The sequence below is a fragment of the Amblyraja radiata genome, chromosome 8, assembly GCF_010909765.2.
Source record: "Amblyraja radiata isolate CabotCenter1 chromosome 8, sAmbRad1.1.pri, whole genome shotgun sequence".
NCBI classification, from domain to species: Eukaryota; Metazoa; Chordata; class Chondrichthyes; order Rajiformes; family Rajidae; genus Amblyraja; species Amblyraja radiata.
The window spans coordinates 19,212,234-19,284,322 of NC_045963.1; the positions used below are offsets into that span (position 1 = coordinate 19,212,234).

Below are 72,089 nucleotides of genomic sequence, written 5' to 3' on the forward strand. Positions count from 1 at the left end.
CCGGCCTCCACTGCCCTCTGAGGCAGAGAATTCCACGGACTCAAAACTCTCTGTGTGAAGAAGTGTTTCCTCGCCTCCGTTCTAAATGGCTTACTCCTTATTCTTAAACTGTGGCCCCTGGTTCTGGACTCCCCTAACATCAGGAACATGTTTCCTGCCTCTAGCGTTTCCAAACCCTTAACAATCTTATATGTTTCAATAAGATATCCTCTCATCCTTCTAAACTCCAGCCGCTCCATTCTCTCAGCATACGTCTCAGCAAATGTCTAGGGTCTAAATCCTTTCCCTTGCAACCTCTCACCCCTTCCCTCCCCAGCTCCACCCACTACAACTGTTGTCCTTGTCGGTAAGTCTATAATTTCACAGTGTTCCCAAGGACTGTTGATTATCATTTCTCTGTCTGCTGTAAGCACAGAGATCAGGAAAAATGTCCTTCACAGCAGACTCTGTCTTGGATTTAGATTTAACAACTTGTTTTGATAAACACTCCAAGGGCAATCTGATCTATCTGCAGTTCACTTCTAGACAATGGCATCATTGTGCAGTTCTCAAAAAAACAACTCACACAGCATTTAAATCATTGCAACTTCGGAAGAGATTAGGTCAGTACCTTGGGTTTGAAAAGGCTTGGGTTTGTTACTCAGAGGTTGGCTATTACAAATTCAACGGCATTAGGAATAGGGAATTTAAAGCTGTTCTGCAGCAACAAACTTTTGTTATTGGATGTAGATACCAGCGTACATCTTGAATCCTGCTGCTCCTGCCAGTCCCTGCAATTTGACTCCCCTGATAATTGTTGCTGCCAATCTATTAAGATTTCAATTGCACTAAAAAGCCCCACCCCCACCCCCACAACTTTGCCCGGCCCTGCATGAACTCTGTTCTCAATGACCCCCGACCTCTGCAGCTGCTGTTCCTTCTAATATTGAGGATTTGACTTCCCGGGCAGGCTGACCTGCTGATCCCTAGATATTAATAAGCAGCAGCGTTGGTTTAAAATGTCATTCCCCTATCAGGAGCTTTCTTTACTTCCTTCTTTCTCTTCCACTTCTGGAAATTGTGCCCCACTGAATTATGTTGGCAGCAGAGAGTCAAGAGTCAGGATAGTTTCATTGTCATATGTACCTACAACGGAACAGTAGAATTCATACTTGCAACTTAACAAGCCCATAAACGCAATATAAACAGATAATTTCTGATATTTTTTAAATTCATTTAGTGGCTAACAGAGGTTAGTGTTGTGTAGTGTTCAAGAGCCTGTTGGTTGCTGGGAAGAAGCTATTCGTCAACCTGGTAGATACGGTTTTCAGGCTCTTGTACCTTCTTCCTGATTGGGGGAGTGGTGTGAGGCCCTGGCCAGAGTGGTCTATCATTGATGATATTGGTGCCTTTTTAAGGCAGCAAGTCCAATAGATCCCTTCTACAGTGGTGAGGAAAGTACTTTTGATGGACCAGGCAGTGTCAACAGTCTCTGTACTCTCCTTCGCTCCTGGGCGTTCGAGTTGCTGAACCAGGCTGTGAGACGGCCAGTCAGTATTGTCTCTACTGTACACGAGTAGAAGTTCAATAGAGTATTTGTTGACGTACCAAATCTCCTCAATCTGATGAGCTATCTTTGTGATTGCATTAATGTGCTGTGCCCAAGAGAGATCTTCTGAAATAAACACACCCAGGAACTTGCAGCCTCTCCACCATTGTCTCATCGATGAAGACAGGTTTGTGGATCGTTGGCTTTCCCATTCTTAGGTCAACAATCATCACCTTGGTCTTGCTGACATTGAGAGCAAGATTGTTGAGCTGTTCAGGCACCATTCAATCCGATTTTAGATCTCCCTCCTATACACTGACTCAACATCACCCGTTATTTGACCAACAACAGTGGTAGAGAAGGCAGATTTAAAGATGGCATTGGAACTGCGTCTGGCTACAAAGTCATGGGTATAAAATACGAGACTGAGCACACAGTCTAGAGGTACTCCTGTGTTGTTGGTTATCGGAAAGGAAATACTGTTCCCAATTTGTTCTCTTGGTGGTCTGTCAATGAGGAAGTCGAGGATTCAGTTACTAAGGGATGCGCAGAGACCCAGTCCTGTGAGTTTGATAATACGTTTGGAGGGGATGATGGTGTTGAATGCTGAGCTATAGTCAATGACAACAGCCTGACATATGTGTTCTTATTGGCCAAGTGGTCCAGTGCAGAATGGAGAGCCAGCAAGATTGTATCCCCTGTTGACCTATTGTGGCCGTAGGCAAATTGTAATGGGTCCAGGTTGTTATTACAGTAGGAGTTGACACACGTCATAACTAACCTTCATCACCGCCGACGTTAGTGCCACGAGTTGGTAGTCATATCACTCGTCTTGAGCAGTGGTATAATTGATGCTCTTTTAAAGCAGGTGAAAAAGACCATAGTAATGAGAGGTTAAACATGTCCACACAAACTCCAGTCAGTTAGTCTGCAAAGCTTTAAGAACCCGGCCAACTACACCATCAGGACCCAATATTTTCCAAGGTTCCCCCTCATGAAGGATCATCTGATGTCAGCCTCAGTGACTGTAGCTGGTGCTTCAAATTACTAACTGAATCTATATTCCACAACAGCCAGGTAAAGATTTGAACTCTGATCTCTGAGCTGTTAGTCCAAACTTCTGGATTATGAGTCAAGCAATTTAGCATCTGCCCCCCCACCCCCTACCATCAGTAACAGTGAAATATTTTGGGATGAAAACGATATAAGAGGCACTATGAAATGCAAGTCGTTTACCTCCATGTAAAATGTAATTTGTTTTAAAGTTTCAAGATTTCTGTGCATTAACCCCGTCAAAAGCTTTCTAGAGCACTTTCCTCATATTAGTGCTGTGTATGAAACTCGCTACCTGAAAGAGGGGTGGAGGCAATAACTTGCATCATAATTAATAAACAGTGGGATGAGGAAGTCCAAACTGTGAATCCCCATCCTCCAGTCCACAATTAATACGTAAGTAGTGGGATGAGGAGCCAAAACCTGCAAGGTCAAAACTTGGGAAGTGGGATTAACCCAAAGTCCATTTTAAGACCACAAAGATCTGGAGAGCCCTCCTTATTTGCTGTAGATATCAATGATTCTAAGATTAAGAGCATAATCTGCTCATGGATAATGCTGTATTGTTTCAGAAAAAATTGTGTTAAAGACCAAACTGTGAATACCCATCCTCCAGTCCAGCCTAATAAATTGTATTGACATAACAACATTCAATCATACAAATAATAGCTACAAAATCAACATAATTTAATGCATAATCTATATTTGCTGAAGGTTTTCGACCCGAAACGTCATCCATTCCTTCTCTCCAGAGATGCTGCCTGACCTGCTGAGTTACTCCAGCTTTTTGTGTCAATCTTTGGTTTAAACCAGCATCTGCAATTCCTTACTGCACATCTATATTTGCTGTACAGATATTAAGTATCTCAATATTTTGACTAAATATTTGTGGAGGTTAAAAGTATAGATCCCTATAGAAAATTCAACAAATTTACTAACAATAAGCAAAGAACCCCATGACTTAATCTGAGGGTTAAAACCTTTTCACTTGCGGAAAGACCACATGAGAAGTAAGTATTATTTACAAATTACATTGATATTTAATTTTTAGGCTTTTCATGAATTAAATGCCGCATTCAAAATTCCCCAAGATTAGAATTTCTGAGTTATTACAATCTTATTTTAAATTAGGTTGCATGATAACTGTATTTCTTTCCCACTTTTCTCAAGAGTATTACTAAAACAAATCCAAGATTATCTTCAAATGTAAATAGTTTTATAGGGTAATAACCCAGAGTTTTTACTTGGATTTCAGCTTGATTAATTTACTATGTGCTAAGGAGCTGTATGTTACATTTTATTATCAAGTTTTAGGGTAAATGAATAACTTGGTATTTAGGTACTACGGAGTGTTGTAACTTGTTATATTGAGCTCACTAAGAAAATAGAAGCAGGAGCGGGCCACCTGGCCTCTTTAGCCTGCCTTGCCATTCAAATAATCTTGCTTGATGTGCCAGTAATCCCAACTTTCCATATGACATCCTCAATTATGGGTCTTTTGAAAATTCATCTACCTCCTTTCCCAATACCTCCAGTGATTTAGCCTTCACAATGCTCCAAGGTAGAAAATTCCATAGATTCACCAGTCTCTGAGATTAAATTACTATGTATCTCAGTTTTAAATGGCATTTCCCTGTCTTGTTACTATGTCTCCTCATTTGATAATCTCCCAAGACCAGTGACTTTTTAACTTCCATTGTCATGGCTATTTATGATCCTATATGTTTCAATATAATCACCTCCTATTCACCTAAACTCCAAAGAAGACAAGTCTAAAATGTTAATTACAATGGGATAGCCCTCTCAACCCATGTATTAGCCCAGTGAATCTCTTCTGGACTGTCTCCAATCAAATGCATCCTTTCTAAAACAAGGGGACAAAACTCTGGGTCTCTGGCGCTATAAGGCAGCAACTCTACCACTGCGCCACCTGCCATCTTGTCTTCTGCGGTGGAGAAATTGGATCACGTAATGCACATTTCTTCAGCCCGTGCAATCTGTTTCAATATTATCCATATGTTACCCATAGTTCACTTTTGGGTAAAATTGTTCCAATTGTGAATATGGACTAGTTACTTATGATTTCTATCCATGTGGCGCACCTGACCTTTCTCCAGCATCAGGTTCACAAGCAATGTGCTCGTGAGTCATGCAACACTCATTTCTACCAGCACTGATTAAAGTCTGATTAAAGATAGTGCGAGGATGTTCAATGAGGTCGATAGCAACTCAGGACTGCTTTCTCGTTGTTGATAGGATGGTTCAGTTGCCCGATGACAGCTGGGAAGAAACTGTCCCTTAATCCGGAGGTGGGCACTTTCACACTTGAAACAAGTTTGAAACAAGTTTATTCATGGATAACCCCTTGAGATGGACAGTCATCTAGTTTTCGAGGGGGTCCAACATAGAACATACAGCACAAGACATAACATACATAGAGGCTCTCATTGACCCACCTACCCACACACACCAATCCCAAAACCCCTCCATCCCCACTTGTTATAGTTTATAACAATTGTTAATTGGCTTTACATATCCAATAATAATAATAGTTATGTGTTACAGCATAATGTTGATGCATAATACCATATACCACCTATCATACATCGTACGTTAATACATACTTTCAACATTATTACATGATATATTATTTCATGATATTGTGACATAATACAATATAAGACCTTGTTACACTATGCAATACAATAATACATAAGTGTAATGGCCATGCATATACAATAGTTATGCCAAATGATCACACATAGAGCAAGCTAGATAAAGGAGCTTGAAGACTCTAATACTAGAAACAGGTACATGGTTTTATAAGGAAGGGTAAAAGTGTATTTTTAAATAGACGAAATGAGCTAATAGTTCTTATGGTACTAGGCAGAGTGTTCCAGTCAGAAGGAGCTTTGAATTTAAATGCACGTCTCCCAATTTCTTTGTTAGTTCTTGGAATGAAAAAGAAGGGTTGCTGAATATGTCTTAGTGAATATGAGGGTGTGTATGGTAATAGGTCTTGTTTTAAATAAGAAGGGTAATTGAGATGGATGCATTTAAAGATGAACTGGAACCAGTGGTAGCATCTTCGAGCGTGGGGGGATAACCAGTTTAGAGTTTCGTACATAGAACAGTGGTGAGTTATATATGGATACCTTAAAATAAATCTGCAAAGACTATTATAAACTACATTGAGGGGTTGAAGATGTGTATCAAATGTATTCTGATAGACAATATCAGCATAATCCACATAATCTGTACCCCTTGCCTGATGTGAGAGGGGAGAAGAGGGAGAGACCGGGTGTGAGACTGGTCATTTATTGTGCTGGTGGCCTTGCCGAGGCAGCGTGAAGTGTAGATGGAGTCAATGGAAGGGAGGTTCGTTTGTGTGATGGTCTGGGCTGTGTCCACTATTCTCTGTAAATTCTTGCGGCCTTGGATGGAGCAGTTCCCAAACCAGGTTGTGATGCATCCCGATAAAATCCATAGATTCTGCTCTTTGCTTGAAGTGAAGAGATGAAGACATGAAGTGAATTGGAGGAGGGATGTCTCTGCTTTCACAGAGAAAGGTACATGGATAGGAAAGGTTAAAAGGATATGTGCCAAACATGGGCAAGTGGGACCAGTGTAGATGGGATATCATGGTGAACATGGTCAGGTGGGACAGAACGGCCTGTTTCCATGCTGCATGGTTCTAAGATTTAGAAACATAGAAAATAGGTGCAGGAGTAGGCCATTCGGCCCTTCAAGCCTGCACTGCCATTCAATATGATCATGGCTGATCATCCAACTCAGCATCCTGTACCTGCCTTCTCCCCATACCCCCTGATCCCTTTAGCCACAAGGGCCACATCTAACTCCCTCTTAAATATAGCCAATGAACTGGCCTCAACTACCTTCTGTGGCAGAGAATTTGTACAGGACTGTTTAGATTGGCACCTCTGTTCATACAAGTGAGCAGTCTGTTGTTGCGCTCGCTGTACAGCAGCCATGCGTCTATTGAGAGCAGCAATCTGCTCATGAATGGCATCTTACTGCTCAATGAGAACATCAAGCTACTTCCTGATGGCAGTTGCCCTCCATTAGAGCCTCAGGTTGCTCCCTGTGGTAGAACCCTGATCACTAAACTGGTTCATGCTGCAGAGAGGAAGCAAGACATTGTGTGGCTTCTGTCTGAGTTCTTCCACCCAGTTGTCACTCGAACCATTACATGTTATGTGACCGGATTGTTGCCGAACACTTGTCATCACCCCCAGAGTGGGAATTGTGTTCTCCAGGCACTGTACAATCACTTGTGAGAGCATGGAATGGACTCTCGTCTGCTCCTTATCATTTTGTGCATTTGATCAGGCAGGCCGAACAATACATTTACTGTCTCTTTGTACATTCACAGCATTGTTACAAAATATCTCAGTGATGCTGTTCATCTGTGTCCTTTGATGGAATTTGGAAAAAAGAAATCTTCAGGTCCAGCTAGAACCTGCATCCGAGTGCCTCTGTCTGGTGTCAGACTGCAGGTCCCTCCCTCATCGTTGGTGTAACACCTGAGAAATAGGAGTATTTGGTCCCCAAACTATTCAATAAAATCAAGGCTGACCTCAACGGCATTATCCACTGGCATCCTTCTCTTCTATCCTTTAATCGCTCTGACATCCAGAAATCTTTCAATCGCAGCACTGGATGCAGTCACTGACTGAGTCTCTGCAGACACTAGGAAGAGATTTTCAAAAATTAGCCACCTTTTGAGTGAAAAGGGCTCTAAGTAAGCGAGTTTGGTATTACAACTGCGCATGCCCAGGTCATGGGTCATTCGGGATAAACATTCTCGCCAGCTGAGCTACTGTGTGTGTACGGACCTGCGTATTCATTTCAATGAGATTTATAAATAAATTTATCCAAATATGTCAGCAGTGGGCCACAGCTTACTACAGGCTGCACAAATCCACAATTGTATCTATTTAAATTATTGACTCAATACAGCACCAGCCTTGAAAACGCAAGAATGCCTGGAACGAACTTGTCAATTACCAAATCCCTGGCATTAGCCTGACTTACAGCCATTCAAATTTGATTTTGATTTACATGAATTACAAGTTGTGTGGTCAACCAATTTGAGACAGTACTTACATTCCTATCTAAACAACCTTCCTGGATTGAAGGAAACAAGGAGAATGTGCTGTGTGGGGGTAGGTTGGAAAGTTCAGATTGGATTTGAACAGGCTGGTTAAACTTTCGAGGTGGGTTGGATTAAATAAAGATGCTGTCGCTTTAACCTCTGGGGTTGGTTCCAGACTGTCAGGGCACACAGTTGGGAGCCGGGTCCGGGTGACCAGCGGTGATAATTATGAGAATTTGCAGCCATTTGAACCGCAGCCAAACTAGAGGCTTCACTCAGGAGTGGGTCGCAGCTCCCCAGCTGACAGGACCTGTTCTCGCTCTCTTTGAAGGAGGCGCTGCCTGCCCCAGCGAGCGGGCAAATGCGGAGCCAACCCGTAATATGAGTGGGGGCATTTTCTCAGTCGGACTTTGTTGACAGTTGGGGCAGGGGATCTGGGAGAGAGAGAGCTGGCGATGCCGCACAGACAAAATAGTTTAATAACGAACCATTAAAATCTGCCCTTCGGCCACTCGGCAACCTAGGCTGATCTGATCTGACAGCCCTCTCACTAACTCACTGCGTGCCTGATCCTAATGCAGAACCTCCACAAAACCTTTGGCCTGCACTCTGCTTGAAATGGTATGAAATTGCATTTGAATTTGGTAGCCTGCACTCTGTTTGAAATGGTATGAAATTGCATTTAAATTTGGTGGCCTGCACTCTGCTTGAAATGGTATGAAATTGCATTTGAATTTGGTGGCCTTGCACCCTGCTTGAAATGGTATGAAATTGCATTTGAATTTGGTGGCCTGCACTCTGTTTGAAATGGTATGAAATTGCATTTGAATTTGGTGGCTTTGCACCCTGCTTGAAATGGTATGAAATTGCATTTGAATTTGGTGGCCTGCACTCTGTTTGAAATGGTATGAAATTGCATTTGAATTTGGTGGCCTGCACTCTGCTTGAAATGGTATGAAATTGCATTTGGATTTGGTGGCCTGCACTCCTCTTGAAATGGTATTTCAAGGAATAGCGTGAGTGAACTGCCAGCCCAGCAGCCCCGAGTGACTGAGCTGCCAGCCCACCAGGCCTGAGTGACTGAGTTGCCAACCCACCAAGCCTGAGTGACTGAGCAGCCCATTCGGAGGTGGAATATTGTGTTGGGGGATCAGCCCTCCCGTGTGAACATGGGACCCAACGGGTCCCACTTAGTCTAGTCCTCTGCTAAAGTTATGTATAATATTCCAGGTGTGTCTCACAAAGGCCCTAAAAAATGTAGTCGACCGTTTTTACTCTTGTGTTCAAACAATCCTGCAATAAAGTTCAACATACCATTTAGCTTTTTAACTCCCTGCTACACCTGCATGTTAGCTTTCATTGGCTTGTGTACAAGAACACAAAGGTACCTTTGGACAAAAACAATATAATGTTACATCTTTCACTTTGTACTCCAAATGTCATGGTTGTATTCTCTTCAATCAGCTGGTCTAAATCTTCTTCAAGCCTCTTTGTGTCCTGCTCACTACTCACATTCCCACTTAGTTTTGCTTCACCAACCAACTTGAGAATGCGACATGTTGCCTTCAGCTAAATCTTGGCATAGGTTGTGAATGCCTGGCTTTGATTCTGAGGTAACCCTTAGGTGACATCCTGCTAACCTAAGAAGAGCTTGTTTAGCTCAGAAAAGTCTGAAAAAGGTCTCCCGAAACGTCACCCTTCCTTCTCTCCAGAGATGCTGCCTGTCCCGCTGAGTTACTCCAACTTTTTGTGTCTATCTTTTGTTTATTCATAGAAACATAGAAAATAGGTGCAGGAGTAGGCCATTCGGCCCTTCAAAGTAGCACCGCCATTCAATATGATCATGGCTGATCGTCCAAAATCAGTACCCTGTACTGGCTTTTCCCCCATATCCCTTGATTCCCTTAGCCCTAAGAGATAAATCTAACTCTTCTTATTCAGCTTTCTATTTGTTAATAAACTCTCAATGCACACAAATATATTACATGCGATTTCATGTGCTCTGATCTTGTTCATTAACTTCCTTTGTGGAGCCTTACACAAACCTTCTGCAAGTTTGCACCTTTATGGGGAATGCTGCAGCACAGATAGTAATGAAGGTGTCCGCTGAAGTGAAAATCTAAGCTGTAGTGATTGCAGTGAAGCTTTGTTAATGAACATACTTGGCTGGTTGCTTCTAAATGCTGATAAAGAAGTGTGGGCCTCTGTGGTTCTACTGACTCTTAGGAGGAGGATGGTTACATCCAGCCTGGGGTGGTACTGTGCATGTGCCCCCTCTCCTATTCCTCACTGTCTAAGCCTTTGGAGGCTGATATCTGTGTAGAGGTGGAGAGGATAAAATGTCAAAGACGCTGGTGAAGGAATGGACTGTGTTTACATGGACTGTGGATGGGGTGACAGCTTGTGCATGTGTGAGTTTATGTCAGCCTGTGTGTGTATTTGGTAAGTATGTCTGTGTAAAAGAGCAGTATTTCCACATGAGTGTGGCCCACCCTCACATATCATATGTGATCGAAATGTTCTATGCCACTGTTCCACGGTGGAAGGATTGGTGCCAGCAGCCAGCTCTGACTAAGCTCTTCTAATGGTGGCCCAGGCAGGTCTGGTGCATCTACCCATTTGTACACTTGTCCTCCATTCCTGCATCAATGCTTTAATGCTGCCTTGTATAGATCATTTAGTTCTCTCCTTCCTCCCCTCTCTGCCTCATCCTCACCCTGCAGCAGCCACGTCATGTGTTTTTTGCTCGTTGCTGCCCAGGGGGAACACATGCTTTTAAGGGCTGATGCAAAGCAAAGTGTTGTGAATTGTGTTCAGAGGAGCCCACTCCTCCAGCCAACTGCACAGGTCAGGTTTTGGCACTTCTTCCTGAAGGAAGCCAAGCTGAAACTTTTTAAAAAACAATTTCATTTTTTTCAGGAGTCCTAATATAGAGTCATACAGTGGAAACAGGCCCACCGCCCCAATTTGCCCAAGCTGAACTTGCCCCATCCACATTGGCCTACCTGCCTACCTTACCAACTCCCTGCACAATTGTAACAAAAGTTCCCTAATTCCAAATGGCAACCCCTTTGCAATACATGCATATATGCCATTTGTCCTCTTCAATACTTAAGGGTGGCACGGTGGTCCAGCGGAAGAGTTGTTGCCTTACAGAGCTTGCAGAGCTTGGAGTCCCAGGTTCGGTCCCGACTATGGGTGCTGTCCGTATGGAATTTGTACGTTCTCCCCGTGAACTGCATGGGTTTTCTCTGAGATCTTCGGTTTCCTCCCACACTCAAAGACGTCCAGGTATGTAGGTAATATGGCTTAGTATAAGTGTAAATTGTCCCTAGTGTGTGTAGGATTGTGTTAATGTGCGGGGATCGCTGGTCGGTAGGGATTTGGTGGGCCGAAAGGCCTGTTTCCATGCTGTATCTCTAAACTAAACTAAACTAAACTAAACTTGCTGCACCTGCCTGCTGACTTTTTGTGATTCAAAGACAAAGATGAAGACATCAGTAAACAATCATAAAACATTTACTTTTGGCCAAAATCCAAAATGTTTGTCCCCCTATTAGTTTTGATTCCATTATCAATTATATTTTACTCTCAATTTGTTGAACCCATAATCAAGACAACTGAAGATAGACTGGTCTGAAGAAGGGCCTCGACCCGAAACTTCAACCATTCCTTCTCTCCAGAGATGCTGCCTGTCCCGCTGAGTTACTCCAGCTTTTTGTGTCTATCTTCGGTTTAAACTAGCATCTGCAGGTCCTTCTTACACAACTGATCTGTGATAGTAACTACAGAATGGTATAATCTCTCACATATCTAGTGTTATTGGAAGCTAAACTTCTTATCCTTATAACTTAGTCTCTGACCTACGTTAAACTAATAAAACATTGTAATTGTTGAAATAAGTTATCTCTATTTTTTTTAGCCTTCTGATTTCTAGATTTACTGAATCGGCAAGCTTTTAAACATGTGAAAAGAAGTGAATCTGCATCTCTGCAGAGATTCTATCTATCTATCTATCTATCTATCTATCTATTATGTTAGCATGGGTTTGTGCTACTATTGGTCTATAAACTGTGTTGCAAGTATGTAACAAATTAGGAAATCCTGGAAATATTGAGAAAGAAAATGAAAAGAAAATGTAACACAGGAGAATAAAATAAACTAAATTGAGGGAACATAAACACAAAACAAGAAAAAAGCTGATTCAAAATAGCAACAATTAAAATATGTGAAAACAAGGCAACTTTGAAATAAATGTTACAAGCGAGAAATGTTACACAGAGAGAAAATAGTTTGCAGTATTTTCCAAAAACAACGCAAGATAGTAACCATCAGATGGTAAACGAAAACTATTGATGATCAATTGCACATGGAACAGTCAGCTTGCTCAAAACCAGAAAAATAAAATCTACTGTATCCAATTTTAAATTTTCAGTTTTGACAAATAACATTGATACAGAGATAAAATAGTTTTTATTTTATAATAGATTAAGAAACGTACTTTCTAACTGTTAAGGTTGCAGAGCTTCGAGATGCAGAGAGATCTGGGTGCCCTAGAACATGATCTGCAAAACATTTGTACAATACACTACTTGAATGTCTCTTGCTATGTTTTATGTGGGGGATGCGGGGAGGGGGCGGGATCGGGCGCATGGGCGTAAATCCTGGGACCCCATGCTTTGAGAGGTGGGGGACAATCGTCCCCATGTTTTGTAATCCGGACTTTATCAGACGCTTTCTAAGGGCTGAATCGGCCCGTTCGCGGGGCCTTTCAGCGCCTGGCGCGGCTTAAAATCAAACTGCTGCATCGAGGCGATCGAGGCTTCCGATGTTGAAGCCCCCACCGGCCGAAGAAAGCCCCCGCGAACGGGCCGATTCAAGTCCCTTGATTCGGTGCGGACGAAGCTGTTGTTGCTGGAGTTCGCAGTCGGTCACCAACCAGGTCAGCTTCCGATGCTACCGTCCACAGCGCCCACGGCCGAAGCCTCGCGTGTGAGCGCATGCGCGTGCTTACGTGTGTGTGCGCATGCGCGCGCGGCCGCCAAGAAATTGTGTCCCCCCCATGTTTTGATAGCGATTTCCGTGCCTGATCGGGGGAAATCTTTTTCAGTCACTTGCCTCGACGGAGATGCGATTTTTCTCCGTGTCGCATCTCCATCCCCCCCTCCTTTGCGACCTACAACGTGGAGTGGTGCAGCCTTTCCTGGAGCTTCAAGCTTCCCACTTACCATCGCGGAGCCTGGGATCGTTTGCGGAGGATCGCCAGTGTTGGAGCTCTGACCACGGGGCCTGTGGACTTTAACTCCGTGAAGCCCGCAGTCTCCGGTAAGAAACGGCCGACTCGGGAGCTCCATGCTGCGGAGTGTTTCGATACGTCCAGACGTCGGAGTTTCGATCATCCCGACGAGAGGGCTTGAACATCGGGCCGTCGGTAATGGCCCCGACCACGGGTGAACAAAGGAGGAAGATGACTGAATTTTATTGTCTTCCATCACAGTGAGGAATGTTGATTCCACTGTAGTGGATGTTTATGTTAATCTTTATATTATGTGTTGTGTGTATTTTTGCTTTTTACTTAGTATGGCTGTATGGTAACTCGAATTTCACTGTACCTTAATTGGTACATGTGACAATTAAATTGAATCTTGAATCTAAATAAACAACCATCTGACCATTTGGAAATCTTGATGGTTCAGCAATTGTTCCACTGGTTGATGTTTGCCACACTCCCTGGCCACAGCTTCCTGTGTAGAAAGGAACTGCAGGGGCTAGTATACACCGAAGATAGACACAAAGTGCTGGAGCAACTCAGCAGGTCAGGCAGTATCTCTAGATCTCAGGTCGGGAGCCTTCTTCGTGGCCCTGGCCATGGTCGAATGTCCAGTTGGTCTCGACCGAGGTGTGGCCAGGCGTCAGCTCTCGGAGGAAAGAGGATTCCTACCCGAAACGTCACCCATCCTTTTTCTCCAGAGATGCTGCCTGACCAGCTGAGTTACTCCAGCACTTTGTGTTTATCCCACCTTCCCATGCCCCCCTCCATTCAATGGGGCTCGGATTTCTGTGCTCCACGTCTAGTGGTCAGGGCCCCATTTTCACACACTCGTGCCTAGGTTCCCATGTTCACTTGTAACTTGAAATGCTGGAAAAACTCAGCAGGTCAGGCAGCATGTGTGGAAAGAGACATAGTTGCTTCAGATTTTGAAACCCTTCTGACCTCCTGAGATTTTGCAGTGTTTTCTGCTTATATTTTAATTTTCCATAAGTTTTAGGCTTTTTATTTTCTCCCTTGAAACTTATCTCATTCTGTTTGACTTGTCCACCTTCAGCTTCCAATTGCATGTCATTTCGACTACCCTTCCCATTCCCACACCGACTGTATGTCCTCGGCCTTTTCCACTGCGACAAAGGACAAAGGACATTTATTGACACATACACCAAATGGTGCAGTGAAATTTGTCTTGCCATGCAGCACACAGATAAAGATTAGACATAACATTAAAGAGATTTAACAATAAACATAAAAACATCCCGCCACAATGGTTCCCACTGTGGGGGAAGGCACAATGTCCAGTCCCCATCCCCAGTTCACCCATAGTCGGGCCTATTGAGGCCTCCGCAGTCACCTCTACGGAGGCCCGATGTTCCAGGCCGTTCTCGCCGGGTGATGTAGCTCCGGCGTCGGGAGAATCCTCACAGCGGCTTGGTCCACCTGGAACGGCCACTTCCGTATTCGAGGCCGCGGCTTCCGAAGCCAACAAGGCCGCGCCGGATGGAGCTCCACCTCTGGCGATCTCGGCGAGAGATCCCAGGCTCCCGATGTTAAAGTTCGGTGAGGCCAAATGCAACCTCGAAGAACAGCACCTTTTATTTCACTTGGATAGCCTACATCCCAATAGTATGAGTTTCCAGTTTCCGATAACCCATTCCCCGTGTTCCTTGCCCATTCCCACCAGTCCACCTTGTGCCACTTTTCCTTTGTTCACCGTTTCCATCCCTTCTCTCCTCATTAACCAGATTCATCACTCTCCCAACCTGGTTCCATCTGCCCATCACCCTCCAACCCATCTTCCAGGGTCTCTTCTTTAATGCAACTTTCCTATCCCTGGATACATATTCTACATTTTCTCTGTCTCAACACTCCCCCTCCTGGCTCCATTTGCCCATCATTCCCCCACCCCCCGCCATCCTCAATCTGGTTCCAGTTATCAGCTATGTCGGAAGGAACTGCAGATGCTGGTTTAAACCGCAGACAGACAGAAAATGCTGGAGTAACTCAGCAGGACAGGCAGCATCTCTGGAGAGAAGGAATGGGTGACTTTGTCCAATTATCAGCTACCAGCCTGTGCCTCCCCCCTCCCCCACACTTCCGTGTACTTGCTATCTTCCCTCTACAGTCTACAATCTCAGTCTGGGTGCATGGTGTCAACCTCTATGCCTCAATAGAAACTCTTTGACCTACTAAACTCTTCTGGCAATATGCTTTTTGCTCCAGATTGCAGCATCTGCAATTTTTGTGTGTCTTCTCTTTAAACTTGTCGGGTTTGCTGGAATATTAAAAGAAGTGAAATAAAAATGTGTTAGAATGTTAATTAAAAAAACATCCAGAAGATGCACCAGTCCAGCACTACAAACACACCAATTTAATTAAGTTGTACTACAACTAGGAAAGCTAATAGAATTCAACCATTTATTGCTCGGAAATTGGGGGTGAAAAGAGGGAAATGGTGTTCCTGTTATGAGAGCATTGACGAGAACACATTTGAAATACTATGAAATTATTGGTATCTTTGTTTAGGGCAGGGTGTGTTGCAAGCTTTTCCGAGAAGATTTACTACACTGATACCTGGAAAAGGTTTGATGACAAATGAAGAAAAGTTGGAGAGGCTACATTTATATCATCTGAAACTTGGAAGAGTGAAAAGGGGAAATTGAAATATATATATATATATATATATATATATACACAGTATCTAAGATCCTGAGAGATATATAAGATCTCCCAAGATGGATGTATTGAGGATGTTTCTCAATAAGATACTTTCTTTCTTTCAGGGAATTTCAAATTCTTGTAAATCTTCAAAGCCAATAAATATTTTTAAGATGGAGGTAGCTAAATTCCTGATTCATTAGAAGATGAAATGTCATAGTTGACAGACATGAATGAATAACAAAGAACAGTAGAGCACAGGATTAGACCCTTCGGCCCACTAAACTAATCCTCTCTGCCTGCACGTGTTCCATATGCCTCCACTCCCTGCATATCCATGTGTCTTTTACAAAGCCAATTAAAATATTATCTAGTCTGCCTCCAAGAATGCTGAGCTGAGCTTACAATTAGAACTATAATCTTATTAAAATAAAAAAAAAACTGCGACATGAACCATACACATCATGGCAAAAAACACAATCAGGCCCATTGGTGAAGATGCTACAAACATATGCTATTCGGAGAAGCCCCATTCTTTTGAGACTCCTCTGATGATTTACCCCTCCACTGAAAGAAATTTGCGAGGCTTCATGTTTTTTTCCCCTAAACACGCACAATTCAATATGGAAGACACCCCACCAGCGGACCTGTGCTTTTTGCAGCACAAGATTTTAAGTGTATAAAAAATTGATTCATTTCACCATCACCCATTTCAGACTAGTATAAGAACCCAAACTGCATGAAACTGGAGCTCAGGCTCACATGTCCTGGCAACATCCTCCCAAATCTTCTCTGCAGTCTTTCCATCTTAACAACATCCTTTCATTAGCAGGGTGACCAAAACTGAGCAGAATACTCCAAATGCAATGTATTGTACAACTGTAACATAACAACCCTGACTGATGAAGGCCAATATACCAAAAGCCATCTTGACCATCCTCTTGATCCACCTGTGATGGTACTTTTCAAGGAACTGTGCCTGCCCTCCTAGACCCCTCTGCTCTACAACACCCTCTCCCTCTACAGCCAATACTTAATATTCTGAACTTACCTTGCAAACAGGCCTTTAACGTGAATGGAGCATGTTGCCATCCATACAACAAATGTAGCACTCTGCACTTTAACGATTAATCTCTTCCTATACAACTTAAAACCAGACCTGTCACCACAGCCTGCAGCAATAGGAATTCAATTGATCCAGTGGTTTCACACACACAATCTGCTACATCTCCATTATTTTTGCAGTATGAATTTCTGAAGAAAACTCCAGTACTTCCATTTTTGTTTAGATGCAATCATTTCAACATTGCTCTGTTTTTCTATCATGTTGGTTCCTTCAAGCTGTTGTATTGTGTTCTCCATTGTTTGCATTTTTTTTGATCATCGTTTGTTTTCACTCTTTAAAATAAAGTGCACATTTCTCTCTCCTTCCTTTTTCTTCGTCTCCTTATTACTTCCTTTCTCACACCTTATACCTTCTCCCTCTTTTTTCTCTCTTCAACCCTCATTGCCCCCCTCTCTGCCTCTCATTCCCCTTCCCCTTTTGTTAATTTGCCAGTTTGATTTTGATTCAATTTTAATTAATATCTTGACAACAATACTGGAATCTCTTGAATAAAACATTCTGTTTACAAAGATACTGGGAATGATAATCAGAGGTGAAGTCAGAGTGACTGTCCTTGATATCGAGACCACATTTGGACATTGTGCCTTCCCTCATAATGGGAACCATTGTGGGGGGATGTTTTTTATGTTTATTGTTCAATTCTTTAATGTTGTGTCTTATCTTTATCTGTGTGTTGCATGGCAAGACAAATTTCACTACACCAATTGGTGTACGTGACAAATAAATGTCCTTTTTCCTTTGACATTTGATCGTACAGCATCAAGGAACCCCGGTTCAAATGGAGAATGGGAAACAGGGGGAAACCCCTCTGCTGGTTAGAATCATACTGAGCACAAAGGACAATGGATGTGCTAGTTTAGTTTTAGCTTTTAGAGATAAAGCATGCAAACAGGCCCTTCGGCCCATCTACGCCACACCGACCAGCGATTAACACTACCTGACACACTCAAGCTACAATTTACAATTACACCAATTAACCTACAAACCCGTATGTCTTTGGAGTGTAGGAGGAAACCGGAGATCCCGGAGAAAAACCCACGTGGGTCACGGGGAGAACGTACAAACTCTGTACAGCAGCACCTGTAGTCAGGATCGAACCCGTGGCAGCAACTCTACCACTGCTCCAGCGGGTAAATGAGCATCAGTCATCCCAGCCACAGGACATCCCTGCAGGAGTTCATCAGATTAGTTTCTTAGGCCCAACCATCTTCAGCTGCCTCATCTTTTAAAAAAAAATCAGGAGTAAAATTAGGAATGTTCGCTGATGATACCACAATATTCAGTATCATATGCAACTTCTCAGATAATGAAGCAGTCCACATCCAAATGTAACAAGACCTGGTCTATACCCAAGCGTGTGCTGATAGGTGGCAAGTAACATATGTTCCACACAAATGCCAGGAAATGATGATATCCAACAAGAGAAAATCCAGTTATCACCTACTGACATTCAATGGCACTACCCTTACTGAATTCCCCAGGATCAATAACCTGGGGGTTATCATTGACAAGAAACTGAACTGGAGTTGCCATATATACAACATGGCTACATGAACAGGAGGTCAGAGTGCTATGATGAGTAACTCACCGCTAATTCCCCAAAGCCTGTCAACCCTCTACAGCTTTCAGGAGTCTGGAATTCTCTCCACTTGCCTGATGAGTGCAGCTTTAACACCATTTTAAGAAATTTGACACCATACAGGACAAAGCAGTCCCCTTGATCGTTTTTAGCTCATGGCCCCCCTTGAATCTTTTAATTTTTCTGTGGCCCCCCCTGACATTATTAGCGGAAAAAAAGTACTTCAATATTATAATACCTTCCATAAGAATATCAGTGTCTATTAATTGCACATATATTCTCTTTTATTCTATTCCACAAACTTCAAAAATATTTCAACTACATAGATTTAAATTTATTAGAACTGAAATGTAGGAGGCAACTGGGTGGTAGCTCTGTGGCCCCCTTCATTGAACCTGTGGCCCCCTAAATCCCAAATTTTTTCTGTGGCCCCCCTGAAATTTGCCATAGGTCCCAGGTTGGGAATCACTGATCTACAACCATTCATTCACCCCTTTGCTGATGCAACAGCAGTTTGTACTGTCCACAACATGTACAACAACAACAACAACTCACTAAAACTCCTAAGACAAGCAGCTTCCAAACGTATGACCTCTAGCAGCTAGCAGGACAGGGCAGCAACAGCACAGGAATACCACCACCTGCCATTCTGGCTGTAAAATCCATGATAGAAATGTATCAGTCCCGGAAATTCTGGAGAAAGATAGGAATGCTTTTATTTCAATGGGGGAGCGAGGAAGAAAAGAAAGCATCATCTAAACCTAGCAAGGGAAATTTATCTCAGAAATTAATTCTGCCAGTATTTTTTTTTAAATTAAAGATGAAATCTGAAATAAAAACAGAAGATGCTAGAAATATTTAAACAGGCCACACATCATGGTCTGGCCTGCTTTGCACACATTACAGCTCTGTAATTTGCAAATGTATATTCCGTAGTGATCTCGCTCCACCTCCCCTCACAACTTTTAAGTTTCTTGATGTCATTTCTGGCTTAGTGCTCTCATTATCCATCCATAATAGCATAGTCCCCATAGCAATCTAATCTTGTCCTGTCAGAGTTATTCATTTTGTCCTGTTCATCCAAGCAACTTAAAACCAACGTTTTGATTCTTTGCTAGTTTTGATAAAGGGTCTTCAACCTGAAGCATTAGCTCTGTTTCTGCACAGGTGCTGCACAAAATGCTGAGCGTTTCCAGAATTGTCTTGTTTTTAATTTGGCTCCATTTTTATAAGAACAGATAGATAATCCCCCTGCCCATGTGGTTGAATGGATCTGAGTTTAAATTTTCCTGGCCGACTCTCTGCAGCAGGAATCATGTTTCCAATTTAGTTTAATTTGCACTCATTCAAATTTCACTATTAGAGGCAAATAGTCTGGTTGCTAACATGGAGTGACACACAAAATTATAAACGCATTTTTGCCAGAACATATATTAACATTAATAAACTGATCTCAATGTGGTTGAGGAGCATGTATTTTTGTTCAGTAAGGGGCTTTGATGAATGTGAATGACAAGCAAGTATGCAAGAGACAAAATGTTGGTAATTTTCCTACGCGCTTTTGATGCATCAGCATTTTGCATCTTGCTTCAGGCGTGCTTGACTCTATTGTCTTTGGCTTTAATGTCTCTATTGCTATCAGAGATATGTTGATTGCAGAGTAGAGCCTGCCAACACAGGCCCAATAAGTTGTTGAATGTAGAGCATAGTGACATAGCAAGTTAATTGCTAGCCTATTCCTTTATCACAACAAACTGTTTATGGTTTACCTAACCGCTGGCCATGAATGACTTTCCTCTGATAATAAGGAAGGTCAACAGGCAGAATCATTTTATTGTGCTACATGTGCTGATTTATGTCTGCAAAAATCCAAGCCAAAACATAAACTTCAAATGATAATTGGAAGCAGTTGCGCAAGATAAGGGGTTTGAAATCAAATGCTCTATTTTTATAAATTGCAGTATCTTACACTATTAATGGACTCTGTGCCTCAAATCCATTTGCCCACATTCGTTCCCAGTCTATACACAAATTTCAATTTTGATATTTTAATATAATTTCGCTTTAACAGAATTTTAAGGGGGTCATTCTAGGTTTCCACAACTCTTTTTTTTGAAGAGAAACCCCTTTTAATATTGGCCATGGCCAGTCAACCTGTAATTGTATGGTACACAAAAATGCTGGAGAAACTCAGCGGGTACAGCAGCATCTATGGAGCGAAGGAAATAGGCAATGTTTCGGGCCGAAACCCTTCTTTGTGGCCTTTTGTTCTGGTCTCTTATCAGAAGCATTAGTTTCTCTCCATTCAGCCTATTAAATTCTTTAATGATCTTGAAACGGTCATCAGATTGGTTTGTGTAGGAAGGAACTGCAGAAGCTGGTTTACACCGAAGATAGACACAAAATGTTGGAATAACTCAGCGGGACAGGCAGCATCTCTGCAGAGATGGAATGGGTGACGTTTCGGGTCAAGACCCTTCTTCAGACTGAGAGTCAGGGGAGAGGGAGACTAGAGATATGGAAGGGTAAGGTTTGAAAACGACATATCAAAGCAGACGATGATCAAGGAAATGTAGAATGGTTCATTCTTAGCTGTGGGAGGGGGAAGGTGACAACGAGGCATACAATCGGAAAAACCAATCAGGAGGACAGTGAAACTCGTCAGAGAACTAGGGTGGGGCAGGGAGGGAGAGAGAGGGAATACAAGGGTTACTTGAAGTTAGAGAAATCAATACATACTGCTGGGTTGTAAGCTACCCAAGCGAAATATGAGGTGCTTTTCCTTCAAATTGGTTTATCTTTTATAGACATTTCTATTGCTTTGGGAAATAAAAATGTCACTCGATGCCTTACACATCGAAGATGGAATTAGTGTGCAATAAATTCACTGGAAGCATGCAGATCAGCAGATTAGCTGGATCATATAGCAGTCATGTCACCTTTCTGATTTTCCTGACATTTGGAAAATCATCTCTCTTAATCGCATCGAATTTTTTACGTAGAACAAGAACAATACTAAACCCCACCCCATCCTCAATCCCAATTTACAGCATCTATTCCATTTAGAGGGATCATCAATGATGTACTTGCAACTTGCTGGGTGATTCCTCCTGATCCTGTACATGTTTGATGTTTTCCTCTATGTTTTGTCTACAGGGGATTGAATGGCAGGTGCTAGGGATTATTGATGACTTCAGGGTGTCTGCTAAAACTAGTGCCTCCCAGGTATTAATGGGCATTCCCCTCAGAATATAGCACGATCGGCAGATTGAGAAAAGGATACTCAAAACAGGGCAAAATGTGAGAAGATGGAAAGAGGACAAGGATCCTAGCTGAAGCCACATCAGCCCTGGGCATTCAGAAAGCAGTTTTCCTTTTTAAATGCTATCAAGGAACATTATGTGAGATATGTGTGTTGGAGTAAGTGACATTTGCAACATCTCACAAAATGTACTCCATAGTTGTGTAATGTTTCAGACTGAAATCAGCAAAATATTTCTTCATCAAAAATTGTAGTGGAAATTTGAAACTTAAATGCAAAACGTTTATGAGGCTGGGACACTTTGAAAGTGAAAAGGATTTTCTTTATAGGTATATGGAACAAAGTTGGTTTTGGGCACATATCAGCCAATATCTAATTGACTGGAAGAATAGGGTCAAGAGTCTAGATGATATATTCAAAAATAATTAACAAAATGCCTCTTGTGCCAGGATTCAATGGATAGAGGTGCATAACAGCAGACAGTAGACTTGTCTTGTAAGATGGTATTGTTGACTGCACAGCAGCATGTCAAATCCTTGTGCACCATATATCGAGGGGATTTTATTCCTTCAAATTCCACCTTGTGTGCAACCAAAATACAAAGAACCATGCAGGTTATGAATCCTGCTGGTACTGTCACGAGATTGACTCCTTCATTTTGCTGCAGCATAATCTGCATTTTCGCCATCATGGGAAAAACACTGGGTGGTAACAATATAATGTTCAAATGTGCCTGATGTGCATGCAATAGAAACAATGCTGCCACATGAAATCTTGACATAGTGGGTGCCAAGCTTTGGATTAGTCTAGTGCACGCTGCATTAATCTGGCCACCATGAACAGTCCACAGTTCAAACTTTGTCAGCCTCCTAGATGTTTTACATTGTAGAGCAAGAACAATTCATGTGTTGTTATTTGGCTGTTTATCTGGGGTTTTTAAATCATTTTTAAACATGGAATCCCAAATCTCTTCGCAACTTCTCATGGATTACATATAGCTATTTTTGTTCCAAAGTATAGGTTCTTGTCTTTCCTTAACATTATTATAAATTATAGTTACTACACATGTTGAGTACCTATCTACTCTTGCAATGTTGCTTTGTAACATCTTGCTTTTATCTACAACAAATGAGACAATTAACATCCTGATCAAAGTTCTGAAAAACGACTCTCCAATTCTATATATTTACATATTGTGGAATTCATGGCGCATTTTGGAAATGAGTTGTGCTGTTTATTTTGTTTAGGATTAGTAATTAGACGAATGAAATGAGAATGGCCGATTAAACCAAGAAAAAAATCTTGCCATTGTAGAGATATTTTAAAAAACTGATGTTCCATGGTATCATTTTCAGCTCGATTATTTTAATAATTTGAATTCCACATGATCCCTGCTGCAAAAATGTGTCGGTTTTTCAAAGCATTGTTCTTGTGCTTGATTGCACCAAAAATACATTAAATTATGCATTTCTCAAAAATAAAACGTGAATGTTAGTTATTTCGCCATTTGGGTCACGGGATAAAATCGCATTCGACAGGCACATGATCCTAACAACCATTTTAAAAATAAGTCCAAAGTAGATGCTCTTGCACACGCTTTATCCTATATTTTGAAAGCAACTACAAAAAAAGAACCATAATTCCGCAAACGACTGCAAAGTTTACGAATTGCTGATAATATTGTGCAGAATGCAACATCTAACATTTGTTTTACTTCAGCGGAGGAACAATGATGTCACGTCAGCAGATTAGGTATCTGGTTTACTGGAAGCACCAGCTCAAAGCGGTGTTTCAGCTTCTCACATTAAATTAACATCAAAGGTAAAGCATCTAAATCCCTAGCAATCAGGTGGATTTGTGCAACTTCTTTGTTAATATTTTGCATTAAAAATATCTTGATAGAAAATCGCATTTTTCTTTCTCCCCCCCCCCCCCCCCCCCGGTCAGTCCGATCACTAGCAACTCATAGGACAGTCCGGGGGCCAATCATTTCGTTCAGTGGCACATTTGATTGGTCCGCTCGGGCCTCAATGACCGGCCCTCTCCATAACGAGTAGGTCGTGCCGCTTTTCCACCAACTCGGCGGCTGATTGGCCCACGCAGACGTCAATCATCTATCGCCCCTTTCGGTGGCCATCCGATTGGTCAACAGGCTGCTCCGCTTGACCGTCCCTCCTCTCAGCTCGGCGGCTGATTGGCCCCGTCAGCCATCAATCATCCATCCGCCCCTTTGGATTGGGCTGATTGGTCAATGGGCTGCTCCGCTGAACCCGCCCCGGCGCCTGTTTGGCTAATGGGTTGTTCAGTTAGACCCGCCCTCCTCTCACTACGGCTGCCGACTGGTCCGCTCGGACGTCAACCATCCGCCCTCTCCTTAAGCATGGGCGTCTGATTGGCCAATGGGTTGCTCGGCAGGACCAGCCCTCCTCCCGCCTCGCCGGCTGATTGGTCGGGAGTCGTATTGGTCCCCGACGGAGGGTTCGATTGGCCCGGAGCAGCTGCCAATCAGCGCCCCACCCCTCCAGCGGCCAACGTCAGCGCTTGATAAAACGCCGCCTCCCGGTCTTCGTCTCATTCACTTAGGAAGCGTCCGCAAGGTTATACCCAGCCGGAGATCTACTGCACACTCTATAATAGAGTTTCATCCAGATAATATACCCACACACATCCACAAGCAGATTTTTATTTTCAAGTTGAGATATATACCGCTTATATAAATTTACAAAAGAGGTATATATCTCAGTTAGCTTCGGGAAAAAAAACCTGTTCAAAAAATGAAACAAAACGTGACAATGGTGGACGTCGAAAGAACAGGATGTCCTGCCTCAACGAAGACATTCGACCTTTGCAGCAACAATGGCATTAATGGCCATGTCGAAGTGATGGAGCGCGAAGAAGGGAAAAACGAGAAAGGTATTCGGTCTCCGGAAGAAAGGGAGGCCATGCTAACCGGCGACGTGAAGCCGCTCCAGAGCCGGGTTTACTGCACCAGGTTCATGATCCTGATCGTGTTCAGCCTCTACTCCATGGTGAACGCCTTCCAGTGGATCCAGTACAGCATCATCTCCAACATCTTCAGCACTTTCTACCAAGTGTCGTACGAGCAGATCGACTGGCTGTCGGTGGTCTACATGCTCGTCTACGTGCCCCTCATCTTCCCCGCCGCCTGGCTGCTCGACAAGAAGGGCTTGAGGATCGTGGCGCTGCTGGGCTCCGGCCTCAACTGCATCGGAGCTTGGCTCAAAATCGCAAGCGTAAGGCGAGATCTGTTTGGGGTGACCATGTTCGCCCAGACGGTCTGTTCCATCGCTCAGATTTTTATCCTTGGGCTGCCCTCTCGAGTGGCCTCCGTATGGTTCGGGCCCAGAGAGGTTTCCACGGCGTGCGCCTCCGCCGTCCTCGGCAACCAGGTAAGGAAGAGGTGCTGAGCGCTGCCATCTGTCCGTGTGGCGGGAGGAGGGGCGCAGCTTCCCGCCGCCAGTGTCGCGTCGCCCCGCTGCGAGAAAAATGTCGGCGACTGTAAGTCGGAGCGGAGCGTAACTTTACGGAGCGGGTTTATCGGGCGGCGGTGCGATGGTTGGAGAGCAGCTTCCTTCGCCATTCCCCCATCCTCCTCCTCCCTGCGCTGGCATCCATCGCCAGCTGCCTTCGCACACCGACAAGCTCCGTCCTTCGCTTTCCACCATCACGCCCCTCCCCCGGGATTTTCCGGGCCTGCGAATGTTCGAGAAGGCGCCATCCCGCAACGATGTAGCGATGCAGCTTTTTTTAATTAAACAAAAAAAAAATACCATTGACATATAAATAAATGTCCCCATCGTCTGTAATTTGAAAGAGATTATTTTGAGGAGGAGCCACCTTGAATTACTGTCCTCTTAGACCACCCGCACTGGAAAGTCTACGTGTGGCGCGGTTAATGCAGGTCTCCCCACAAACATGATCGCAAGCGTTATTATTCGACGCATTTCCCGCCCCAGCCTTTCCCCGAGGTTGGCTTTATCTTTTGTTCGGTCTCAGTGTCTCCATTTGCACTCTTTATCCAACCTCGACATCCAAGCCGCATTTGCAGTTGAGTTGTGGACAAAGCTTAATCATGATATGCATGCATAACGGAGTGGATTGCAGTCCATGTTTTGCGGGAGATGTATGCCTCAAGCTCCGGTCGCATAGGTGATTGCAAAGAAGACGGATGTTCACAGCAAATTGCTATGGAACTCGGTATCCTGATTATCATTTACTCTACCTACGGTAATTAATATATTGTGTCCATTGTTGACTACGTGGGCAATGCGATCATTTATGCTATCAATAATGGTGCGAAAAATGAGACTCTTAAATGGAGTACTATTCACCTTCACTAAAGGAAAATTCCATTCAGGATTAAACCAGCAGTTGTGTCCAAGCCCTCCGGCGCCAGGTAACTGTAGAGGGCAGCTTAGAATTGACAAATCACAACCAAATTGTCTCTTTTCCACCGTTAGCCAGTGAAATTCCGAAGGCATCTAGTCTCCGTTGTTGGCTTGTTTTGCGAGATCTCATTGAACTCGGGACATGATAATCTGGGGGTTTTCCGTTCGTTTTTTCAAAAAACAATCCTGCCTTTTGATCATGTCAGATTTCTTCCTCTTTCCTGTTTTGGTTCATGACATTTGTGTAGGCAAGGCAATTTTAAGGGTGTTTATGAGAGTAAGTTTGCAAAGTCCCTTCCCCCTTCTTTTTGAGCCATGACTGTTTCTGTGCCCCGGGTGTCCTTTTTCTTACTTTCTCACTGTTAAATAATAAAATAATTCTGAATTGTATTATACTGATCTTCTCCTAATTTATATTTTCACCCTCCTGCTCAGTTTTACCTTTTTCGCTTAAGGTGTCTTTGAGGTATTTGGTGTCCACTTTAATCAGACATTTTTGTTACTGTTTGTATGCTTTAACATGTCTTCTATTTTCTCTTAAAATCTGACAAATAAAAATTATTAATAAAAGGAAAATTCCAGAAAATTTCTGTGCTGTGCTTCTGAACTTTAAAAATGGTTTAAAAATAATCAAGGAATGATCGACGAGGAATTCCACCATTCAGTTTCATACAGAAGGCGATCAGATTTTTCGTCCTGATGGATAAAATGGATTCAGACATTTTGATATTTTTAATTACGTCAAACATAACAGACACATCTTTTTTTTTAAGTGCCATTTTGTTTTTAATGTTAAATTATCAATAACAGGTGAGGCAAGCTACTATGATGCAGCAGAGAAATATTTTGCGGAAGATCATAGAATGATCAGCCTGGCTAGAATGAAATCAAGTGAGGCACTAAACATGCATCTTTCAGCTTCAATCAATTAGCCGCAGTGTGCTGAATGTGAATTCATAAATGTGACACTATCCATAATAGTACTGGGCATAGATGGAACATTGGAAACTTCTGACTTGCAAGCTTCAGGCATAGAATACAGAAATGTACTCGCACTCACATCAGCATAGCAAAATGTTCCATGACTAGCAAAATACACAGTTCCACGAAGCAAAATGGAATCTTCAAATGAATCTTACCATAATGACCCTACAAGGAGGATGAGAATCCTGTTAAACCAGAGCTAAACTCTGCAAATTGTTCAGTAAACAAAATCAATTTACGGGACGATGCTAAGTCATTGACATTTTCTGCATAATGGTCGGCATGTCAAATCTTTGGAAGAAGATATCGCAAGGAATACAGCCGGAGGACAATAATCTGTCTGTATAAAACCTAATTCAACATAGGTGACAAATGAACCATATCATCATGTAACCTGCCCAAATCACGGGTGAGCCAACTAGCCACGTTGAGCATCCTTGTGCAAGAAGTGATAGACACTGGTGTAAGTACAGACTTACTCAACAAGAGTGCCTATAACCAACCAATGGTGAAATCATTTGTTCGGTGGCAGGTAATTCTGGTTGAATAATGCATCTCATGGCTAATGACTGAAGTTTGGAGCCAACACTTTTTTTTTGAAACTTGACCTCATGGAAGAATAACATAGAATCGGCTCCTGAATCCAGGTATATATCTGAGAATGTGGACGCTTTGACAATGTAATAATGGAATTTCTTCAGCAGAATTTCAAAACTACCCTGCAATCTTAATTGGCATACTTGGATATCAGTGCTCCATGCAGCCCAAGTGAGGTAAGAAGCCTACTGGGAATGGTAAAGGATTGTGCCTGATTTCGCCAAAATCACCCAATCCATTGTGGGAACTAACAAGAAAAGATGTTAGTTGCAGTTGGGATCTGAAGCAACACACTGATTAGCAAATAACAAGTGAAGAAGGCACATGCTCAGCCAAGTTGACTGAAAGGTCTGGTTAGTTGGATACTCCTCTCAGGATACAGTTCCTATTAGATTGTTTGATAGAGTTCCTGGATCTGTTTTTAAATAATTGCTAAAATATAGAACATGAAGTACTAGACAACACAACGCTCTGGAATTTTTCATTTATACATTTGGAGCTTGGTACACATTAGTTGATTACTAATCAGTAAAGTCCTGAGGGCCATTTGACATCCGCAATCAAAGATCAAAACCACTGAGTTGAAGTAGATACATGAGTCATACTGAGCTGTCCATCCTCTGCCTCCTCCACTGCCAGGATGAGGCTAAACACAAACTAGAGGAACAGCACCTTGTATTCCACCTGGGTAGTTCACAAACCAACGGCACTATATTTAATTTTCCAATAGGTACCCCAGTACCCTATCTATCCTCTTATCTACCCTGGTTCCCTCTCTTATCCCCTTCTCTCCACCTTATCCCCCAACTGCTTATCATTCTGCTTTTAACCCTTTCCCATCACTCCTCCCACTGGATCCACTTCCCCCAAAGCTTTCTGTCCTCTTCTGTTTCCCTCATTTGCCGCCACACCTCATTGAATTTATCTTGTCACCCTCCTTATCCGATTCCAGAATCTGTATGCCTTTGTTCACATAATCAGCTCTCAGCCGATCTCCACCCTTCCCTCCCTCCCACACCTGTCGCCTTACAATCAATCTTTCCTCTCCTGTATCCGCTAATTGCTTGCTAGCTCTTGCCCCGTCCCACACCCTCTCTTTATACTGTCTAGTTTACCATCACTCTTTCAGTCCAGATGCAGGTCTCCACCTAAAACTGACTCTTCAAATCCCACCACAAATGCTGAGTACCACCTGCTGATCTGTTTTTTTGATGCTGAGTTATAGTGTGTTGCTGTATAGTTTCATGGCAACCACAAAGTGATTCTATTTGCTGCATCACCGACAACCTTCACATTTTCCCTGAGGTCATTAGATGTCCTGACATATTACTTGACTTAGGAGCAACTCTGACCTAAATCATCTTTGAGGACAGAGGCAGAGAATTCCAATGTCAATTTTTGTTCTTGTTTTATTCCTGCCATCCCTTCATCATCCTGACTATATCTGGATTGGAGGGGGGAGGAAGAAGAATCTTAACTGATTGGAGTAACATGTGTTATGGTCTAGGCTTTTCTTCATGAGGAAAGTAGGGTAGAGTTTTGCTACGCTGCTTAATTCTGGTAGAATTGTCATGTCGGGTGAGGACTAGTCATGACAGTTAAGGTTTCCACATATGTAGGCAATCATTATGGTTTATTGGAGGAAACTGACAAAAATAGTTTAAGGCTACCAATACCCATTTGCACCTGCAGCTTCCACTTTGGTCCAAGTTGACTGATTTGACCCAGATTAGAAATTGTACTTTCATCTTTTGACCACGGGTACTTCTGCATTTGCATTTTTAGAAGTGTTAAATTCAAACTCTTTTCACTTTTTGAGTTTGAGGTTATTTAATTATTTTCACTTGGACATGAGGCAACATTTGCATGGATGCAACCAATACACCATGAAATATTTATAAATGGCGTTTTGTTGAATAAATAGGGTGATTTCTACATTCTCTTTTTTTTGTTCCATTCAGGTGACATTGCATCATCATTAGTTATAATTGTGTCAACAGATATTGGAAGTGTCACAGTATTTTATCTCTTTACAGATTTGTGTTGTGGGGTTTTAAGATGCAGGATTGATTTAGGTTGGAGAATACCACTTTCCCCTGAACTGCCCATTCCTGAAAATTGTTCACTGGTTGTTGGCTTTTCAGTTACTTATTGAGTTACTTCAGAAATCAGTCGAGTCAACGACATGTTTAGTTTTGCTTTGTCAATTACATCTTGGTATCTCAACAAAATAGCCAATGTTCTCATTGAAGGAAGATTTTGGCAAGCTATTAGCCAAGATGTGAAATTTACCTCTGCTAAATAATGGCTGAATGTCTGTTAAAGAAATCACCAATTTCTCTCCTTTCAACTGCTTACTGCTTGCAGTTGGAAAGATTCTTACTGGCTAGCCCTATTGTCTTGTTTAACGATGAGATTAATCTCCAACCAGTTAAAGGAGATTATTTCAAATCTGTGACATCTCTTACTCCAACTTTGCATCTGCTTGAGTTATGCTGCTCCTGCCTCCCATATGTGGTTATTTGAAACGTTTTCTTCATTCTAATCTTGGTGAATTTAATGTTATGCTAAATTTAGTCCCATTCATTCCTCTTCCTTGCATTAGCTCACTGACATTCAGTGATTCCAGGTGAAAGCCAGTTTGATTTTAAATAGTGATTTTCAAATTTAAATCCCCTCATCTCTTAATTTCTGCCAGCTCTGCTGTCTGACATTATTGCATGTTGATCATCCCAAAATATATTTACTCTTTATAGGTGCCTTCAGTTGCCATGGCCCTGAGTTTTGTGATCTGCTGATCCCTTTGCCGCTGGGACTCTTAGTCTGTACAACTGACCTAGCATTGAGTCATCACTCATTCCCATGAAACACTGAAATGCCATGGGGCACAGAAGTGTTAAAGGAATAGCACAATACAAATTAGACAGTATAGTTGAGAGAAGTTGATGGGATTGAAAATGAGGATAATGGGAGTTTAGACATGGTTCTCAAGGAAAGAGGAGTATGCAGAAGTGTAAGAAGTAAAGTAAATGAGTTTGGAACCTCCATCAGACACATGAATGAAAAATGCTTGGTTGACGAAAATGGAAGACCTCTGAATCACGTATAAAAAGGAGCTTGATCATTCTTTGCAACCTTGATTGTGGTAAACTATCCTCCATTTTTATAGACAACTTGACAAATCTGACTTTCTAAACTTCCTCCCACTCTTGTCCTTTATCTAGCTGGATTGTTAGATTCCAGCTGCATTTAATTCTTCGTGTATCTGACATGACTTCTTGTCATTTTAGAGAATAATTTCTTAGTCCCATTCATTTTTACTACATGCCAGTCTTGATTTGAAAAAAAATAATTGCAGGGCTGCAGGGGAGATGACCTAAATGGGACTAGCTACATTTCATTTGCAGAGTCCTTGCACAAACTCTGATATAATTCTCTAGTACTGATTGTGCTTTGGCATAATATATTCCATGTGCTGGTAATGTTTTGCCGACCTCTCATTGAATACCTTCCTACTCCTCTATTGTAAGGTGCCGTGCTGCTTAGTATGTACTGAAGGGGCATACATTTCCTACGTAGAATATGGAGAAGACTGGCAAAATTAACTTATTTCGCTGCCATGGGTTCTGCTCCCTTGATATCACTCGCATCCCAGAAATTTGACACAATGGCTGGGCAACCTTTAAGTTTTGATATTATTGAATTTCAATCCACAGACCTGGCCCATTATTAAAACTCCCTTTCTCACCACCTGATATTGCCCGGATAAACCTCTGATCGTCTTCTGTACCTGTAGTGCATGCCAATGAATTATGTGAGGAAGATTAGAGATTCATGGCTCGGGGAGATAAGTGGTGGATTTAGTTTTCTCGGTTACTTTTTCTTATTTTAGAGAACTCAAAACTTTTATAATATATTTGAGGGTTGGGTATTTAAGGTTAATTTAAATAACATTTAAAATATGTGGATTGCTATGTAAAAGTGACCACACAGCTTTCAGAAAACAGCCTGTTTCTACACGGTCAACATATCTTAACAGAAACGCTCAGCTCCTTTGTTACTTTCTGACTTAACTATTCAATTGTTGTCCTTGCTAGACTTTTCTATCCTCTATAAACTTGACACCAACCAAAACTGCTGCCATCCTCAATTACCCCAAACCTCCGTCATCAACTTTCTTTGTGATAATGAAGCTAGATTGGCTTCTATCCTATAGATACTTTGATCTTCATTCCAATATACAAATCCCACCATAGCTCCTCAACCTGCTATGTCTCTGATGTTCAAAATCTCCATGCCTTTCAGGGATTTTAATGTATGCCAAATACACTTTGTTTTCTCCATTAGGGGTGGAGGATTTATTGGATATATGTAAAGGACTCTAGAAGCTAGAGCTGTGATGTTTTAGATCTTAAGTTACCCTCAGGTTAGAGGTGTACCTGAGTGGAGATGGGAAGTGAAGTCCAGGCTGATGGTCTCCTCTCTCCCCCCCCCCCCCCCCCCCCCCCCCCCCCCCCCCCCCCGCTCTTATCCATGCATTGCAATTTCACGTGTCAGTTATACCTGGTTCGTACGTGGATTCTTTATTTAAATAGCCGTGAATGTCATTTTCATAATATTTTGTTTTTTTCTTTGTTTCACAGCTTGGTGTGGCTTTTGGCTTTCTTTTACCTCCAATTTTGGTGCCTAATACTCCAGATGATCTTGATTTGATGGCAAACAACATAAGTATATTGTTCTATGGAACAGCAACAATAGCCACATTGTTATTCATCCTGGTTGTCGCAGGTACGCTGCCAGGATTTTATTCAAACACCAAGTGAATGCATCTGGTTACTTTGACTCGTGCAGACATTCCCTAGGCTATAAATTATTTTGGGACTACTTGCAGCATTCAGTCTATACAAAGATTTTGTTTCTTCTTGACCTGAAAAACCTTCCCAATTGTGTCCCCACCCCATATATCAATTCCACCACTGAATGTTCTTTATTCAAGGACCTGCAAGTCTTGATATTTCATGTACAATATTTTTAGTTTGTATTTTAATTTGTTAATATTTGGTTAACATGAATGCAGGGGCACACTCTGATCCTTGATATTCTGATAACTACTGATGTAGGTCTAGTGACCTAGGTGGATCTATTTATTCTTTTTACAGAGTAGAGCACCTATGATTTAAAAAGCCCTCCATTTTGTAACAGACCTTAAATATTAGTGTTATTTGAACTTTCAGATAGACACCTCGTGGTTTCAAGACAGCTCCAACATTAAATAGTTTCACATCTGATCTTTGACTCAACCCCACTTTCCTGCCTGTCCCCCATAATCCTCGACTCACCGATCATAGAGAAATTAAAAAATGTGAGAAATAAACACCAAATTAAGAGAATTATTTGATGAACAAGCATCTAACCAAAGAAAACCAGTAACTCATTATACATTATATTGGAATAGATGTGTCTTCCGGTTTTTATTTGAGACTAAATTGTAAATAAGAGTCACAGGTAAATAAACAAAGCAAAAACAGGTATTGGAGGAACATGCAGATCAGGCAGCAAATGTGTTGCGAAGGGTCCTGATCAAAAACTTAGTCTGTTCATTCCCACCAAAGAAGCTGCCTGATCCTAGTTTCACTAGCAAATTGTTTTTGTTCGAAATCTCAGCCTCTGAGTAACTTGTGCCTAAATAAACCTCACTCACTGCTCATCCTTCAACAACTAGCACCTTTTTATATTATCTGGATTGCATCCTATTGAGACTTTTAAAACCCCTTTGATATGCCTGCTGCTGTAAGAATAAGTTCAAATGATCACCAATGGTGAATCTGCAGGAAATTTAAAATCTGGTAACCTGAACTAACTGAGTTTCACCCCCGACTGCTACCACTTCCTGTCAGTGGTATCCTACGATTATATTTTTTCTTTAAGTAAATGCCATCAAATTGGAGTAGAAATGTAAAAACTCTACATGTATTAATTCCAATGCCATTTCCCCAGTCTTTCCTCTTTTGGCATCCTGCTTGAGGCCCTTCAGCATTATCTAGTTTCTCAGACACTACGAAAACCCAAGAGCCCACTAAGGCCCTTTTCCATTCTTTCAATATTTGACTTAATATCTATTGTTAAACCTTGCAATCTCTCAGTCTTCCTTAGAGCTTCTCCAATTTTAGTCTTTTGACGTTATGGCTCTGAAATATTAAAATGTTGAATATTACATTAAAAGCATTATGCAAATGCAAATAGCCCTAATTTTTGAGTGTGCTCCAGACAAATGCAGTTCAGTGAGTATGGAGTTTTTTGTTTGCTAAATGAGTATCAAAAATAACTCCTTTGTTTAGGTTTGTTACACTATTTACTATCTCGTGTCTGACAGTGTCTGCAATTTTTTCTGAATAGATTTTACATGTGCCTGGAGTACTGTTATCCATTAGGTGTTAACTTTGTTTCTGCTTGACTTACCAATGATAGATACTCTTTATGGTTTTATAAGCTTTCTAGGTAGTATCTTTGTGGCTAGAGCAAATGCTAATTAAAGTTGGTAGTATGTCTAGAAATGAAAAGATAAAATTTGAATCTTCATGAAATTGTCTTGGTTATGAGAATTTTATCCTTTTGATACCATTGCATTAAACCTTGCCTGGGCTATACGGTCCATTTTTATATTTGTGTAAGCTGACACTTGCTTTTCTTTGTTTCTTCTTTTTCCCCACATAGTATTTAAAGACAAGCCTCCACTTCCTCCAAGCCAGTCCCAAGCAGTGCTTTTGGATAATCCTGATGAGTATTCCTACAAACAGTCGATTATAAATTTGTTTAAGAATGTTCCATTTGTGCTACTGTTACTTAGTTATGGTAAGAATTTCTGTTTTACTTCTGAATTTTAATATCAAACATTCCACGTTTTAACTCTGATTTATTTTGGTTAGTTCTCAATGTGATCTACTGTTTTTCATAACAGTTAAAAGGTTCTAGTATTAGTCTTCCTTTTGTAGACTATCACAGATATCAAGATGTAGAAATCACAGCACCAGAATTGCAAGAAGTACCAAAATAATATGGTGTAACCAGCCGCACAGAAAAGTACTTACAATTATCCACAGTTTTCCTTCTGTAGAGGCAAGGTTTGAATTTGGAATACATTCAACATCCAGTTATGATGCAAGCTTCAGTCTTGCAGCTATTTACAAGATTAACCAAAGACTTTGAGTTGTTGCAACATGTATTCATTTTTCAGTTTGTGCTTGTCGACTTCACCTGCATATTCCATCTTCCCCTCCATTACTATCCATTTCTCTGCACGGTCACTTCTATTTCTATCTGGATTCATCACCACAAACAATCCAAGGACACAGACTCTGTTCTTCAACTAATCTAACTAACCTTTTCTATTTTGGAATCAACTGCTTGTTGATACGCTGTCGTGAATGAATTACGTGTTAGCAATTTTAGGGCACTATGAAATACTGACTTGCACCTACATAGTATCTTTCACAGCCTTGGTGAAATTGCGATTTCTGTTGGATGTTAATTAACAAAATGTATAGTTTTTGGAAATCTGATCTTATTTGACAATAGTAATGCTTGCATTTTTAATATTTTCTAGGTATTTTGACGGGGTCATATTATTCAGTAGGAACACTATTAAATCAAATGATCATTGCTCACTATCAGGTAAATAAACCTTTTTTAAATAACATTTTTAAAATTGAATTTAGTATCTTAACTCACAAATGGAATGTACAATGTGGGTTGTTATTGAAATGATGCCCATGCTATTGACTTATTAATTGAGTAAATAACGTAAATAGCATAAAGTGCCAGATGAATAATTAAATAACTTGGTTACCTTTTCATCTTGTACTATTTCTGTCTCCCAATCTTTAGTTAAAGTTAAATTACAGACCCACTCGTGATGAAGTTGCACATTCACATGTACCTTGCTGTTATTTCTTCATCCCTTATTTTACATATGTAGTAAGCTGTGTGCTTTGTATACAGATGTAATTTCTTCAAAGCGTTACGCACTGTTATATATGTATTGATAAATTGTGGAAGCTGAAGTTAATAACTTAATTACACATTCTTCTGACCTTGAATTACTAAATCAAAGCCATTGGTGCAGCTTGTAGTCATTCATATGTAATTATTATATGTAATATAGAGCATATAGAAATGTAATCTGCATGAATTTTATATTTTTTTACAAGGGCCAAGAATTGAATGCTGGGAGAATTGGACTAACTTTGGTGGTGTCAGGGATGGTAGGTTCCATCCTCTCGGGTTTCTGGGTGGACCGCACAAAGGCATACAAGTGAGTTCAGCGTACCCCACTGTAACATAAGCAAATAACCCAAATTTGTATAGTTGAAGCAGGATGATAATGTTGATTTTTTTTGTTGTTGGCATTTTCAAACTTTCTTGAGTCTAATTCCAGACTCTGCAACAAAACCAGTATCTGCAGTTTGTCTAGCTAAGTGTCGCTTTCAGTCTGTTAGTTTGCTCTCCCATTTACCCTCTTTGGGATTCTAAGTGTGGCAAAGTTTATTAGTACTGATGAATTCTTTACTTAGATTGATTTATCTGAATTTCTTTAACTTGATAATTAATGAATTCTATTCCATAGTTCCTCTCATTCTAAGGGAATCCACTGATTAATATATAGGAAAAAAATGAGAATGGAATTGGTTATTAAGCAGGGACTTGCAGTGTATGAAATAAAATTTCCTGGAGTGTTAACCCCATGCTACTGATATATAAATCCTATTACATTTTCGCTCGCCCATCCAAATTCTTAGCATAAATGTTATTGGCAAGTGTGAATATTTGTGTCCAAATTGTAACTCAAGCTTGCTGCAATTCATTAGATATTTATCAGGTAATTCTATGCAACTATTATTATATTCCACTTAAGACCTTTTAGGGCCCAAATATATCTGGACCTTTCAGAAGCAGTACAATAAAACTAATAATCTGCTCTCTGGCTGTTTGGAAATACCAGTGTTTCAGCATCTAGTTCCCATCAATGTAGTCAATGGCAAACTGTTTTAAATTCTGCTTGTTAGTCTACCTGTGCTAGACAGGCATAGACTAATCAGCGTCTTCACAGCTGTTACACGTCCAATCTGTTTACCCATGTAGTCCATATACCTTTAAAAACATTCTGTTAACAAAATCAATTCATCCATCTTGGAAAATCTGAATAGACAAATCCATTGCAGCTGCAGTTTTTGTCTACTCTGTATGAAACATGAACTTTACTCTTAAAACATTAATGTATAGGATTATTATCTAGTTTTGTGGATTTCCCTTTCATTAATTCCTTTAACATTTTGAAACCTGTTTGACATCAGACTCCTGAAACAGTCTATCCTGAGCCCTCCTGGGAAAGAATTATCAGGCAGAGAGGAGAAGATTCACTGCTTCGAACTGACATTCAATATGAACATAGTTGATTATCTAAAATCAGTATCCCATTCCTGCTATACCCCATATCTCTTCATTCCTTTTATCCGAAGAGCTAAATATAACTCTTGATTCGCAGAATACTTCTGCTATGAGGTTTTCTGGAACAGTTACTTATTTTTGCAATTGTTGCAGAATTTCCCCCTCTAAGGTGAAGAAGGAAAATTATTTCATTAGAATTCCAGTATCTTAGGGATAATTCTGGAATTTCCCTATTAACGGACCTACTTTATTGTTTGTTTACGAAAGGCTGATTAATGTTGTATGGAATTTTCACTTTTTTTTTTTCTCCCTTATTTACAGGCAGACTACCCTTGCAGTGTACATTATTTCATTTATTGGAATGCTCGTTTTCACGTTCACGTTAAATCTTGGCCATATTGAAGTAGTCTTTGTGACAGCGGGCGTCTTGGGGTAAGAGACCATTATGTCTTTCAACAACATGTGTTGGGGAATGCTCTTCAGAGTGTTTGGGATAAACGTTCAGAGAGCCCAACTGGTTGCATATGCTAGAACATTGAAAATATAATAGTTTATTAAATTGGGATTTTAATACTCCGTTTCAACCCAGTATAAATTTTAATATAGCTACCAGGACGCACGATTTGACAATTTGGAAATTTGCCATTTGAATCTTGCGTGTCTTCTTCAATCCTTGGCAACTTTCATCCCTCTCTAAATTGGGTGTGGACTTTCAAATAGGGTGTAATTGTAAATTAACTTACATGAAATGTAAATTTGCTGAAGAACTAGGTTTTCTCTGAGGGCCTTGTTTTGAGGCGACTGTTGTGACCTGGCACCCATGTGTGCATGTTCTGCAAGGGTTTCAGGATTGCAAACCGAATTGGGAACTCTGCCCTTTTCATCTTGTCAGTGGATTAAGGATCATTCTGTGCCCATGCATCTGCATTGGCTAACATTTGCTAATTGAATACAGAATGAGAGCTGTGTGGTCTGTTTATCTATGCTAGGTAAACTTGCTGAGCCATCAGGGGAGTCTGGTGACTGACTTGTCTGTAATGTAACTTGTATTAAGAAGCAAATACTGGTAGTTGTGACTTTTGTAGTTTTGGCCTTTTATTGGTAGTTCCAAGTTGGGTTTTTTTCTTTAGAGCCAAAACGTAATGGAAACTGAATGATTTCCATTGTAGGCAGTATAATTTGGGATTATAATTAGAATCTTTTGAGCCACTTTAACCTGAGCATCTATTAATAATGAACACGTTACTGTTTAGTAATTGCATCCCTCTGACAACGTTTTCATCTAACTGGCCGCAGTTTTTTGAACTGTCACATTAATGGTTGCTGCTTCTGCTTTAACACTCTCAAGGATTCCCAAACCTTGTATTCAGATGAAATCTTAGTTTATGTAAAACATAGAGTCCCCTTGTTTTTAATGCAAATAATGCCAGTGATAAATATTCCAAGAATATCATTAACTGTTCTAGTTTAATTACACTAGAATCTAGTTTACATTATTCCAATTAATCATCCAGTCAACAAATTCAAACATATCTTTTTATGGGAATGAGCTTCCCCCTTGAGCCCTTCGCAGAGATGTAATGGAATCATTATCAAGTTTATTTGTGACAATGTATCCGCTTTTTATTGTTCTGTAATACTTGTTAGGGACATAATGTTTTTTAAAATGTTTGTAGGTGGCCCAGTGGTGTACTAACATGTTGCGCCACAGAGTAATGGACATGGGTTCACCGCGCGATTCCTTGTATGGTGAGTTCTTGATCTCAACCAGTTAGTCTAGGGGAGAGATTTCCCCAGAGAAAGGGAGGGAAGTCAACTGCACACCTCCAACAGCTGGTTCAAGAGCACTATTAACAAAGACTTGGGAAAAGGTGGTTACCCCACCTTCAGCTAGAAGCTGAGAAAATAGTTCTCAGAGCTGAGTGGAATAATTGAATTCCCATCCCAGCTTTGACCTGTTACGGTTTGACCTTCTCATTCAGAGGCGAGCAAACCAAATGTAATGAGTTGTGTCCATAGCGCACATTTTGAACTGCCTTCGTTGCTGCAGTTACACTTACAGCTGTCTAAGAATTTATTGATTAATGCATTGGGACCCAACATAAGAAAGAAATGTTCTATGACATTGGTTAATGTTCTTTTAACCTGTTGGAAAAATCGCCCCTCCATTTCTGAAATGTAAAATGCAAATTATAATGGTATGTACAGTAGTTGTCTTTGCAACAAGTCTTATTTCACTTAACCAGTAACACTCAGTACTTTTGAAATCTAATATGCTGCTCTAATTGTTATATCTCCATCCCTCCATTCTGGGATGTACTGATTTATTTTATCTTTTCCTGTCACATTTTATTTACTTTATTTATTGAATAGATTTGTTTTACACTTGCTTTTCTGAACTTCAAACATTTCTGATTTAACATGTATGACACATTTACAACTTTGTTTACACTGTTGAATTATGAACTTGACTATCAATTTTCCTTTTTTTTTTCTTCTTGTGATGCTGCATTTGTAGTGGTGAACACATGCTGAATAAGCATACAGTTTGACCTTATTTGTGGCTATAAAGTGCACAAGTGAACAATGCTTTTCCAGAAACTCACTTCAGTGCTGCCCAGAAATTAGAAGGGTTTGGATTTTTTATTTTTAATGCATTTCTATTTTGATTTGTTCAATTACCAACACATACATACTCTGCTGTATTATAAATCAAAATCTCTAGAGACATAAGCATGCTCTATGTATAATAACTGGTATAAAAGCAGCATTTTAAAAAGTGTACTTTCCTGTACACCTTGAAATTATTTTCAATGAAATTGTCAATCTATTGTACTACTTGGACTTCGAAAGCAATTCTGCACGTAGGGCAGTAGTATTTAGTAAAAGTTGGAGTTGTAAACGTATGATTAACTGGCTTTTGTTGTAACCAAACATTTTTTAATTTTTGCAAATAAAAAATAAAAACAAAAAACATTGGAAATACTTTGGTTAGGCACATGTTGGAAGAGGAACACAATGTTTCAGGTTGAAGATTTGACCTGAAATGGTAAAAAAAAAAAAAATCCCCCAGCAGATGCGGCCTGACCTGAGTATTTCCAGCATTTTCTGCTTTTATATCGTGGAAATCGTTAATGTAGGCATGACTGTTCAGAGATTTAATTACAACAGTGAGCTAGATCCATCCAATGAATTAAGTTTCATCTTATCAAGATATTAAATCTCGGTGCCTCATGCTGGCGTTCTTCAGCTTTTGAAGGACTTTCTGCAGTGCAACAGTAGTGGTCTACAGATTATGATTGAACGGGTGTGGCTCTGTGATTATCAGGCATTTTATCGATATCCTTGTATTAATCCCTGCTAAGATTTAATATTTGAATGTATTCTGACGTGTAGAATAGGTGTTAAACATAAATGTGGTACCCAGCTTCTCTTGTCAATGATAAAATGAGAATATAAACAAGGACATTTTCATTTTTGTGACAAATATGATAGATAGAACACCCTTGTTGCTTTCCCCATAAATGCTATTTTAATGTCTTGTCTTCCCATGTCTATAAGAAGAAATGTATCTCTAGCTGACGAGGAATACGGATTAAGCGCAGTCCACCTTTAAATGGCTTTTTCCTTATATTTGACCCATGAAGGACATAATTTTAGGTGTTTTGCTTTAAATGGCAACACTAAACATATAATTAACATTATAATCCAGAGTAAAACTGAACAGTTGTGGTTCTGGAAGAATAATTAGTGGGTGTTAGTCCCTGCTTTTTGCCAACTCCATACCAGGATTTTGTCGGCTTGTTACACGCCTAGGAGGAGAGACATTTTTAAGCAGTAATAGTCCAGTTTTGAATTTGGAAATTTAATTAGGGAAATAAGATGACCTGTTCATTCTTTATACCAGACACTGTGGAGGTACAGTAAAATGCAATATAGAGGTATATCGATGCCACATTTGTATAAAACAAGGCTTAATTAACTATAGTAAATTCCTACGTATGTGATTCCAGAGCATGAAAGTCTGTTTGAACAGAGGAAATTCACTGTTTCTGATCTGTTTTTGTTTGCAGTTTGCAATAATCTAACTAGAAGAATTGACTATTCTGAGAATTGTCAGTTGTCAAAATTCAAGTAATTACGTTCATGAGTATTAGGCTGAGGTTATATTAAATCATTAAATCGTTTTATACACGATGCTGTATTTGCATGCAGTACTTGGGTGAACTTGAAAATCCTAGGAAAACAACTCAGAACTTCGACACTTGAACCATCTTTATAATTGTATTTTCACAATTTTTCCCCAAGCGATTAGTCTTAACACCAGCTACAGATTGAGATCCAATTTAATAATTAATGACTGTTAGGTTATTGTAAGTATATATCCCTTTAAGAGTTGCAGTATTTTTGTATGTAAATAAAATGTTCCAGATTTATTCAACTTGTGGCAGCTGATGCTTAAACTGGGCGTACAGAAGTTCAGTCATCAAAGGATACAAATATAGTTTTGACATGCTGCTGTTTCTGTACAAATTGACTAAATATATCTTTACATTTTCAGTTTTTTCATGACCGGTTATCTTCCATTGGGCTTTGAATTTGGTGTAGAAATAACCTATCCAGAATCCGAGGGGACATCATCTGGACTTCTCAATGCTTCTGCACAAGTAAGAGTTTGGATGATCCATTATGAAAATAATGCTAATTTGATATCTTTGCAAAAAATAATCTCTCTGAAATGAAGTCATAGTTACTCTCTGGCCCATGCTGACCAACATGCCTTCCTGAGAGATTCCCATTTGCCTGCTTCTTTTCCCCATACCCCTCCAAGTCATATCCATGTTTCTGTCCAACATCTTTTAAACATTGTAATTGTACCCATCTCTACCACTTCCTCTGGCATTTCCTTCCATCTACCTACCACCCTTTGTGTGGAAAAGGATGCCTCTTCGGTCCTTTTGCAATCTGAAAGCTCTCGTCTTAAATCCATGCCCTTTAGTTACAGACTCCTTGTACCCTGAGGAAGAAACTGATAATCCATGTCAATTATCCCTATCTATGTCTCTTATGATTTTATAAACTTCTTATAGGGCTTCCTTCAGCTTCCAAAATGGTCACATTGGTCACATTCTTCAGTCTGCACAATAAACCTCCATTCCCACCAAACCAATTTTGTATCTAACTGGGTTGTTCACCTTGATCCCCAGTGATCTCACTTTCTGGACCAGTCTACCATGTGGGATGCTGTTAAAAGCTAGTAGACATTGTGTACCAACTTTTAAAAACACATTTGTGAGACACAATTTCCCACACAATGCCATGCTGAGTATTCCTCAATAGCCTTTGCCTTTCCAAGTGCAGATGGATCATATCACTCATGATTCCTACCACTAATTTACCCACCGCTTTTCTCACATCTCACTGATCTTGGGCCAGCTTATTTCAATTTTTTAAAATCGTTTAATTCCTATGTTTTTAACATCTGAGTTGCCAATTCAGATGTATCGTAAAACCGAAGGTGTGTCTTTGCCACCTGTCAATGGTTTACACGGCAGTTTGGTGGACACAGCTTATTCAGGTTATACAAGGTGTAGCAAATTAATTTTGAAGAATTTTGGTATGTGTTCTTTGTGAAGATATGACCCATGGAAAATTGTCTCAGCAGTACGTTCAGTCAGATAACTAACTACATTCTGTAAAATCTGTGCCAACATCTTAAACCTACAAGTTTGAATATATAGTTTTGTTGAACTGGCCATGTGCTGAATATTCCAAAGACACTCCGCCATTTTGAGGCACCAACTACCCATTATTAGATAGTGCTCTTGTGGTAATATAAGTAAGGTGAATGTGCCTTCTTGCATCGGATGCATAGGTGCTACTGATTTTGTCCAGAAAATTGGCACAATACATGTTCATTTTCTAAAATTGTAGATTCCTTCATTGGAAGGCACAGGATTACTGCTGTCAATTATGTTAACAGTCAGTTGGAAAGGCTCATGGCTCTGGCCCCATTCATATTACATTATCTAGTAAATAACAATTCTGTTTAAGTAAATGTTCATTTTTGTCAATTCAAAGCATAAACCATGTATATGAGTAATTTTTAAATAGTTAATTGATTTTTTTGAGTTTAATAATTTGTTTTATGATTTGTCACAGCACATTTAAGACCAACTGTTGTGACTTTTGTCTTTGAGGTACAGTGTGAAAATTGGCCCTTAAGCCTACTGAGTCCGCGCTGACCAGCGATCACCCCGTACTACCCTACACACGAGACAATTTACAATTTTTTTTACCAATGCCAATTAACCTGCAAACATGTACATCTTTGGAGTGTTGGAGTAAACCGGAGCACCCAGAGAACGCCCACATGGTCACAGGGGGAACATACACACTCCATAAAGAAAGGACCCGTGGTCAGGAGTAAACCCAACTCTCTGGGGCTGTAAGGCGGCAACTCTAATGCTGCACCACTGTACAGCTCCACTGGTTGAAGTTGTAAATTTAGAATTGTGTATTGGCTCTGGCTCTTGCTTTTAATCTTTGTCTTCATGGAATTGGCAGTTTCCAGGAATTGCATATGCACAGATTGTGGAGGAAAACACCAGCCAATAACTCCAAGAGAAGGTGATGGTGTATTATTAATCTTGGACAGTTATTTCAATATTGTTTTTCTTTGATTCCAGCTATTTGGAATTGTGTTCACTCTGGCCCAAGGAAAGTTGAAAGCTGATTATAATACATTTACAGGAAATATCTTTCTTTGTTCGTGGATCTTTGTGGGAATCATCCTTACAGGTAATTGGCTGTTTTTACCATTTAATCTTAATGTGTAATGCGTTGCTGTTTGAGAAAAGCAGCACCTCCATCCACTAAATATATAAAAGATAATGTGGAACAATGAAAAGCCATTTGGCCATTTAAGGCCATTCTCTCCACAGATCTTTTACATTATTCCCTATTCAGGACTCCATCCTAGTCAGGTTTGCGCAGGAGCCAAACAACGACTGAAAAAACTCCCAAGAAGATAAAGTTCTGAATTTATTTACCCCCAAGTTCACTCCTGTTCCCTTGCTCTTATCCACACCTGAAGAACAATGAATGAAAATCTTTGGATTAATCTGACCATTCAGTATGTGCTACCTATGGTTCCCACAAAGTAGCAACCATTATGTTCTGCGATGAATAAAACCAACTGTTTCTTTTTAAAGCTCGGAACCTCTACAATGGTCCTTCAAACATTTATCCGGCTCATTTTGTTTTACGGAATTTATGGAGTTAATTGCCATTGCATTAACTACTTTCGCCTGGAATCTACATTTTGAAAGGGGGGGAGAGACATTTTCTTTAATTCTTTATTGGCTTATGACGTTGCTAATTTCCTTCTGTTTTAAAAATCAGTCCAAACCCCTGCCTCCCGTTTATCTTTGCTGCTCTTCATGTTCTCGTGCCTCAAGGGGTTTGAAGGTTAAGATTTTCTGATATCAAGATTGGACCACTAATATATTAAGTGAAAATAATTTATTTTGGTTTAATTATTTAAGATACTTTCTGACATTCTAACTCTAGTAACATTGCAATGGTTGGATCTTTGCAGAAAAGTGTTATTCTTCAAGCAAGTTATTTTCCATAATTCATTGTTTGCATCCATTCTATATAGTCAGCTACTTCCCACCCACATTTGTTAATCTACTGGAAGTTATCCAAGATTTATGCTATTGGTTTCAATCTTGTGAAATGACTATTACTTTGGTGTTCAAACAATTAAACTATTTGAAGGTTCCTTCTTTCATCGTGTTTTCCTCATTAGTCACCTAGCCCCTATTCTTCAGCCTAAGTGCATTCATTTAGTTAGTCTTCTGTGGAACTTTGTCCATTTTTTTTCCTGATGACCGAGTTCAAGAGTGTTTATTTGTCATGAACTTGAACAACGGAATTCTTGTTGCAGCTTTACAAGCACATTTGATGCAACAGCATCAATATATTATCAATTATTCTAAGTAGACTGGACAATTTATAATGGCTTGGACATTGTTCTTTCTTTGTTGCTTTGTCTTATATGTCTTTTATTTATATAGCACATTTTTAGTCAACTTGCATTGACCCCAAAGTGCTTCACATAGTTACATCCACACACACAGGCAAAGGTGGGTGAAGTGTCTTGCCCAAGGACACACACAGGCAAAGGTGGGTGAAGTGTCTTGCCCAAGGACACAACGACAGTATGCACTCCAAGCGGGATTCGAACCAGCGACCTTCCGGTTGCCAGCCGAACACTTAGCCCATTATGCCATCTGTCGTCCTTTATTGCAACCTTGAACGATTTCATCATGTTTATGTGGCATAAGTTGTTGCTCTGAAACAATGTTGATTACTTATACCTTAAAGTGTACCCTGTACTCCCCGGCCACCATGTTAACTCCATGTTAACATGAGAAGTAATTAAGTTAGTATTTTCTCCCTGTTGCCACTTGATTATTTTTTTACTGTGCACAATTAATTCCTTCTGTTTATCAGCCTCTTCACTTTGAAAATAATGGCTACGTATGGAATATGTCCATAGTTTTGATAATGAAGATTGATATTAGCACAATTTCTTTCCCCATTCTTGTCCTTTAAGCAGCAACCAAATGGGTTATTTTACTGAGACATTATGTCTTACTGCTCTCCTTTTAATTATAGGTTCCACTCCACTGGTTTCTTGCTACTTTAAGGTAGCCTTCTTTCACATTTGGATCGTTCCAGATTTCATTGACTATTCCAAAATATCAGGAGTGCTGGTGATATTTTTCACAAGCATTCATTTAAAATAAATTGGACTCTGCCCTGGCTGTTTTAATTTGCTATGCATGCATCAGTTGCTTGACCAAAGGTTCAAATAGAATTTTAAATCTATTTGTTCTTTTGTTTGCTTAACAAGTGTACCACCTGTTTCTGAATTAAGGAATCTGTTCTGTTCCAGAAAGCTAATCTATTATGGACCTATTGTAGTTCTGCACTACAATGATTTACTTCCTGTATATATTGTTCACCCATCCTTTCAATTAGCCCTACTTTAACAGTTTTCTACAAGTGTTCTGGTTCTACGTCAGTGGCACTTTGTTTTGAAATACTGCCATTTATTCCACCATAACACTTTTGCAGCTTTAATAGGCATTTTCCCCCTCAAGAATTTGGTTATTCTGTAAGGTGCCAATAACAGCCATTTTCTTCAGCTTTCAATAACTTCCAGTTCCTCCTCCAAATGGACCTTCTATTTCCGTGTCTAATTCAGCCACTACCATTTAACCTTGTCGCAAACGTCTTTCTTCATAAAGCAGTTCCAAGCATAGTATTTCTCTTTTATTTTCTTTGTCCAATATAATACTGTATAAATTGAGAATCTACTAGACTTTGTCCACTTTTGATTCTCTGGCATTCTTGAGATTCTATGCACATCCTTTTTTCGGATTATTTAAATTCCGAAACTGTCTTTTAGCAACTTATTTTGACAGTCTTGCTGCACTCATTGGGCGTTTACCCCACTGGAAAGAAGGCTGTATCAACCATGCCAACTCAAGGCTTAAATTCTATCTACCTTCACCATTTGTTGATATAAAATTTCAACTGACTGTAACTGTAAACATTGTGCACACTCTCCACCCAAAGTATTGTTTATATTCTTAACCAATTTACCCAGTTTTTTTCCTAATAAATCGCAGAGCTCCTTTTACCAGCTGCTCCTCTCTCCAGCACAGGAAGTATATAGCCAGTTCAACAAACTACAGGTACTAAGTTTTGATTGTATGTTGAGTACTGTAAATACTTATAGTAAATTATTGTAGGTTTCACGACTTTTAATGCAATTCAATTAGCAAAAACTGTATTGGGTGAATTAGTTAATTAGAAGCTCATTTGGAAGATTGATAGTACATATAGATAGAATTCAGAAACCTGAGAGGGGGGGGGGGGGGGTCAACCAGTAGTGAACAAAATGTGAATATAGAGGGGTGGTGTTAGTTTTTCTTGAGCAATGAAAGTCAAAAGTTTATTTAACTTCACTGAAGTCCTGATGGACAATTACTGAAGAATTTTGACTAAAAGTTTGAAAAGACCTACTATCATGTCGCAGTGCAGATCACATGATCCCCAACATGCTCTTCTGGTTATCCAGGTGCAGCTCTTGGTGGATAAATCCACATCTCTATCCTTTAGGCTTAGACAAGATACGGAGCAAGAAATTCTTGAGGTTCCATAAGAGTGAGTTGTTCTCCAGTGGTAGGCTGCTGCTAATGGTTAGTCCTAGGAGAGGTTGTGCACAAATTCTTGACAACTTACACTGACCTACACAGCCTTCTGAATATATTGCAGCTTTTTAACATATTTCAAGTATCTTCTCTGTACAGTGTGTGAATGTTAAAACGCTAATCACTATTCTGTCACTTGAAAAGGCATATGGCAAAACTTGGTGGCTATGCAAGTGATGGTAAGAAGAAGCAGTGGTAAGGGATCACGTTCACTAAATAATTGTGAATGAAAAGTTCACTGAAAGGAAGACACTATGTAAACTGTAAAGGTAGCTGAAACAACTTTCAAGGATCTGACTCCTTCAGAGACATTATGATCATAAACTATTAAGCTTTCATTCTTGCAGTTTTACATCCTGTGAAGTCTTGAGCATCTGCAGCTTTGTGACGCACACAGCTCTTGTTTGGTTTGCTGGCATGTTTTTTATTAACAAGTCAATTGTGAAGCTAGTCTCTTTAGGTTTTTAGGAAAGAAATATAACCAGTCTACATGAACGAACCAGGATTGAGACAGTCCATGGACAATCGTGTACAGGGTAAGGTGGCGTCATGCTGCTGCTGCAAGTAAAAGAAACCAGAAACAAATTTTTGATAGGAATTTGATTGTACTATGGATGGAATACTGTCACCTCACCTCTGGGAGTTCTGTCGAAATGAGGCTGTATGTAGGATATGAAAGGCTCCTTTAGAGTAGTTTTAAATGCATGATTTGCATCTAATAATCTACTTTATTCACACCAGGGGCAGCTGGTGGTTTGACACCAGTTAGAAACCTGTCTTTGAGAGGCTGGAAACTAAAAGTAGCTGAGGAAAATGTCACGCTAATGTTTGAAGGTTACGGTTCAGACATTTTTGTTGGGGCAGATTAAAGGGAGTTCTACTCTGCATCTGACTGATCTATGACCGTAACAGGTGGGCATAAAGCTGGCCAGGGCTGGCAAAAAATGCCGTTCTGACTTAACAAAATAATTATGCATCTGACAAGCTATAAATATTATTCTACATGCATCAAAACAAGTTAGTGTCAGTTTGTTTTTTGTTTCTTCAGCAGAAAGTACATACTCTAGTCTGTCCACCCTCTGATGTGGAAATGTGACATTTTTTCCTCCAGCCACTAGACGTGGTATGCAGTTGATTGTTGTTAAAGGTAATTAATTTATAGGGTGTGGCTTAATGAAATGCCAGTTTAAAAAAAGTAAATACTTCCCATGTTATATATAACACTCAAACTAGTTGAATTTTTCATTAGTTACTCAGGTCAATGTGGAAAAATCATGTTACTCAAGAGCCTCGGGTACTTCTAAGTTATAAACACAATGAATAACGTTTACTGCATGCATAAGTAATATGTTAATAAATTTAGTTGTTTTCAAATATAAACTGGAAAATGGAGCATCTGCACAACTGTTGTACTTAAATCTACACACACTACCCATGGGAATGCAGCTTTAACATGTGAATTAGCATCTGTTTTACATTGGACATAGCTTTAATGTGCCGCACCAAAAAAAGGAGAAAGAATAGTTGGGAGTGATTATGAGGCAGTAATCCAATTTGGGACTTTTGGAGGACATAAATTACAAAATGAAGTTCATCGATTTGTGGTGGGGCGGCATCTGATTGTGTTTCTGTGCCAGCATTGTTTGCCATGTTTTCTACCACTCGGGCAGCTGTCAAAGTCACTGGAGTTGACTGTCCCTGCCAGTAATTAAACATTGTAGGTGTCCTAAAAGATAGGTTTGGCGACATTGAGCATATTTGTGCTGCAGTCATGCTTAAATGGTAATCCTATGTGGAATCTCTACAGGAAGTATTCCAAGCCGGGCTTTCTTCACAGCTGCTAGCTACAAGCCCATGTCATGGGCTGTTAGGAGAAATGGGTCTGGCCTACTTGGTATTGTTAACTATAAAATTGTAAAATATTTTAAGACTCATTTAAACACGTACATTGAGGACCTATATTTAATACAAACTAAGCCAACAATAAGAATTAAATTGCACGTTTCCAAGGTGCATATTTTTGTAGCAGCTATTGGACAATTTTGTTTTGGTAAATTATTGGTCCTGCATCCATGTCCTCCATTTTTAATGCCTTGGAATCACCCCCTTCTATTGATAACTTCTAATATGTGCTGGATGATTTTATTAGTCTTGCTATTTTCAGCCAGTGTGCTGTCTGGAAGCAGTGTGAGGTAAGGACTCTGCAAAAAAACAAAATTGTAATGTCAATACTTTGTTTTGTGTATGGTGCAGCTATGCATTTGAATTAAAATATTACTTTTTGGTGACTTTCTTAAAAGGTTAACAGAAGTCAATTACAAATTATTTGTTCCTTACTGTTTGCTTGATAAATTGTATAACATCTACAGAAAGATATGGTGTGTGTAACTGGTAAATGTTCTGTTATTATTTAGGACAACCTTTTGCTTAAATAATGTGAATGAAGTATTTTTCAGTAATTCTAATTTTATTTATTAGAAATGCATTTGTAATATCCTTATACAATGATGGAAACTCTCAGTCTCAATTTTGAGATATGCAATTTTGAAAGCTTCATATTTTTGGCTTTTAAAAGGTGCTGTACATACTTTGATCTAGCAGAATTTCATTGAGATTTAGTTGACTGCATAGGTAAACTAACATTTTTAAATGTATGTACTCGCTTTCTTAGGTTCCTGTTTTCATAAAATGTACACGTTAAATAAATAGATTGTTTCATAATTTTTGTTTTCTTTACAGTTTTCATAAAAACAGACTTAAAAAGACAACAAGCAAACCTAGCTGCAAATGCCCAGGTAAATTAATTAAACTTTGTTTTTTTGAATGCATAGAAAGTTTACAATCAATTATCTTAAATGTCACTGATTCTTTGTGTGAATTTCTTGCACATATATGAATTGCCATAAGAAGGTGGTGGGTAGGGGAGTGCATTTTGGGTTAGTTCAGCCTGACAATGCCATCCCTTTTCAAATTTGTTTTCATTTGCTGAGATTTGAACCATGCCCTCATTCTGCTATCTACTGAATTTCAGTATTTGTGGAACGTTTTAATTTATTGTCACCTGAGTTTTCCCATTTAATCGAACAATTAATATCTATTTAGAGGGTATTTCTCTCTATTGAAGATTCAATATATTTTATCCAATGCTATTGGACCAATCTTAGTTTTTGTGCCAAATTTCTTTATTTGCAGTTCAGTAAAACTGATGTTATCTGGCCATTTAGAATCAGAATGGTTCGTCATCTGATTCACCAGGTGATATCTATTTTCCACTCATCAGGCCCCAATTTCTTTGCTCCTGGACCACTTGCCATGGGTTCATTGAAATGTTACTGTAATATTAAAAAATAATGTAATAAAATCCAATAGTCCAGAAAATCTGCCAGAGTGGCACCACAAAAACCCTGAACGTGCCAAATTAAATGTTTCACTGTATTATAGAAGAAGCTGTTAAAGTTTAAATATTGGGTATATTTTTCTCAGCAAAGTGTACTGCTGCCTCTTTCCATCAAAACAAGGAAGGTTGTTTGCACAATACAGCAGAATATTTATTGACATAACTATTTTACAGGGAAGTCTGTATAATTGATGCCATTTGCAAAGACTGTTTAAATGGAGTCCACACATTGCACCACAAAGTCTCCAGATAAGGATGTCCAAAATAAAGAGCAAAAAGTATTCTTGCAAGTGTAGAAGTTGGGAGGTCATGATGCAGATGTATAAGATGTTGGTGAGACCGTATTTAGAATATTGTGTTCAGTTCTGGGCACCATGTTATAGGAAAGATATTGTCAAGGTTGAAAGGGTTCAGAAAAGATTCATGAGGAAGTTGCCAGGACTAAAGGGTGTGAGCTATAGGGAAAGGTTGAGTAGCTGGGTCTCTCTTCCATGGAGCACAGGAGGATGAAGGGGTATCTTACAGAGGTGTACAAAATTGTTGGCCGGTGTGGGCAAGTTGGGCCGAAGGGCCTGTTTCCACACTATCACTCTATGACGCTAAGTAAATGTGCAGAATATTAATTCCGCTAGCTTGTGCTGCAAATAACACAGGATTGTCAGCTCATTGTGGCATGAAAAAGTAATATATAGCGAAATGACATGGATTTCTGGAAGTAATTTGACACCTATAATCTGTAGTTGAGGCTCGTGGGGTGCAAGGCAAATTTTTGACCTGCTTAAAAAAAAAAAAGGTTTGGTGACAAAAAAAGAATAATTGGTATGGGTCATTATTTATAAATAGAATGGATGTTATTTTTTTTTTTAAATCCAAGCTTGCTGGTCGAAAACCAATGAGATTGTTTGCAATATTACAGAACTGATACAGATTTGATGTAAACAGTGATTTAAAATTTGTATTTTCTAAAAGATAAATACCTAGAAGTGGTAGAAGTCTTATGTGTGTAATGTGCAAACTGGGAGGTCATGTTGCAGCTGTATAAACCATTTTCCCAAGTTGGGAGGAATGGGGTATATACTTACTAGATTGATAAGCAAATTCCCAGAATTAAATTATTTTCTAGAAGTAACATTTCCTTTGGGTGACTTGATTGAAGTTATAGATTTGAAGATGGATTTGTGGTACTTTTGTCTAGAAACCATGTTTTAAAAATTAGAGCCAGGAATATTGAGGAAACCCCTCGTCACACAAATATTTTGGATCTATTCTGCAAATGGCAATTGATATTGGGTCAGTTATTGAATCTGACAATCTTGAAGTTAATTGAATTTAGCCACAGCTCTGTGAATAATGGTGTTGTGACTATTATGAGGAAATAAGAATAATTGATTTATTTTTCTCCCCTCAGCTTGCTGATCGTGATTCACTAGAAAGAGTTTCCACTTCACAAAGTGAACTTCATGCACCAGAAGAAACTACAATCTAATAAATATGGGAGAACAGATGGCAGTGGTACAGCGCACAACTAGTAAATGGCACTGAAATAAATATGAAGAGCTGCTAATGGTGCAATGGTTAGAAAAATGTGATAATTTATTAACAGTGACCAATATTTATTAGTAGTTCGAATCATGGAATCATTTCACTGGTTTCAAGAGCATTAGGTTGTTCCAGTCAGATAGATATTTTTGCAAAGAAAAATTGGAAGTTTGACTGGTTTGAACAAATAATTTCTACAGAAGACTTAAACTGGACCAGAATTCAATTTTTATATGTAAAAATGTATCGGAGCCAACTAACTTGAACATCTATGTCAGTCTTACATATGGAGTTTGTTTTAAGTATTATTTTGAAATGCTACTATACCAATGCCTCTGGTAATTTTCCAAATGTAAGCACACTGAGTTTTTGACATTCTCATTGTTTTAGAAATAAAATTGCTTTGAGATTTTGTTATTGCTCTTGGGCATGTTGGATGAGTTCTGAGAACGGGTCAGTGTTCTGAAAGGTAAGGGAGAATTCAGCCTCTCAAAAATGTAAACTCTAGCCTTCTTAATGTTCAAAGAAAGAAATAGTTTTTTAAGTTAAATTGTGTATAAATAGCTCTTGCACAATTTGTAACATCCATAAAAGCAATTTCCATGGAAATGCACTTGATACTTGTTAAGTAGTCAAAACTGTAATGTGCTTAGCTATAGCTTGCACAGATTTGATATGTTTGTAATATATAGTTGTATATATCAGCAGCGAGTTGCAATTTTCTGTTTTGGGTGCATAGTTATGCTATGGATGTCCAATAGTACATATGTAAAAATATTAGTGGACAGAAGTTATTCATACACCACAGTCTGCACTTAAATCTATTCAATTCACAGGAATGAATACAGTAGGTTTAAGTTCCACAGATGATATTCTATCTTTGACTTCATATGAAGCTAGAGAGTAAAATTGTAAAGTTTGTTGTCCAATGCAGTCTATGTACTGTAAACCCCCAGATGTTGGGGGGGGAGCAAATATCTGTTCATCACAATAGTTGTGCCTTTAATATTGATATGAAAAGATGCAACAGATTTTAACTATTTAGGTGCATTAAATTCTAAGAACTGTATTAAGATCTAAACGATCAACCTCGTGTAAGATCATTAGTCCGCTGGATGGTACTGTATATATTGGCAATGTAGAACCAAAGTTATTAATTATGTCTCTATCCTTTCATTGTTAATCTTAGAGCATCTGTACAGTTGAAGTCAATTCTGGTTATTCACTTGCAAATACCCATAGTTCTGTCACTTTACCAGATGATAACCATCAAATGATGAACCTGTCACTGTGGAGTAAACATAGTTGTAGTTACTTTGGTTCATGTTCCACATATCTGTATATAATTGTATCATTTTCTTCATCATGTGATTTTAATACACAATGAAATTTTTATTTTGCATAAAGTGGCTTGTGTGGTTTTTTTCTCGCTCTCTCCCTCCAGATAGCTTGGCTGGAATCGGGAAATAATTCTGTAGGAAATTGTCAGTATTTTTGTAATGCTTTTGGTATATTTTGATGTTTGAAAGAATGTGGGTAGGTGGGACTGAACTTAGCACTTCAAAAAAAAAGTCTTGATATGATGGAATTTGAATGAAATATGAACAACAATTTAAGACTTGGTATAAACCATACTGTTTTAAAGCCATTGCATATGAAACATGGTAAATGATGCCTTTGTTTTAAAGAATTGTCTTATTTAAAATTTCAATGTGAAATGTGTTGAGCCTTTTGCATAAACTCGGTGTAAACGTGCCTGACCTGATGGAATGAACATCTCATTCTCTCTGGAAGTTGTAAAGATCCCCTGTGAAATAAACATCTCAACACAGGATTTAATCAGGCCCACAAGGCAAGTTTCTACATATTGTCATTAAGTAATTTTAATCTACTAGTTTCAAATGCAAGAAGTGATGAAATTGGCTGGAAATTGAATTAACATTACAGGTGAAAAAGTGAAACTTATCTTTCACCACAGAAGAGACTGCTGCAGACTTTAGGTGCTCCAGAAAGCTCTGTTTTGTCACTGGGTGGGGAGTGTGTCCCTGATATCGGTGGTTAGCGGTAAGACCATATTGCAGTACTGATAACATTTGCTTTGTGTTAATGAGCATCAGAAATATTGACTAAACCCATGGCAGTAATTGGAATATATTAATACTGCATCTGTCCTTTGAAGATTTCCTGGGTTTTCTAGGAAGTGCATAAGTATTCAAACTTCTTTGTCCTATTTATATAGTGATTTTAGTGCCATTTCTATAGGTCCTGATTAGTCTACTAAAAGATTTGCCATAGCTTGAAAAATATCACAAAGATTTTTTCCTTTCTTGTTTTAACCTAGTTTTCTAATAGTATATATCGGTAAGCTTTTCTTAATTTGATTATTTTTGGAAGACCAACTGTCTTCCAGGTTTGACATTGGTCATGTGAACCCATATGCTTGAGTTGGTGGATTATTTTACTTGATGCTTGCTTCCTGTGTTCTCAGCAGGTGCATGTTTTCTGAACTCAGGATAGTAATTATGTTCCGCCGTACTTTTGCCTTTTAACCATTGCTCTGCACGAGACTGACCTTAGTAGGCTGAATGTCAGTCTCGTGCAGACTAGAAGTTAAATCCAATCTATTTTTACCCTGGCTACTTATCCACCAAGATTAACATTTTTTAAATCATAGGGAGCATTGCAGTTGAATCACATAACAGCGATTCCAATTAATATATGAATGAACAGGGTACTGGAGCTCTGTTTTTCTTTACCTGATCCGCTTGTAGCTGCGATTTCCTACCTTAAATCTAGATCATGTTTAAAACATTTTTATCCAGCCTTTATTAGATGAGTGCAATGGATGGAAATGGGTCTGATTGAGTTCCACTAGGATAGTGTACAAAAATTGTCATATTTTCACCATTCTAATCACGACTATTTTTAAACATATCACTGTTTATTTCATGGGATGAACAATTAATCTTTGTAAATATTCCTAATCGTTGTAACAAGTTGGATAGATATCTAATAATCACAAAATCACAAGCATCTATAATGCTTGTTCAATGAGGCAGAAGGCAAGAGACCTCCATTTTATGAATGAGCAACCCTAACAGCAAATTCTGGAGCCTAAAATCTGCCATGTGTATAAACCTAACTATTGCTGGCTACTCCTTGGATCTTTAATCTTAAAGCACTATGTGCGAAGTGATGGTATTTCCAGAGAAGCATAAATTGAGTTGCTGCCATAATTTTAAAGACATTCTGTCATGCCAGGGTATTGGGTAATGTGTAAGCTTATAACTTTAGCATCCAAATTTGAATATTTAGTGATTAACCTGTGGAAACTTTCAATCGTTAAAGCATGATTTTAGAATTGTGGTGGAATGTCTTTCAGATTGCAACTTGACCAATATAATGTTTTCCCATTGAATATTTAGCACAAAGTTTAGAGAAAAGTATCTAAATTTTATGCACAAATTAAATTCCGATGAGGTGCCCCATCTCAGCTGATAAGAAGTTCAATAATCACTTAATTTTTGCCTTCCCTTCTGCAGGGATAACTGACCCAACCCACCAGTTAAAACTGCATTCGTCCATTAGCCCTGTAGATTACAGCTTTCCCCAGGTTTTTATCTCCACAACCCTATCAGGTAGTGTTATGGAACTTCCACTGTTATAATTAACATTTTTCCTCTAATCTCTTCCTTCTATCAAATTATTGACACCTCCCCATTTTCTATCTACTTCTTCCAATTTGACACATGGATCCCAAAGTGCAGTTTCCTGATCAATCTGCTGGGACATTTGGAACTCTACACCTCATTGTGGGTTACATCAATGCCTCCATCACAAGCCTTCCTTGTTATCTTCTCAAAAAGATCTATTTAGACATTATCTATTTAAAATCCATCAACTTGTTTCTCAATGCTGATTTATGCCATGGCCCTACATTAAGTCCAACACTTTGGCTGTGTGTTCGACTGACTACCCTGTAGCTGATTGGTCTATCCCTTACTACCTTTTTGTAGCAGTATCTCAGACCAAGGGACACAATGTCTGCAGCCAGAGGGCTGAAAAATGTTAGAGCCTGCTATTTACTCCCAATTGAGAGTCTGGAATACATTTCATCTGAGCCTGAAGATTCATCCACTTTTTAATACGCTAGACCTTCACTCTGGTTTCGGCCCAAATAGATCAGATATTTTCTCTTCAACTTCAAAGCCTGTATAATCTTCTTTGAATAATTTACTTCACTCTTGAGAAAGTGAGGCATTTTTCAGTTGTTATCATGTTGTGGTTGTTTCAAGATACTTTGAGAACTTGTAATGGAGAATTTTATTCATAATTGTTACAACAGTGTACAGGAGCAGCAAGGTAGACAGACACAGGAGCAGCTGTTGAGAATTATTGCATGGGAGGATCGAAAGGTGTATATATATATATATATATATATACATATACATATACATATACATATACATATACATATACATATACATATATATACATATATATATATATATATATATATACATACTGAATGCAGGGCAATGCTTGTTAAATTTATGTTCTGTCTAATGGAATGTTTCAATTTATTTTCCGAGCTAAGAGCACTGGTCTGGTGAATAAGCACTGAGGTGATTAGTTTTTCTTTTTGCATAGGTAGATTAGAATTGGCTGCTGAATCTATAAAGTTGAGTTTTTAAAATGGCTCTTTTCCTATTAAAATAGTTTTCACCAAGATTGATAAATTTTAACCTAATTATCACATTCTCAATTCCTAATCATTAAGAATATTACATATTTTCATTTTGTTGTATACGTTGTCTTCTCGTTTTCATTTCACACAATCTCACTGAACAGGAGTGTCTATTTGGCCCCCTGTGCCTGTCACTTCTAAATGAGCTGTTCATTTATTTCCTGACCCTGACATCTTATCCATAACTACAACCATTTTTAAACAAAAATACAAACACCACATTTTATAAACAGTAATGAAACTGGTTCCACCTTTTAGAGAAGATATTGTAGATCATAACATTTTAATTCCTTGTTCTTGCGTTAGTCAATGTGCATTTGTGGCCCCCCTGGTTATTTGCCCACACACCAGTGGAACCTGCATCAGATAGTTTATTTTAAACATTGTTGGGTTCTCCCTTTACCTTAAGGCAAATCCTGGCTGGAAAAATTGCTTCAGGTGATTTTTTTCCCCCCGATTTTTTTGATTTTTTTAAAATTAGCTAGATGCTGCCACTTGTTATTGCCTACAATGCTCGGGTCTCGTGTTTGAATTGTGCAGTTTTGTGTGTGGAGTGCTCTCTTCAGTATGTATCATTGAAATTATTATAAAATGGTAGTGACCAGAATAATGCACCAGGAAACAAAATTATATGCTGGTTACCTTTTTAAAGGAGAAATATAATTAGTGGCTTCAGTTTCCTTGTGCCTATACACAAATGCACCCATGTTTCCTGATCTCAGCTGTTCTATTGGAGAACCGATTGGAACTTGGTACTATTCATTTTTCTCCCTGTTCTCCATCCCAAGGAAGCATGAACATGGCAACGCTTCCCTTAAAACTCTTCCTTCAATACTCCAGCTTGACCAAAAATCCTACATTCAAAGAAATGGTGTTTTTCCACTACGTTGTTCCACTACATAACACATCATTTTGCGACAACACATTCCAAAAATGACAACATTTTGTTATTCAGCATATAATGAGCATTTTATTGACATTTAATCTAAAGTAACAGAACCGTAAGCAGAATAAGTTAATCAAGCAAACACCATTTGGCTATGAATACATTCCCTTTTAATTGAGTGTTATCCACTATCAAGGTGCCTTGTTTGATCATAACACGATTCAAAAGTTAATAGTGCAGGATTGTTGAATCATCATTATCCATTAAAAGTATTTCGTGTCATAATTCTAATTAATTCAGTGATTGAAGTGTTAAAAGTTAATACACATGGACTTTTCATATATTTAATTTAAACATATGCCAGCACTATCTGTCCTTGTCAGTATTCCAAATGGCATTATTCTATAGTGTTAGAGGAAATATTGGGTTTTTCACTATGCAAACACTGTACTTTTATGGCTTAAGATTTGCTAATATGAATATTGAGATTGTATTACACAAATGTTCAACTAGTAAGTTAAAGTTGATGTTGCTGACATATTATTAAAAAAAAATAACTTGACAAAAATGTAAGAACTACCGTAAGTTGAAAAAACATTTATAATCTGTATGATAAAATTCTATTTTTTTTTAGATTTGTAGAACTGTAAGTGTTAGTATAGATTATGAAGCCCAACAGACATGTAATTTGTCATACGTTAAATCTGTCTTTCCGTTAGCCCAGTTGTATTCTTGAAGTATGTATGTTGTCTGTGTATTTAAAATGAATCAAATATCTCTGTTTCCATATCTAAAGTAGTTAGTGCCATCTGTATGTGCATCTGATATCCATATATGTTTGATTGTGCTGATCAATGTTTCTGTGCTCTGGATTTTTGTAATGGGTTATACATGTAGTAAAGGAATCAAAAAAAAGGTTAAAGATCAAAATAATTGGTGCAGTTTTGTGGTTAAAAACTATTGTGGCTTTGGCAGAAAAATCCTACTGAACATTGCAGAAGATTTAAGGTTTCCCAGTGGTTACCCATTGTGTATTTAGTACTTTGATATCCAGTGGGAAAGCTATTGATTTATTGAATGTATCATTGAAGTGAATAGCATTTTATTTTCCTGATGAAGATGTGTATACTTCATAGCAACTTGGAGACTGGAGTTGCTGGGCTCACTGCCAACAGATTCTAATCTATACGCAGGGGACAGTTTAGTGAAGCTAATTAACCTAAAAACTTGTTTATCATTGGACTGTGGGAGGAAACCGGAGCACCCGGAGAAAACCTACGAACTCCATACAGACAGCACCCGAGGTCAGGATTACACCCGGGTCTCTGTCATTAGAAGGCAGCGGCTCTACCAGTGCGCCACTGTGCCACCTGATTGATACCCTCAGTTGAAGCCTTGCATTGATACCTGACATCATGAGAGCAATTTATCTATGTAGGACACATTTAATTTGGCAGTCTGTCCATTTGCTCAGTTTTTTAAACCAATATTGTTTTTACCCCACATTTTTGGTTTGTATAGCTATTCTTACAGCGAGCTATTTAAATGAAGGAAAATTAATACACAACGAATAGTCATTGTTAGAATTGGGCGGAAATGATCTCCCAAAAAGCATTTGGTGTCTTCCCTGAATTTAAGGAGTTCATAGTAAATTTTGTTTAAATGATGAAGCTAACCATAAAATGGAATATCCTTTTAAAATACAGGTGCCTGTTTTTAAAAATAACTAATTTTAAATTGTTGTACTTTGAAATATTTTATTTACCCCTGGTTGATCATGAGAAGTGGAGAAATGAGATGACATTTCTCTTTGAAATTGCCACATGTTTGTCGGAGCTTTTCTGTCAAAGTTGCAAGAACTTGATTGGGATTACAACACATGGCTTCCATTTTATTGCAATAATTTATGTAAATAGCTTAAAGAGGGTCATAATCGTAAATCTCAATTGCATTCGAGCTAAATAGATTTCAACAGACAAATAATCTGGAAGGCATCTTTTGTTGTGCTTCTTTGGAAGAAACTAAAATCATTTTGGGAGAATTATTTAATTGTCAGCAAAGTTATAAATGTGTTAGAATGTAATGGGCATGGAACAGAGATTATATAATGCTTTAAAATGTTTTCATGGATTATGCAAGTGTTTTTTGAAGGAATGGTGTGAGGGTTGGATGTAGCAATGGATCCATTTTTCTGTATCCATTATTTGTATCTCTTAAATTACCATATGTTTCTGATGCAGGATGGAGAGAGAATTTATTTAATATTTACATTACATTTAGATCATTTATCTGATCTAGCACTGTGAATGAATGTGTATAACATGTGAATATCTAATTAAAATGTGCTTCTTGGACGCTGTGTGTAATTATGCCCAGTTGTACACTTGCCTCTTGTTTTTCCAAAATATTTTAAAATAAAATGTCAAGATTATAAATAGAAAGGGTTTGGTGTATTTTGTTGGAGAACACAATTTTATTTTGATGGGGTGGTTTTAAATGGTTTGGAAGTGGACTTTTAGTTTAGAGATGCAACACAGAAACAGCCTACTGAATCCACGCTGACCAGCGATATTCGCACACTAACACTATCCCACACGCAATAGGGACAATCTACAGTTATAGTCAAGTTAAGTCAAGAGTTTTATTGTCACGTGTCCCAGATAGGACAATGAAATTCTTACTTGCTGCAGCACAACAGAATATGTAAACATAATACAAAACGGAAGATGAAAGTTCAGTATAGACCATGAACCATGAAATAATAGACTGTTATTGTTCAGAGCTTAATTGATGTCGTGTTTAATAGCCTGATGGCTGTGGGGAAGAAGCTGTTCCTCAACCTGGGTGTTACAGATCATAGGCTCCTGTACCTTCTTCCCGATGGCAACAGAGAGATGAGTGTGTGGCCAGGATGGTGCGAGTGTTTGAAGTTGGCAGCTTTTTTGACACAGCGACTGCGATAGATCCCTTCGATGGTGGGGAGGTCAGAGCCGGCAATGGACTGGGCAGTGGTCACAACTTTCTGCAGTCTTTTCTGCTCCTGGACGTTCAAGTTGCCGAACCAGGCCACGATGCAGCCAGTCAGTATGCTCTCTACTGTGCACCTGTAGAAGTTAGAGAGAATCCAACTGGACATACCGACTCCGTAATCTTCTCAGGAAGTAGAGGCGCTGATGTGCCTTCTTTATAATTGCATCAGTGTGCTGGGACCAGGAAAGATCTTCGGAAATATGCACACCCAGGAATTTGAAGTTTTTGACCCTCTCCACCATCGTCCCATTGATATAAACGGGATTGTGGGTCCCTATCCTGACCCTTCCAAAGACCACAATCAGTTCCTTGGTTTTGCTGGTGTTTGAGAGCCAGGTTGTTGTGCTGGCACCATTTGGTCAATCGGTCGATCTCACTTCTATACTCTGACTCATCACCATCAGTGATTCGTCCCACAACAGTGGTGTCGTCGGCAAACTTGATGATGGAGTTCGCGCTATGTCCGGCTACACAGTCATGAGTATTGAGTGAGTACAGCAGGGGGCTGAGCATGCAGCCTTGAGGTGCTCCCATGCTGATTGTTATCGAGGATGATATATTTTCACCAATACCGACTGACTGGTCAGTGGATGAGGAAGTCGAGGATCCAATTGCGGAGGGATGCGCATAGACCCAGATCCGTGAGCTTGGTAACCAGCTTTTTTTTAATCAAAAAATTTATTCAATTATTAAAAAATAATATTTACACTACAATAAAACAAGCCAGAACCCACAACCATAAATACAATACAAACATATATCCATAATAAACTATTATACAATTATGATACAATCCTTATTGAGGATACATTCTACACCCTGCCGAGCCCAGCGGTCCCGGAACTCCCTCAGGGTGCCCGTAGGCAGGGCGTATTCCTTTTCTAACCGCATCCAGGCGTGGTAACCAGCTTGGAAGGGATGATGGTGTTAAACGGCGAGCTGCAGTCTATAAACAACATGTTCAGAAGGGAACTGCAGATGCTGGAATATCGAAGGTACACAAAATTGCTGGGGAAACTCAGCGGGTGCAGCAGCATCTATGGAGCGAAGGAAATAGGCGACGTTTCGGGCCGAAACCCTTCTTCAGACTGATGGGGGGTGGGGGGGGGAAGAAAGAAGGAAAAGGGGAGGAGGAGGAGGAGCCCGAGGGCCATGACCCCACTGACGAGCACCAGGCCACCATTTCTAGCACCATCACCGACTTCATCAATTCCCACGCCCTACCTGACCAAGCCTCCAACCTCATCGTTCCCCAGCCCTGCACGGCCCGTTTTTACCTTCTCCCCAAAATCCACAAACCCGGCTCTCCCGGCAGACCCATTGTCTCTGCGTGTTCGTGCCCCACCGAACTCATCTCCACATACCTTGACTCCATCCTATCCCCCTTGGTCAAATCCCTCCACACCTATGTTCTAGACACCTCAGACACTCTCCGCCGCCTCCACGCATTCCACTCTCTGGGCCCTCACCCCCTCATCTTCACCATGGATGTCCGGTCACTCTACACCTCCATCCCCCACCAGGATGGCCTCGGAGCCCTCCGGTTCTTCCTCGACCAGAGGAGCAACCTATACCCAGCCACTGACACTCTCCTCCGCTTAGCGGAGTTGGTCCTCACCCTCAACAACTTTACATTTGACTCCTCCCATTTCCTCCAAACACAAGGCGTAGCTATGGGCACACGCATGGGCCCCAGCTACGCCTGCCTCTTTGTCGGGTACGTTGAACAATCCTTGTTCGAGACGTACCAGGGCCCCATCCCCGACCTCTACCTCCGTTACATTGACGACTGCTTTGGTGCCACCTCGTGCACCCACACACAACTGACTGACTTCGTCCACTTCACCACCAACTTCCATCCGGCACTCCAATACACCTGGACGATTTCCGACACTTCCCTACCATTCCTTGACCTCACCATCTCCATCACAGGGGACAGACTCCTGACCGACATACATTACAAACCCAATGACTCACATGGCTATCTGGACTACACGTCTTCCCACCCTGCCCCCTGTAAAGACTCCATCCCCTACTCCCAATTCCTCTGCCTACGCCGCATCTGTTCCCAGGATGAGACATTTCATACCAGGGCATCGGAAATGTCCTCGTTCTTCAGGTAACGGGGATTCCCCTCTGCCACCATAGATGAGGCTCACACCAGGGTCTCATCCATACCCCGTAACACTGCTCTCTCTCCCCATCCCCGCACACGCAACAAGGGCAGAGTCCCTCTGGTCCTCACCTTTCACCCCACCAGCCGGCAAATACAACACATAATCCTCCGCCATTTCCGCCACCTCCAACGTGACCCCACCACTCGCCACATTTTTCCATCTCCCCCCATGTCTGCCTTCCGCAAAGACCGCTCCCTCCGCAACTCCCTCGTCAATTCTTCCTTTCCCTCCCGCACCACCCCCTCCCCGGGCACTTTCCGTTGCAACCGCAAGAAATGCAACACCTGTCCCTTCACCTCCCCCCTCGACTCCATTCAAGGTCCCAAGCAGTCGTTCCAGGTGCGACAAAGGTTCACCTGTATCTCCTCCAACCTCATCTACTGCATCCGCTGCTCTAGATGTCAGCTGATTTACATCGGTGAGACCAAGCGTAGGTTGGGCGATCGTTTCGCCGAACACCTCCGCTCAGTCCGCAATAACCTACCTGACCTCCCGGTGGCTCAGCACTTCAACTCCCCCTCCCATTCCCAATCCGACCTCTCTGTCCTGGGTCTCCTCCATTGCCAGAGTGGGCAACAGCGGAAATTGGAGGAACAGCACCTCATATTCCGTCTGGGGACCTTGCGTCCTTATGGCATTAACATTGAATTCTCCCAATTTGGCTAGCCCTTGCTGTCTCCTCCCCTTCCTTAACCCTCTAGCTGTCTCCTCCCACACTCCCATCCGCCCGCCCTCGGGCTCCTCCTCCTCCCCTTTTCCTTCTTTCTTTCCCCCCCCCCCCCACCCCCCATCAGTCTGAAGAAGGGTTTCGGCCCGAAACGTCGCCTATTTCCTTCGCTCCATAGATGCTGCTGCACCCGCTGAGTTTCCCCAGCAATTTTGTGTACCGTCTATAAACAACAGCCTGATGTAAGTGTTTTTTGTTGTCCAAGTGGTCCAGAGCGGAGTGGAGAGCCAGCGAGATCGCATCCACCGTTGACCTGTTATGGCGGTAAGCGAACTGCAGTGGGTCGAGGTTCCTGTCGAGGTAGGAGTTGATATGCGCCATAATCAACCTCTCAAAGCACTTCATCACCGCAGACGTTAGTGCCACTGGTCGATAGTCATTGAGGCACGTCACCTTGCTCTTCTTAGGCACCGGTATTATTGATGCCCTTTTAAAGCGGGTGGGAACCTTGGACATCAGAAGTGAGTGCGAGGTTCTGAAAAGGTTTCAGAAGTGAAAATGTCCGTAAAAACTCCAGCCAGTTGGACTGCACAGGTTTTGAGAACACGACCGGGTATACCATCAGGTCCAGGCGCTTTTCGAGGGTTCGCCCTTCTGAATGATTTTCTGACGAATAAACGAAGCCAATTAGCCTGCAAACCCATATCTTTGGCGTGTAAAAGGATAAAACCCACGTGGTCACAGGGAGAACATACAAACTCCATTCAGACATGCACCCATAAACAGGATCACTGATACTAAGGCAGCAGTTCTACCCCTGTGCCAGTGTACCCGCATCAGAGAAATCTATCTTTGATGCAAAGGGTTGTATTTTTGCTTTCCCTTTAACTTTCTGGTATAACAGATTATACAGTTGTTAAAAGGCCTGGTATATGTTTTGGAATTGCTGACAAATGAAATATAGGTGGATCTGCTATTACACTCTCATGTAACGCAACTGCTAAAAGTAGGGAAACCCATTGGTTTTACATGAAACAAATTATAACACAATTTGGATCAGGAACCAGAGAATCACTTAAGTTACTATGGAAATTGATAAGCAGAAAAATAAGCTCTTTTGGTAAAATAAGTCTAGACAAAAAATACTGTTTCCATTCTCTTCATAATACAGCAGCTACTTCAACCATGGGTGGCCAATGAAACTGCAAGCAATCACCTCATTGATGCTTGTGCAACATACTCTGAAACAACTTTTGGTAGTTTTAGCTTGATGTAATAAGTATAGCTATTAAAAATAATATCTTGCAGGAACAGTAGCTTTCCTGTTAAGAGTCTGAAATTTTAGGCCCAATCTTTTCCCCATTGATACATTAATGAATCTCACGTTATAAAACAATGGTAAGTTGTTTTATCTCAGAACCACATGTCTTTTGAAGTGGAAAGATCAATTTTTGTCAATGTAATGTTTAATCATATGCTGTTCACAAAGAACGGAGTAATTAGGCTATAACACTTAAATAGGTTTGGATAGCAAATATCCATGTGCTGTATGTATAGAATCTTAGATATTGCAGTCTGTCACTTTAGGTGGGGTATGTATAGAATCTTAGATATTGCTGTCTGTCACTGTCCAACTAGCACAATACAAGTTTTATGCTGGGGCTGAAAGCTGTGCCTCAATCTGCAGTAAACTCAATCCCAATATTATTGCATTTCAAATCCAAATCGTCCTCTGGAAGCTAAAGGGGCTGCAGTTTATCTAATTGTAAAGAAGCCAAGTCTGACACACTGTAACTTTACTGAGTATTTAATAAAGGCACGTGTGAAGCACGTCCCAGTACTGACTGCATCTAGTCTTCAGGCGTACTGGAACCAAGGGAGGAGCAAGGGGAGGATATCACAGTTATACTGAGATGACTAAGGCGTGGTTAGTGGTATTGAGGTAGCTACATTATAGGTTGCATGCATAAACCATCTACATCCTTTCCCTTAGAAATCTAAAATTGAAGTTAGAACAGTGGCAGTGTGATTATACAACACATGCAAATTCAGGTGATATCACCGTAGCAGACAGGAGGTTTTTTTTTTTTTTTTTGAAAATATTTTTTATTGGAGATAGGTACATAACCTATTTACATCATTACAGTCTTACATTTTTAAATTGATAATATTGTCAATTATTATTACATTGTCTCCAATACTTTTTGCCTTTTTTTTAATTTTTAAACTAGATAGAACTAAAGAGATAGATGAAGTAAAGAAAGAAAAGAAAGAGAAGAAAAACAAAAACAAAAACAAACAAAATAAAAAAAATTTTAAAAAAAAGGAAAAAGATAGTTAAAGAAGAATGGAAAAATGTATTAAAATAAAAAAGACTTCATTCGAGATATATTCGTACATTTCAGAGTATAGTATTTCATCCATTCTTTAGCCCGCGTGCTAGTCAGGTTCCTGTGCTGAACTATTCTGACCCTTTAAGTAATCAATAAAAGGAGACCATGTTCCAACGAATAATTCCTGTTTGTCCAACAGGGAAAATCTGATTCTTTCCACGTTTAAGGTCTCCGTCATTTCTATAATCCACATTTTGATTGTGGGGGCCGTAGGGCCTTTCCAAAATTTTAGAATTAATTTTTTTCCTGTTATTAAACTATAATCAATAAAGTTTCTTTGTGTTGTTCTAAGTGTTTGATTTAATTCTAATATTCCGAGTATTATTAATTTTGGATCTGGGTCCAATTGTGTGCTGGTTACTTTAGATATTATACTAAAAATATTTACCCAGAATTTTTTAATTTTTATACAGTTTGCAAACATGTGAGATAATGTAGCTTCTAAATGTTGACATTTATCACATATAGGTGAGATATGTTGAAAAATTTAATGTAGTTTTGTTTTTGAATAATGTAACCTATGTATTACTTTAAATTGTATTAGAGAATGTCTGGCGTTTAGTGAACACTGATGTATGTGTTGCAAACTTTCTTCCCAAGTATCTTTCGTTATTACTTGATTTAATTCTTTTTCCCATGTTTGTCTGTGTAAGTCCGTCGAAGGAATGTCACTGTCTAATAAGATATTGTATATATAAGATATTAATTTTTCTGTATTAGGATGTTTGTTCCAACATTCATCAAGAATTTCTGAATTTCTAATTCGAAAATTTTGGGAGTTCGATTTTACATAATCTCTAAGTTGAAGATATCTGAAATAATCATTTCCTCGAAGTCCATAAGTCTGTTGCAACTCCTGAAATGTCAGAAAAGTGCCTTCCTTGTAAAGTTGTCCCATATTTTTAATTCCATAATTCTTCCATTGTGTAAAACCCCCGTCCAACCATGAAGGCTTAAACAAAGGATTATTCACAATTGGAAGAAAAAGTGATAAATTATCTAATTTTAATGTCTTTTTTAATTGTTTCCAAATTCGTATAGCACTAAATATTATAGGGTTTTCCCTATAAATTTTTTTGTTTAATTTAGACGTAGCAAATAATATCGAACCGATATCAAAAGGTAAACAATCTTCCTTTTCCATTTTTAACCAGTCTGGTTGATGATCTATTTCTTCCAACCAGAAATTCATATTTTTAATATTAACTGCCCAGAAATAAAACAAAAAATTGGGTAAAACCAAGCCTCCATTTATTTTTGATTTACACAAGTGTCTTTTGTTTTTCCTATGATTCTTATAATCCCAGATAAAATCATTAACAATAGAGTCCAATTTTTTTTTAAAGTTTTTTGCCAGATATATCGGAATTGTCTGAAAAAGGTATAATATTTGCGGTAAAAAAATCATTTTTATGGCATTGATTTTGCCAACCATTGAGATAGGAAGTGTTTTCCAGTATTGAATATTCTTATGTAGTTTGTTCAGTAATGGGGGGAAATTTGCTTTAAATAATGATGTATATATCTTAGTTACATAAATACCTAGATATTTAAATTTTTCATTTACTATTTTAAATGGAAATTGTTGTATTATCTGTTTGTTATGTTCCCTTATTGGCATAATTTCACTTTTATTCCAATTTATTCTGTATCCTGAAAGTGAACCAAATTGGGTTATTAGCTTTAATAAGTTTGGAATACTAATTTCTGGTTTTGTAATGTAAATTAATACATCATCTGCGTATAGAGAAATTTTATTCACTGTGTCCTTTGTGTTATACCCATGTATTTCCGGATGCCCCCTAACTCTTTCTGCCAGTGGCTCAATAGCAAGCGCAAATAATAATGGAGATAATGGGCATCCTTGTCTACAACCTCTAGATAGGCTAAATTTAGATGACAACCTTTGGTTTGTAAATATTCTAGCCGTGGGATTTGTATATAACAGTTTTATCCATGTACAGAATTTCTCCCCTAGCTGCATATTTTCCATCACCGAAAATAAATAAGGCCATTCGACCTGATCAAATGCTTTTTCAGCGTCAAGTGAAATTATTGCTAGATCTTCATTAATAATTCTCTTGGAATATATAATATTAAATAATCTTCTTAGATTATAATATGAGTACCGTTTCTGAATAAAGCCTGTTTGGTCAGGGTGTATTAATTTATTCATCACTGTACTTAATCTATGCGCTAGTATTTTAGTTAAAATTTTCTGATCAGGAGGTTTGACAACCCGACCCGAGCGTGTGCGTATAGCGCCATCACCCTCCCCACCAGATAGAAGAGGAGGCGGAGCAGCAGCAGCCGGGAAGGAGAAAGCAGGCGGAGACCCAACCGGGAATGCGGGAGGTGACCCAGCCGGCACGGGGGATCCAGGAGGAGGAGACAGAGGAGAAGGAGGAGAAGGAGAACGAGCAGGGGAGGAAATCATCTGCCCGAAACCAGGAAGCACAGAAGGAGGAGAACGCGGCAAGCAAACTGACCGGGGCATGCAGGGAGCTGTGGGGTAATTAGTAATGACAGGCTGGAAGCGCAACGGAGGAGCGTAAGGATCCGCAGGAGGAGGCTGAGGCTCGTTAACGGCCAACAGGTGCTGGCGGCTCCGGCGGTAGACAGTTCCATCAAAGTCCACCAGGTAAGATCTCGGGGAGTCGTCCACACCAACAACGGTTGCGAGTCGGGAGAATCCGGTGGCTGTCTGCATGCGGACAACCTGGCCAGGCAGTAGTGGTGAGAGCGGGCGGCAGGACTTGTCGTGAGAGCGGCGCTATACCTCATGCGTGTGGGCAATCCGTTGCTGGACGGCGGCAGGCTGGAGGACCTTGGGCACCAGGGACTGTTGGGCGATCGGCATCGGTGGGCGAAGCACCTGGGACATCAGACGCTGGGCAGGGGATCGCATGGTAGGGTCCCGTGAGATGTTGCGAAGGTTAAGTAGACCCAGGTAGAAATCACCATTGGAGAGACGAGACTGCTCGAGCAAATTCTTGGCACTGCGGACAGCTCGCTCGGCCAGGCTGTTGCTCTGCGGGTATTCGGAGCTGCTGGTATAGTGAGTGAAGTTCCACTTCGCAGCGGAAGCCTGGAATTCTGCGCTGGTGAACTGACGGCCGTTGTCGGTCTGCAAGCGGACTGGGGACCCGAAGGTAGAAAAGTGTCTGCGCAGCTTACTGATAACCATTTCAGAGGTGATAGCAGGGAGAAGGTCCACCTCGAACCAGTTGGAGTATGAATCAACCAACACCAGGTAATGCTTGCCTCGCCATTCGAATATGTCAGCAGCCAGCGAGGTCCAGGGCATAGCAGGCGCAGGCTGCTGCAGAAGTGGCTGGCGCTGCTGATGTGGGGCCAGGGTGTTGCAATCAGGACAGGAGGCTACTCGGGCTTTAATGTGCTTGGCCATGCCGGGCCAATAGTATTGTTCTTGGGCATGTGAGACGGTGGCATCGGCTCCGGGATATCCCATGTGAGCAGCGTTGTAGTACAAGTCGTATAGGGAGGCAGGGACGACCACCTTGTGACCCTTGATGATGATGCCGTCCCGGAGCACAAGCTCGTCGCGGACCAGAAAGAAAGGGTGGGCACCCGCAGACAGTGAGGTGCGTCTGCTGGGCCACCCCCGCTGGATGACAGCTGCGAGCTGTTGCAGGTCGGGGTCGTTGGCGGTGTGCTCAACCAGGCACTGCAGCTGCTTAGAGGGAACAAAGTTGACATTAAGTACCTGCAGATCCTCCTGCTCGTAGGGGTGCCTGTCACAGGAGGACGGAGGGCCCGGGACAGCGCGTCGGCCACATGCATCTCGGTGCCCTTCTTGTACACGATCAGAAAGTCGAACCGCTGGAGCTGTAGCATCATGCGCTGGAGTCTGGCTGGAGCGATGTGGATGGGCTTATTGAGGATGGTCACCAAGGGTTGATGATCCGTCTCGACGGTGAACCTGGTACCGAAAAGGAAGTCCTTGAACTTGGAGCAGGCGAATACAACCGCAAGAAGCTCTTTCTCGATTTGTGCATATCGCTGCTCAGTGTCTGTCATGGTACGTGAGGCATAAGAAATGGGCTGCAGCGAGCCGTCATCATGGAGTTGCAGGCAGGCAGCACCGAGTCCGAAGCGGGAAGCATCGCACGTAACTACAATCGGACGTTGCAGATCGAAAAACTTGAGAGTCGGTGTGCTGATCAGCTTTGTTTTGAGAAGGTCGAAAGCCTGCTGGTGTTGGGGAAACCAGGACCAGGCAATGTTTTTTTTCGTCAGTTGCCTCAGGGGTGCGCTCAACTCGCTGTGGTCGGGGATGAACTTTCCCAAGTAGTTGACCATGCCCAGGAATCGCTCCAGGCTGGTCACGTCGGTCGGGGCAGGCAGCTCGGAGATAGCGTTGGTCTTCTGCGGATCAGGTTTCAGCCCGTGGGCGGTGAAGATGTGGCCAACATAGGGTACTTCAGCTACACGGAACTTGCACTTTGACAAGTTGAGTTTTAAGTTGATCTGGCGAGCGCGGTCTAGAATTCGTCAGAGTTTGTGGTCATGCTCAGCAGCATCTTTCCCGTAAACCTGGATGTCATCCACGATAATGGCACACGGCAGGCCAGCAAACAGTTGCTCCATGGATCGTTGAAACACTTCGCTGGCGGAGTTGATGCCGAACGGCATCCGCAAAAATTTGAATCTTCCGAAGGGGGTGCCAAAAGTGGCTAAGTCTGAAGAGTGTTTGTCTAGAGGTATTTGCCAGAATGAGCTCCTGGCATCAAGGACAGAGAACACCATGGCCTGACCGACCTGGGCAGCAACATCTTCTACAGTCCTCATGGGATAATGAGGACGTCTTATTGCTAGATTTAAGTCTTTGGGGTTGATGCACACCCGTCTCTCGTTCTTACCCTTCTTCATGGTGGCGACCATGGTGGAGACCCAGTCGGTGGATTCGCTGACAGCTTCAAGCACTCCCATGTCAACCATGTTCTTAAGCATTGCTTCGACCTTGCCCTTCATGGCAAACGACACCCTGGGCAGAGCACGGACCACTGGTACAACCGACGGGTCAGTTGCGATCTTGTACACAAGGGGCAGCTTACCCAGTTCATCATCGAATAGGTCAGGGTATTCAGAAAGTGGATTCAGCATCACCCGCACTTCGTGGACAGTACGGTCAAAGGACACCAGCCCGAGATCCTGACACGCCTGATTGCTTAACAGAGTCACACAGTCACAGTCAAGAATGAAGAACGACAGGTCTCTCGAAGATTTCTTCAGCACACAGTGGAAGGTGGCCCTCCCCACAGGTTTCAGCTCCTCTCCCCATAAGCACGCAATGTGGAGCGATCAGCAGTTAACAGCTCATTATTTCTAATCTTCCTGAACAGGGATGTTGACATAACATTCACCTTCGCCCCCGTGTCTAGCTTAGCAGTGAAGGATTTGTTGTTGACAGTGACTAGTACAGAAGGATCGGGGAGGCGAGATTGATTATGAAGGAGAGAATAAACACTGGCATCTCCCATGGAAGTACTGGGCTCAGAGTCGAGGGCAGTGTCGACAGAAGACTGGGAACCGAATTCGTTATCAACTTGTTGCAGGTTGTTTAGAAAAATGTCTGGGAGCTGGTGGAACGTTCCCACGGGAGCGACAGGCAGCTCAGAAATGGTTCATCTTCTTACAGAAATTGCAAGCTTTACCAAAGGCTGGACACTGCGACTGCATAGAGTGGACATAATTACAGTTGGGGCACTTTTTAACAAGCGGGACCCGAGCGGCATAAGTCAGTCGCGGTGCAGGGCGAACGTTGTCTTGCTTGTGACGGGGCATAGCAACACCAGTCAGATTAATAGGCCGATTGTCAGATCCCCTCTGCCCATGTAGCGGGGCAACCACCTCAGCTAGTCTGCATGCATGCATAGCTTCAGTCAGGGTGAGATCCGGTTTTTGCAGCTGCTCGG

General features: G+C 40.4%; 1 protein-coding gene and 1 long non-coding RNA gene across 9 annotated transcripts; one reads left to right on the top strand and one right to left on the bottom strand.

The window, feature by feature from the left end:
• Window positions 1–24,149: 24,149 nt before the first annotated feature.
• On the top strand, window positions 24,150–53,652 carry flvcr1 (FLVCR heme transporter 1). 8 transcript variants are annotated; one of them, XR_004412812.1, is made up of 11 exons: window positions 24,150–25,001; window positions 32,225–32,369; window positions 34,296–34,433; window positions 35,185–35,252; window positions 35,789–35,892; window positions 37,347–37,457; window positions 41,587–41,692; window positions 43,715–43,826; window positions 46,730–48,461; window positions 49,890–50,109; window positions 52,120–53,652. XR_004412812.1 is itself a non-coding variant. In XM_033025322.1 (10 exons), the coding sequence occupies exons 1-9, from the start codon at window positions 24,366–24,368 to the stop codon at window positions 46,774–46,776; spliced, it is 1,467 nt and encodes a 488-aa protein (XP_032881213.1). In that variant the 5' UTR covers window positions 24,150–24,365; the 3' UTR covers window positions 46,777–46,795; window positions 50,054–50,109. The 8 variants fall into 8 exon arrangements, 3 of the variants coding, with proteins under 3 accessions (XP_032881213.1, XP_032881211.1, XP_032881210.1); XR_004412814.1 differs by having other exon boundaries at window positions 46,730–46,795; XR_004412813.1 differs by lacking the exon at window positions 52,120–53,652 and having other exon boundaries at window positions 50,054–50,077.
• Window positions 27,574–28,570, bottom strand: LOC116975928. The gene is made up of 2 exons (XR_004412817.1): window positions 28,324–28,570; window positions 27,574–28,290 (listed from the first exon to the last, which is right to left on the bottom strand). It is a non-coding gene; the product is annotated as an uncharacterized LOC116975928 (long non-coding RNA).
• Window positions 53,653–72,089: the final 18,437 nt, after the last annotated feature.

Coding starts and splice junctions, on each gene's coding strand:
- flvcr1 (XM_033025319.1), top strand. CDS start 24,366: ATGAAACAAAACGTGACAATGGTGGACGTCGAAAGAACAGGATGTCCT. Junction 35,253..35,788: donor TGATCATTGCTCACTATCAG/GTAAATAAACCT, acceptor TTTTTTTACAAG/GGCCAAGAATTGAATGCTGG. Junction 43,827..50,053: donor TGTGGGAATCATCCTTACAG/GTAATTGGCTGT, acceptor TTTTCTTTACAG/TTTTCATAAAAACAGACTTA.